Source organism: Pollachius pollachius (genome assembly GCF_949987615.1).
Source record: "Pollachius pollachius genome assembly, chromosome: 13".
NCBI classification, from domain to species: domain Eukaryota; kingdom Metazoa; phylum Chordata; class Actinopteri; order Gadiformes; family Gadidae; genus Pollachius; species Pollachius pollachius.
In genome coordinates this window covers 17,278,765-17,340,561 of record NC_136946.1, presented here as the reverse complement: position 1 = coordinate 17,340,561, position 61,797 = coordinate 17,278,765, and the positions used below count along the sequence as shown (strand labels likewise).

The window sequence follows — 61,797 nt, the reverse complement described above, 5'->3', positions numbered from 1 at the left end:
ACCTTCTGAAGAGCAGGTCATGAGGCTCCAGACTGGACCAGACCTCCTGAATAGCAGGTCTTCAGGCTCCAGACTAGACCAGACCTTCTGAAGAGCAGGTCATGAGGCTCCAGACTGGAGCAGACCTTCTGAAGAGCAGGTCATGAGGCTCCAGACTGGACCAAACCTCCTGAAGAGCAGGTCCTGAGGCTCTACTGTTACCAGACTGGAGCAGACCTTCTGAACCCTCAGGCAGCTCCCCTTAGGCAGGCCTTTTCAATGTGTTTTGTTGTGACCTATATCAAACACACACCCACTTCTTTAGGGAAAAATACACTTTATATAGTTTTTATCTGATATTGATCACAAAAACGAATACACTTAATATTATACAAAACATGTCACATAGGAACACCATACTTTAGGAACACCCTCAAGGCCTGGGTATCATCTGAAGTGTCCACAGTACACTGGGGGCTGACAACAGGAGATCCGTTAGCCATCCATCATCAGCAACGTCAACAGGCATTTGGTTTGCTTCAGAGAGTCCAGGGAAATCAAACCTAAGCTACAAACTCCTGCTACATAGTTTTAGTCAAAAAAGTCAAAAAGGTAAGAAAGTGCAAATAGTGAGGCAGGGTATGGGTTTGACATGACCTTTAACCTTTGAAGAGGCCTTGTGAACGCCTGTCATAGAAAATGTCTTAAGTATTTAAATACATAAGGGTAAATATAAGGGTTACTCTTATGAGAGCAGCAGGACTAATCCTTTCCTATATTTATATTACTTCCGTCAACATCTAGAAGGATCTAGCAGCTACATGCCCTTATCTTCATGCGTGCGTGTGTGCGTGCGTGCCGGCGTGCAGGTGTTTGTTTGTGTGGGTGTATGTCTGCTTGTTTGTGTGTGTGTGGGCGTGTGTGCGTGCGTGCGTGCGTGCATACATTAAAACGGTTCTAATCACGGTTGACTCTGGGAGGAGGTAGATGTTGGCGGGTATTTTTCTGGCCGAAAAACGCTGTTTCCATGACAACGTTGCATTAACCCGAGTTGGGCCTGAGTTTGAAAGGAGGACTGTTCAGGGGCCCAGAGTGACAGACAGCCTCTACAGGCTGTCTGTCCCCATACAGGGCCATCGTCCAGAGGGCCAATCAGAGCCGGCTGGGCGGGGACATACAGGGCCTCCATCTAGCGTCCAGCGGGCCAATCAGAGCGGGCGGGGGCAGGACATGCTAGGGGCTGTCTGACTTGGTCCCAGCGCTGTAATGGGGGGGGGGGGGGGGGGGGGGCGGTCTCCTGGGGCTCAGACGATGAGGCGGAGCTCCGGGTCGCTGAGCTGGTTCACCTCCATGATCTTCTCCAGCCGCTGGGCGTAGGCGGCGCGGTCCTGCAGGAAGTGGGGGATACGCACCTTCTCCGTCCGGCCCGAGGCCCGCAGCCGCTCCACGTCCTCGAAGGACACCTGGGGAGGCAAAGGAGCACCCCAGAGGATGGGCCCGGGGGGGGGGGGGGGGCGGTCACATTAGACTGCTGGTGATTCTGAGGGATGAGTCCTCATTGCTGTCACTCCGCCCGTCTCCTTTATGAGTCACAGTCGTCTATCTATAGAGCTTTGAGTCAATTGCTCTGAGTTTGTTTCTCATTTGACTAACTTCTCCACTGAGTTTACGTTGTTACTTGAGAGGCTCACAGGGCCACACGTACTGCAGGAGGCGCAACGCGCTAGAGACAGCCACGCCATCCGGCCCTCTACATGAAAGCATTTGAAATGGTCGTCTCTAATGAAAGGAGGGTGCTTCCACGATGCCGTGCTCATCATGAGCCTGTACTCTAGTATGATTTTATCAATGCGCCATGAAACAACCAGGGGGACCTCTGTTTAGAAACCTTAGGGAGCGGGAGAAAGACCGCTCTGTGGCTTGTGAAGTGGCTCCATAAGCCCTCATGCAGCCTCCCTGCATCAGATCATGTTTAAGGACCTTCTGGAGTTAACCAATGAATCCATGTTTCATGATTAACAGTGATTATGCTCTCTCATCCATCATTGTAACTCATATAGATATGCTGCGGTTTTAAGCAGTCTGAACCACAGAGGGACTCCTTTTCTCTCTGAGATTGAACGAGGTGAGCTCACCTTGCCGAGAGCCATCAGCATGGGGAAGTCGATCTGCTGCCGGTATCTGAGGATGTTCAGGATGCCCTCCAGATAGACCTGGTCTTTGCTGAAGCAGCCTGCGACACAATACGGAAATCATACATGAGATTCCCCCCAAAAACATTGGACACACGGCTCACACTGACGGATGGGCTGACAAAACATCTAAATTAACATCTCCCTCTTCTTCTCAATCAGTCTTAATCAGAGTCATAGTTCATTCTACTTTAGAGTGGAGCATAATGCATAATGGGATTTCTTCTATTATGTTCCAACATAAGGTTGGAATATGACCAAGACACACCAAAATAGTAAACAAATAAGATGCCCTTTTCACTATTATTTCTTCTTCTCATTGTGTAAATAGATATAATGTTCCCGTCTTTTTATTAAAGAGACTGTACCCCTTGTTAGTTATCTTTAGAGAGGTACTGAACATCATCATGCTTATGGCTTATTAGCCAATCGTTTCTACCACCCATAGCGCTCAAGAAACCTTTGTGAGTGAGTGAGTGAGTGAGTGAGTGAGTGACTGACTGACTGACTGACTGACTGACTGACTGACTGACTGACTGACTGACTGACTGACTGACTGACTGACTGACTGACTGACTGACTGACTGACTGACTGACTGACTGACTGAGTGAGTGAGTGAGTGAGTGAGTGAGTGACTGACTGACTGACTGACTGACTGACTGACTGACTGACTGAGTGAGTGAGTGACTGAGTGAGTGAGTGAGTGAGTGAATGACTGAGTGAGTGACTGAGTGACTGAGTGAGTGAGTGAGTGAGTGAGAGAGTGACTGAGTGAGTGAGTGAGTGAGTGAGTGACTGAGTGAGAGAGTGACTGAGTGAGAGAGTGACTGAGTGAGTGAGTGAGGGAGTGACTGAGTGAGAGAGTGACTGAGTGAGAGAGTGACTGAGTGACTGAGTGAGGGAGTGACTGAGTGCCCACCTGGCAGCGCGGTGTCGCTCTGGCCCCTCTTGGCGCGGACGCAGTAGTCCCAGCGCGTGTGGGGGTCCCTGAGGAAGCGGGCCAGGCCGCTGAAGAGCTGGGCGAAGGAGGCGCGGGCGGCGCGCTGCACCGTGACGTACAGCAGCGCCGCGCGCCACAGCGTGGGGTCCCGGCGCAGCAGCACGCTGTGCAGGCTGGCCAGCCCCTCCTCCGTGGGGTTGGGGGGCCGCAGGCCGTGCCGCCGCCGGCCCGCGCTGCCGCTCCACGGCTGCTGGCTGTTGTTCAGGCTGCGCAGGTAGTGGGTGCCTGGAGGGGGAGGGGGGGGGGGGAGAACAAAGGTCTGTGGTGGGCGGGGGGGTCACAGGATGTAGTAGTACACACACACACACACACACACACACACACACACCCCTACCGATCTCGTGCCGCAGCATGCCCTCCAGCCAGTGCTCGCGGGCGGTGCAGAGGTTGATGGTCAGGGTGGGCCGGCCGCTGACCACCGTCATGGAGGCTCTGGACAGGAGGTCCTTCGTCACGTGGACCACGATCTGGACCAATCAGAACCACGGTCAGCACACACAGCCAGCTGCAGCCAGCCTGAGGGTCACACTTTCACTACAGGAGTTCAGGAGTCTGAAGTGTACACGTCTTATTTTTATAATACCCAGTATTAACCTTACCATACCCAAATATTATTGTGCATGTTGTTTATTTTCGTGCTTCAGCCTTTAGGACATTCATTACATGTGATGAAACCAAAAGGCTGCCCACTGAAATGAAATTATAGAAGACTAAAATAGGCAGAGGAAAGGCAATCCATGTCAGAAAGGTGAGGCATCTGCTGTTAATGCAATACAGTGAGACACACACTCACCCCACGCTGTGTGTGTGTGTGTGTGTGTGTGTGTGTGTGCGCGTGTGTAATCGCACATTTGTGGTTGTGTGTATGTTTGCAATCGTGTGTGTGGGTGTAATCTTGTGTTGCACAAGGCACAGAGAGCCAGTGTGCTGTAAGATGCTCAGTGAAACGTTACCAACACTGATGTAATGGTTCAGATATAAGGGTTACATAAGAGAACAGTTCTATGCCCAAGGACTACTACCGCTTTTTCTTTTGGCTCAACTCAGGTCCCGTGTCAGGGAGAACGTTCCAGAGTTCCTGGTCCTGGCCCTGTGCTGGGTAGGCTGCAGCCTACTATAGCACTTCAGTGACGGATGAAGTCAGTCAAGGGCAGATGCCTCAGGGAAAGGAACACATTGCCATCGCTACTGTTCTAAATGAAAGGTTCTCCATATTCTCAATACTCAAAACATTCCCCATGTTGGGCTAATTAAAGGTGCTGTAGGTAAGCCTCAAGACCAGCTTTAAGTTGAGTATAATTTAGTTTGACTCCTAAGCCAGCATAACCAGCTGTCAGTCTGTGAAATGCGCTGAGAGAACGTCTGATCCAGTTCACCTCGTCATCCTCTGTGTGACCCAATAAAAATGACAGAATTATGATTGGTTTGAGGAATCCTTCATGCCTCGTCAACCATGCATCATCACAGCTCCACCACAGGGGGGTGAACAGAGGAACATAGAAGAGGAGGGGGCAGGAGGTGGGTTTGGTTCTGGGCTGTTTTCATTTTTTAAATCTTGCCGTCTTCTCTTTCCAGCTCTGTATGAAAGTAGCTAGCGTAGCTTTAAGGACCTCAACCACAGCGTCCTGAAGGCCCTTACCTGGCCCACGCAGCTTTAAGGACCTTAACCACAGCGTCCTGCTGAAGGCCTCACCTGGCCCACGCAGCTTTAAGGACCTCAACCACAGCGTCCTGAAGGCCTCACCTGGCCCACACAGCTTTAAGGACCTTAACCACAGCGTCCTGCTGAAGGCCTCACCTGGCCCACGCAGCTTTAAGGACCTTAACCACAGCGTCCTGCTGAAGGCCTCACCTGGCCCACGCAGCTTTAAGGACCTCAACCACAGCGTCCTGAAGGCCTCACCTGGCCCACACAGCTTTAAGGACCTTAACCACAGCGTCCTGCTGAAGGCCTCACCTGGCCCACGCAGCTTTAAGGACCTTAACCACAGCGTCCTGCTGAAGGCCTCACCTGGCCCACGCAGCTTTAAGGACCTTAACCACAGCGTCCTGCTGAAGGCCTCACCTGGCCCACGCAGCTTTAAGGACCTTAACCACAGCGTCCTGCTGAAGGCCTCACCTGGCCCACGCAGCTTTAAGGACCTTAACCACAGCGTCCTGCTGAAGGCCTCACCTGGCCCACGCAGCTTTAAGGACCTTAACCACAGCGTCCTGCTGAAGGCCTCACCTGGCCCACGCAGCTTTAAGGACCTTAACCACAGCGTCCTGCTGAAGGCCTCACCTGGCCCACGCAGCTTTAAGGACCTTAACCACAGCGTCCTGCTGAAGGCCTCACCTGGCCCACGCAGCTTTAAGGACCTTAACCACAGCGTCCTGCTGAAGGCCTCACCTGGCCCACGCAGCTTTAAGGACCTCAACCACAGCGTCCTGCTGAAGGCCTCACCTGGCCCACGCAGCTTTAAGGACCTTAACCACAGCGTCCTGCTGAAGGCCTCACCTGGCCCATGCAGCTTTAAGGACCTTAACCACAGCGTCCTGCTGAAGGCCTCACCTGGCCCACGCAGCTTTAAGGACCTTAACCACAGCGTCCTGCTGAAGGCCTCACCTGGCCCATGCAGCTTTAAGGACCTTAACCACAGCGTCCTGCTGAAGGCCTCACCTGGCCCACGCAGCTTTAAGGACCTTAACCACAGCGTCCTGCTGAAGGCCTCACCTGGCCCACGCAGCTTTAAGGACCTTAACCACAGCGTCCTGCTGAAGGCCTCACCTGGCCCACGCAGCTTTAAGGACCTTAACCACAGCGTCCTGCTGAAGGCCTCACCTGGCCCACGCAGCTTTAAGGACCTTAACCACAGCGTCCTGCTGAAGGCCTCACCTGGCCCATGCAGCTTTAAGGACCTTAACCACAGCGTCCTGCTGAAGGCCTCACCTGGCCCACGCAGCTTTAAGGACCTTAACCACAGCGTCCTGCTGAAGGCCTCACCTGGCCCACGCAGCTTTAAGGACCTTAACCACAGCGTCCTGCTGAAGGCCTCACCTGGCCCATGCAGCTTTAAGGACCTTAACCACAGCGTCCTGCTGAAGGCCTCACCTGGCCCACGCAGCTTTAAGGACCTTAACCACAGCGTCCTGCTGAAGGCCTCACCTGGCCCACGCAGCCCTCCTTCTCCAGGTACCTCCTCACGTTGGCCCCGATGCGGCCCCGGCTCAGCAGGCTCCCGCCGGTGGCCTGCTCAAAGTTCTCATAGCTGCCGTACTTGTTCAGGGCCAGCTCCAGGATGCGGACCGCCTGGGGAGGAGGGAACAGCAGGTCCCCAGGTTAGAGGAGGCCTATACTAACAGGAACAGCAGGTCCTCAGGTTAGAGGAGGCCTATACTAACAGGAACAGCAGGTCCTCAGGTTAGAGGAGGCCTATACTAACAGGAACAGCAGGTCCTCAGGTTAGAGGAGGCCTATACTAACAGGAACAGCAGGTCCCCAGGTTAGAGGAGGCCTATACTAACAGGAACAGCAGGTCCCCAGGTTAGAGGAGGCCTATACTAACAGGAACAGCAGGTCCTCAGGTTAGAGGAGGCCGATACTAACAGGAACAGCAGGTCCCCAGGTTAGAGGAGGCCTATACTAACAGGAACAGCAGGTCCCCAGGTTAGAGGAGGCCTATACTAACAGGAACAGCAGGTCCTCAGGTTAGAGGAGGCCGATACTAACAGGAACAGCAGGTCCCCAGGTTAGAGGAGGCCTATACTAACAGGAACAGCAGGTCCTCAGGTTAGAGGAGGCCTATACTAACAAGAACAGCAGGTCCCCAGGTTAGAGGAGGCCTATACTAACAGGAACAGCAGGTCCTCAGGTTAGAGGAGGCCTATACTAACAGGAACAGCAGGTCCTCAGGTTAGAGGAGGCCTATACTAACAGGAACAGCAGGTCCCCAGGTTAGAGGAGGCCTATACTAACAAGAACAGCAGGTCCTCAGGTTAGAGGAGGCCTATACTAACAGGAACAGCAGGTCCCCAGGTTAGAGGAGGCCTATACTAACAGGAACAGCAGGTCCTCAGGTTAAGGGAGGGCTAAAATAAGGAGAACAGCAGGACCTTAGGTTAAGTAAGGGCTAAAATAAGGAGAACAGCAGGACCTCAGGTTAAGGGAGGGCTAAAATAAGGAGACCAGCAGGACCTCAGGTTAAGGGAGGGCTAAAATAAGGAGAACAGCAGGACCTCAGGTTAAGGGAGGGCTAAAATAAGGAGAACAGCAGGACCTCAGGTTAAGGGAGGGCTTAAATAAGGAGAAAAGCAGGACCTTGAGTTAAAGGAGGCCTATACTAACAGGAACAGCAGGACTTTGAGTTAAAGGAGGCCTGAACTAAAGTGAACAGCAGGGGTCATCAAATTAAGGGAGGCCTAAACTAAGGAGCACAGACCCTTTTCATCGTAGGACAAATGCTGGTGTCTTTCAACACTTATTATGGGTCTTTCCCAGCTATTTACCAGGGCAAGGGCAGCACACTAATCTAGGGAAGATAAGGCAAAGTTGACCAAGTAATTCAGTAAATATTTGCTCAATTGTAACTGTACCTTGATCCTGGACAGATGGTTTGCTGCATCTTAAAAGTTAATCTTTTATAAATTGGATTATAAAGGAATCAAGGCTATTGATCATTAATTATAGCATATCATTAATAATAGTTGAGTTTTATTTCATTAGAGGAACTTTGATGTAAAGTGGAGGCTAGTTTGATCCACTGCTGTTTGATTAAAGGAAACTTAATGTAAAGAGGTAGTTTAATCAACTGCTGTTCATAGGAGGGACCTTAATGTGAAGTGGAGGGTAGTTTGATCAACTGCTGTTCATTGTTGTGGAGTGCTCCGTCTGGTCTCAGTAGCCCAGATCCCATAATAGAGGACTGGTAATTCAAGTCAACCTTATAATTATAAAAGGCGAGAGCAGCACACAACAGCAGCTGTCTCAATGCACATTATCCTACATCTTTGCCTCGTCTCAATTACTGCTTTTTATCATGACAACAATTATTGCCCCAAAAATATTCTAGCGCTATTTATACATAGTATAAAAAAAGGGGGGTGGGGGTGGGGTAGGAACAAAGTTCTTCAAAATTGAAGAGTGTCAAACATGATCTGCCTCGGGCGCGGAGAGGAGGTGTGGGATCAGTTTACTGGTTAACCTGTGTGTGTGTGTGTGTGTGTGTGTGTAGCTCCCTCAACAGATCCTGTACACTTCCTTCCTGTACCATCTGGAGACTTGTGTTACCCCAAGTCGCTCTCGCAACACAACACCCCTACAGCATGTGTGTGTGTGTGTGTGTGTGTGTGTGTGTGTAGCTCCCTCAACAGATCCTGTACACTTCCTTCCTGTACCATCTGGAGACTTGTGTTACCCCAAGTCGCTCTCGCAACACAACACCCCTACAGCATGTGTGTGTGTGTGTGTGTGTGTGTGTGTGTGTGTGTGTGTGTGTGTGTGTGTGTGTGTGTGTGTGTGTGTGTGTGGGGGGGGGGCTATTAGTTCCACAGGATCTTAAGTAGGATGGGTCACTGGCAGCCATGTGGAAATGAATCCCCTTTTTTAAATAGGAAATTAATTATGTATGATGGTCATACAAATATATCAAATTATTACTGTCGTGTATCATTATCAATCTAAAATGTATAAATAAATGTGGTTCCTTATATAGCCTTACAGGAGATGATGTAACTGGGTACAGTTAGCCGTCCGAACGCTCCACGTCTATTAATGGAGAAAATCCCAAAGATTAATTTCGGCCTTCATCCCTCAGTACCAGATCACTCTTCAGCCTGTAGATGGCGGCAAACTCCCCACTGCAGCCTACTGAGTAGACGCTCTGTAACTACAGCATCGCCTGAGACCACCACACTGAAGAGAATGAACGGCACAAACTGACAGGTTTACTCAGCCCTCCGCAGTAAAGAGGTTCGGCCTGGGGTGGGCACAGCTTTGGCCACAGTGCAGGGCCTGGCTTGGCTCAGCCAGCTTAAAGCAGTCAGCTCAGCCGACCGCCCTGCCACCATTTGTCTAGCTGACCTGTGATGAATGGACACATCCTCTGGGCCTGCGGTATACAATCAACATCTCTGTTTATCTGCTTCTAAAGGCAACTGCCTTCCCTGAAGTTGCCCTTTGTTTCAGGAGGATTTGTTGTTCAGTGGCGGGGTGTAAGTCGGAGGGGTGGGCCTGTACCTGGGTCAGGAAGCGGTCCGAGGCGTGGCTGTGCCGGGCCAGCACCAGCGGAGACACCGGGTTGCTGTACTCAAACTGCGGGTTGTAGGTGAAGCCCGACTTGAAGAACTTGAGCTTCTCCTTCTCCACGTTGGACGGCTTGATGGCCGCCAGGATGCAGAGCTTCCTGCCGCTGTCCACCCTGAGAGCCGCGCCCGCCCGGGCCTGGGGGTCCGGCGTGCTGCCGGGCCGGGCCTGGGCCTTCTCCCTGGGGCGGGCCGCGGGGCGTTGGGACAGGCCCATGGCGCTGCCCCGCACGGCGACGGCGCCGCGTGCGGGCTTGGTGGCGGGGGGCCCGCAGCCCCCCGCTCCGGTGGCGGGCCTGCGGGTGGCGAGCGGCGCCGGCGCGCCCGATGGACGCTTCTTCCTCTGCGGCGCGGGGGACGCCGACTTGACGGAGGTCCTGGGCCTCCGGCGGCGAGAGGGGGAGCGCTTGGGGGTCCCGCCTCCTCCACCCACCCGCTCCTCCACCCCCCGTAGCTCCGCCTCCTCCGCCTGTAGCAGGACGTTGTAGCTGCTGCTGCCGCTGGTGAGTAGCTCCTGGAGCACGCTGCCGGGGCCGGAGGGGTGGAGCACGCTGCCGGGGGCGGAGGGGTGGAGCACGCTGCCGGGGCCGGAGGGGTGGAGCACGCTGCCGGGGCCGGAGGGGTGGAGCGCGCTGCCGGGGGCGGAGGGGTGGAGCACGCTGCCGGGGCCGGAGGGGTGGAGCGCGCTGCCGGGGGCGGAGGGGTGGAGCACGCTGCCGGGGGCGGAGGGGTGGGTGGAGGTTCGGGTGGAGGTGTGGGCGGAGGGGTGGAGCTTCTCCAGGTACACCTGGCTGGGGCTCAGCACCTCCGGCCGGGGCTTCAGGAAGCTCTGCTTGGACATGTCTCTCTGGGGCCAGCGGAGGAGCTCTGGGGACACAGGGGACACAGGCAGCTTTAAGTCTAGGAGGCATGACTCGCCCTGGTCTGAGTCACTCCTGTGCAGACGGCCCATTCTGTATTAGACTAATCCTCTTAAGGAGGAGGAATCTAAAAGGGTCTCTTGTGCTGATCTCTTGTGCTGACCAAGTGAAAATAAATAATCACTAACATCGCTGTCACCGTGCCCTATTTCATTCTCAAGCATTTAACTTCCATTCCTTTTCAGTAAGAGTAGAATCAGCACTGACATACCCCACTGGGTATATATAGATAACTATCTATATGTGTATGTATGTGTATGCCGTGAGCTAACGCGGGCTGACTTTCTCTTTAGCTCACAGAGGTAATTACTGTCTCTGTGTGGACGGACACTACTGCAACCACAAGCAGAGTCCGTCGTGGGAGAGTTCTGCTGGGAGGAGCCCAGTTTGAAACTGAAGCCTTGAGCCTCGTCAAGACAAAGAGCAGCACTAGGTCAGACAGGAGCACTGATGCAGAGGGTCAGACAGGAGCACTGTAAGGAGGGTCAGACAGGAGCACTGTAAGGAGGGTCAGACAGGAGCACTGATGCAGAGGGTCAGACAGGAGCACTGATGCAGAGAGTCAGACAGGAGCACTCATGACCTCGCCCCCTCCGCTCCCCTCACCACAGTATACAGCACTGGATACAAAAGAAACATCAGATAAACTGAATAAAACTGTCATCTTTAGACTGCGTTAATTCAATTATAAAAATAATATAATATTCTGCTTTGTCAGGCCTACTATCTAATTGAGTAGTAGACGTTGTATGACTGATCCACCTGGTAGCACCTTCTCTCTACATATAAAAGGGGTTTGCATCTACCTTTTGCTTTTCATAAATCAAACCTAAACATTTCATAACATGAGACCCCTTTTGGGTTGTCTTTCTTTGGATCGAGTGATGCTTGTGCCTACAATGTGACTATAAAAGGTTATGAACATTCATTGGAACGTTGTAAATGTTTGGTAAATGATGTTAAGAAGTGTCTAATTCAGTCTTTTCATCCCTGGTGTACAATGTTGGTTCATCAACCAATGATGAGATATTATGCTCGGATATTATATTGAATAGTTAAAACATGCTGCATCATGTGTGGATTTTCATGTGATGGCTCCACTTTCAAGTTTGGGTTTTGAATTTTACATTTGAAAACAGTATATAGAAACGGAATGACCACGATATCCTTCCAACTCCGAACATCTGCGTTTCTATGTGCAGACCAACAACATGCTGACAGTTCCCAGAGAGAGACAGTGATCACTGAGGGGTCCTCACCTGTCACTCGTATTGGTCCCAGCATCCCTTGTTTCCTCCCAGTGGAACCAGCAGAGCTGATGTTGGCGAGGAGGAACAAACTGAACGACCAACAAAGAACGCAGTTATTACTCTATCTAAAAAGTCCCGTATAGCTGACAGATAATGTTTTATTCACAAGTGCTGACTTCAAACGTGTTCCCCTTCCTTCTACCAGCGACTAAAAGCATGCAGAACTAACTGGACGCCCCCAGCTCTCGCTCGTCCCCATGGCTCCGTCTCTTGCTACGTAATGCGCAAGGCTTCATGGGAGATGGAGTTTAATGCAACGTTAATGTCTGATCCATGTATCTTATATTAATCACGAGACCACGTCTGTTTAAATGAAGACGCTAACAAAATTAAAGTGCTTGATTTTTCAAAGTGTTGATGTTGTTGTTGCAAATGTAATACCTATTTTAGAAGTCTTTAAATTAATTAAGGTTTTTCCAGCCTTATTTTGAGTAGGCCTATTTGAGCATGCATATTTCGAAAAAAAGATATTACCAGCAAATTTGCCAAGGCTTGCATTAAAATATGAAATACACACGCACACGCACAAGCGGTCGCACAAACACACGCACACACACACACACACGCGCGCGCGCGCGCGCACACTCACACAAATAGAGCTTGTGACACTCCCATTTTGTGTGATTGGTTCGCGAGCGCTTCCACAACCGTTGGAGCATGCGCAGTGGGTGCACCGCTGAAATTCAAATTTGAACCAAAGTGTCGTTTGAGAGCAGAGGAGCTGAGGAGCTTCTACTTCAACAGCGGTCCGTTCTTCGTGGACGAGCCGAACACATACGTAAAGAGTGGATAGATATTAAGTGTAACGTTCCTCCGAGATGGACCCCTTTACCGAGGTGAGCAACTGTGTTTGTATTATAATATTATATTATCGTAAAGTCAGAGGTCGCCTGACGTCAGCTATCAATACAATACCGTCGTTCCTTTATTTGTCATGGTGTAGGGATTCTTAGGACTGGCTGTTCTTAAAATAATAAAGAAGTCATTTAATTGGTTTATATTATTTGATTGTATTATGTGTTTTTATCCTTCTCCTCTTTGGAAAACGGATTCCCAACCGACGATCAGATATACATGTGTCACATGTTGCCTTCCTTTAGCTTTAATGATGACAGCCACAATTCGACTATGTGGCAGTAAACTGACACGAACACGAAACATATGACGTACAATAAGTTAGCAAAGCAAAGAGTCATGAACTGAACTAAGGTTATTGGCTCAATGTCGGAAACCCAACTCGATGTGACGTTGGTTACATGTGGGTTCCAAAGATCCACACCACCCACATCAGACGATAATGCTCTTATCACCTCCATTTGAGGTAAACAACCTGGACCTCTCCAGCACCATGACCTCCACCGGTTAACAACACGCCGACCACCCCATGGAATACCTTCTGGTGTGGGGTCTTTTGTTCTTGAGGTCCCATAAATGTCTGCATTATTTACATACGTGGAGAATGAATCTATTTACAGGTTGTATTTGAGAGGACTTGCCTCTCCTTGTCCCAGCCAATAGGATTTGAGAGTTCAAACTTCTTGGCTGGGCCTCCAGGCAGGAGTGGCTCATTCCTGTGGAATGACATTTACACTCACACATCTGCAAATTTTCCAAGCGGTGTGGAAAACGACCGTTGAATGAGAGGAATGTGTTTGGTCTTGCACAGTTACTGGGCTGTAAATCAGCTCTCATGACGTTTTCCCTGTGAGGCCATGGGGCCGTGTTTTCAAAGAAAGACATTGATTACATGGCAGTGCCTATGTAGGGTCATGTTGTCAAAGCTTATTTACATTTAGTAACGATTAAGCTACCATATCACCTAAAGGAATGCACATATTTTGCCCTGGTTTTGTCTCCACTAAGATGGCATTATGTTTGAATGGCAGTTGCTTACAGCCATAAATGTAGAACTAAGACCTTTTAGTGAAAGTCATGTTTTCTTTCTTCCTCTTGTATTTCATTGAGACTTGCAGGTCCCAAAGTCAGATGCAATCTGCTCTTTAGTCGTACATGGATGAAAAGAAAAAAAACATCTTACAAAATGATGGCTACTGAACTGTATGGCTGTAGTTGCACTTACAAGATTTGCATTACAATGACCTTTCCTGTTTGTTTTACCAGAAATTATTGGAGCGCACACGTGCCCGGCGCGAGAACCTGCAGAAGAAGATGGCGGAGCGGCCCACAGCGGCGAACAGACCCATGGCGAAGAGGAGCAGGGAGCCATTGGCTGACACCAATAGCCTGTTGACTGAGCCCGTCATGGAAAAAGGTAGTAAGAGGGGCATCGTGCTTTTAGACAGATTGAAATTTTGCATTGGATCTCTGTGATGGTTGAAAATGTAATGATGATATGGATACAGTTTTGCCATATGATGAATACTAACGGTAAATTGTTATTTGATTATTAGTATTTTTTTAATTACTTTTATTTAAATAACACATTTAGTCATCATCGCCTCTGTTTTGTATGATGTTGGTTTGAGAGAGCATGAATTTAAATGATACATCATGGAACCAAAGCACGGTGGTCCCATCCCCACCAAGACCAGTCCAGCAGGTCCTGACTCTGGTCTGATCTCCCCCACCCACCATACAGCGCTGCACCCCTCCTCCAAACCCTCCCCCTCCAAGCGCCGCTGCTCTGAGGAGAACCCCCAGCCGGCCCCCACCGCCGGGGGAGAGGAGGTGGAGAACCGGGAGCCAGTGGTGGTGCCCCAGAACCCCCCCACAGACAGGAAACCCCCCGCGGGCCCCGCCAGCGTCCGCTCTGCTGCCTCCCTGGAGAGGAGGGCCGGACCCACTCCGTCCAACGCCGTGCGGCCCCCCGTCCAACCGCCGCCCTCAGAGCCGGCGAGAGGCGGCCGGGCCCAACCCGAGGCCATGGTCATCGCTTCGGACCCGGGGCCGGAGATCGCTCCCTCCAGGAGCGTGGAGAAGGCCACTCCCTCCAGGGGCCAGGCGGAGCCCGCTCCCTCCAGGGGCCAGGCGGAGCCCGCTCCCTCTAGGGGCCAGGCGGAGCCCGCTCCCTCTAGGGGCCAGGCGGAGCCCGCTCCCTCTAGGGGCCAGGCGGAGCCCGCTCCCTCTAGGGGCCAGGCGGAGCCCGCTCCCTCTAGGGGCCAGGCAGCCAGCGAGGGGCCCGAGGAGGCCCCTGGCCTGACGGCCGCCGGCATGAGGTCACGCCTGCAGAAGCTGGCGGCGCAGAGGAACTACTGGGATAACGGTACCTCATGTCTTCATTAGATCTACAAAATACTAGCCTGAAAGATTTCTGCACACAAACCAATGAAGGAGTTCTATTTTTTGGAGAGTACACCTTATTTTGGGGCCAATTTGTACCTTATCCAGGACGCATTAATACAACGTAGGGGATGAAGGGCAAAGCCAACGGCCTCATTAGGAATCGTAATGTAGTTTAGGCCATTTAGTATTAACTTGCAATCTGTTTCATCATTTGCACTGATAAGCAGGACGTTGGTATTGTCTCGACAACAAAATGGGCTATATAAACTATTATTATGAATTCATCATTTTGTTTTTTTCTTGACTCCAGACACATCCGACGACGTCCCCCTGTCTCCCGTCAAGAGACAGCCAGAAGTGGCCCCGCAGGTCACAGCCTCGGCTCCTTCAGGGGCCCCGCTTGGGAGGAGGGGCCGCCTGGCCAACCTGGCCGCCACCATCGGCACCTGGGAGGACGACCTGAGCCATCCCACCGTCGCCAAGGACCCCCCACCAGCCAAGCCCGCCTCCACCTTCATGTCCAGGAAGACCCCCCAGCAGAGCGCGGCCCCGTCAGGCGGAAGGCCCCTCCCCAGCTCTGCTCAGGTAGGCACATTGATCCAAAAGTGGGTCGTTATCGGATGAGACCTTGGTATGCAGCGCAAAGGCAACATCAACAAAACCTTTCATTTAAACATTGTTGGAGAGAAAGTTGAATGGAGATGGAGTCTAGTGAATTCACCGAAGTGTGCATTTTAATGTATACTCCTTGTAAATATTATTGGTTATGATCAACTGGCTTTTCTCACTGCCCTTTGCCTCCTCAGTACTGGACGGACTAGTCCATTGAATGGATAAGAGCCGTCGGGTCCTTGGTGGAAATTACATTCAACTTTAGTCCGAACGTTCTTATCCATGAGACTGAAGTATAATCAGTGCTTGGTTTGCTTGTAGTAGGTCTACAACATACTGCCATCCACTGGCCAAGAGACCACATTGCAATCCAAACCTCTTCACTTGAAGATTCCAATTTTTGAAGACTATATTTGACTCTTTCTCATTAGCTTCTATTTTCTGGTCAGCATTATGCTTTGGCGGACCATCAAATACCTTTGTCACCCGCCACAGCTTTTTGAATGTCAGAGCAACCCTCTAACTCCCTGTACCTTCGACCCCGTACAGAGGGTCCTTTCACCGGTCAGGCCCACCAGAGGGGTCCCGGACAGCCCCCTGAAGTCTGACGCCCTTAAGCAGACCCCTGCAGTGTCTCAGTCCTCTCCGGCCCCCAGCCCCCAGAAGGCTCTGAACAAGGCCCCCATGTCTCCCAGTCCCCTCAAGACCCAGGGCCCGTCCAGGCGTCTGGACTCTAACACGCCGAACGCCAGCCCCAGTAAATTGGATCTCCCCGCCAAGCCTGCCAGAACGGACCCTTCCATCTCCTCCAGAGAGGGGGTCTGTGTTGCTGCTCAGGCCTCCACTACCCCTCAGCAACAGAAGGCCCCCTCCGGGACCCCGGGTAAGATCAAAACAATAATTATTATACAATTACGAAGTCCAATAAAGAAACGTCTGAGGGGTTTTGAGCAGCAGTGATCCCCAGCTGTCGACTTTGTTTATTTTGTGTTGATGGAACGGTCTACTTATTGCGAAACCTTCTGCTTGTTGTTGACCCGTCAGGGGCGAAGTCCTTCCTGGAGCGCTTTGGAGAGAAGTGCCAGGAGCGCGCTCATCAGGGCACCCCCACAGGGACGGGGGGCACCCCGGCCAAGAACCTCAGCGTGACCCCCAACACACGGCTGGTCCAGGATAAGCTCCGTGCGGCGCAGGCTGCCAGCACCACCACCTCGGAGCTGACCCAGAGACAGAAGCTGGTGAACAGCCTTTCTTAATGCCCTCCTTTTATCATACTATATTGTCCTAACCTCAACCACCGGCTCATGGATGGATTCTGTAATCTGTGTTAGTTTGTATCAAAAATATTTGATGTATATGTATGCGATGTATGATATTTCAGCAGACTGTTGAAGATCTTTTCTGACCCCCCCCCTTTGTGTACGACAGGAACGGGAAACAGAGCTTGCTCAAATCCGCAGTCGCTTCCAGAAGGCGGGCAACATGTGGAAGAACAAGGGGGAGGCGTCCGACGGCCAGAGGGACAAGGAGACCAAGGTGAGGGCGGAGGCCGTGCTGCTCCACGAGACATGCTGAAGGAATCGTCGGGGTCTTCATGCCCTCGTGTGTTTGCTTTACAGACCCCCGCGCAGCAGCCCTCCGAGTGTGTGAGCGCCCAGTCTCAGGGAGGAGGTGAGTCAGTGGGCGGTCCAGAGTCCAGCACCCTCTCCAGCCTGACCCTTGCAGGTAGGACCTTCAGGATTGAATCGTGTTCACCGCATTGCAAGTCCACAGTTTGTAACATATGATGAATAAGAAACTTGATGAAAAAACACTTTGTGTGTGGTGTGCGTGTTCCCCAGCCCCACTTTCTTTTACCCATCGTGTGCAATATGTAAGCGTTCTTCATAAGCTACTTTGTGCACATAGTAATGCACACAAGGTGTAAATATATACATAGCGATATTCTACTTGCATACATTGTTTTGCACAGCGCTATCTGCTTGTATCGTCCCATAGAGTTCCTTTTGTTTTAAAACCTTTATTTCTTATTCTCTGGAGTAGTATTGTAACGGGGTCTGTCTACAGCAGGTCCCGGGCTCTCCCCGCCCGTCTCCACCTCTAGCCCGATGAGGAGGGAGGAGCGGCCCGCCCCACTGGCTGTCCCCCCGCCCCGGGTGGAGCAGGAGAAGAGCGAGGAGGAGGTGGAGATGAACGTGGACTCTGGCTCCATCAACTCTGCGGTGATCAACGAGCTGTTTGAGGGGGTTCTGGAGCAGAGCGACGACACATCCAGCAGCACCGGGGGGGAGGACGAGGAGGAAGATGCACTGAATATCTCCTCCATGTCCCTCCTCACGCCGCTGGCCGAGACGGTGGCGTCTGTGATCCGCAGCCCTGAGAGGAGGGAACTGATGGTACGCTGGAGGGGTCTGTGCAAAGAAGGGTTCCTTACATTTGTCTATGAAGCAGCATCACCAAGGCCTTGGCACCAAAGCCCGATGGGGGTCCAGGTGTCGGACCCACAGACATGCTTGTGGGCCGCTCGTTTGATGCGCGTCGTGGCCAGACGTGAGGTGATCGTTCACGTGGTTTGGTCGCAGGCTGCGCTGTATTGGGGTGCGTGTGGGGAAACGTTGGAATCATTCGGAACAAGCTAATTTAGATATTTTGTTGTAAGCTTATTGGGGCCTCTAAAGTCTCCAAAGTCTTCATACGCAACATTATACAACACCCTCTAAGGCAGCATTACTCATTGCGCGGCTCGCAAGCCACATGCGGCTCGCCAAGCCTCTATTTGCGGCTCGCATGGCGGTAAAAATATACAGTGATATGATCATGCAGTGAATACAGATATTTAAAAAAACAATACAAACAATTATTTAAAAAATAAATCAACAGCGGCATTAAAAGGTGGAAATATAGCCTTGTCTAGAAAATATTTTTAAACTTGCTCGGCTCTACGCTGACAGCGGGGTTGCCAGATTGGCGGTTTTCCTGCATAACAAGAGAGAATGTGCTCTTTGGATGGACTTATTCTTATTAACTTATTCTTCAATAGCTTCCATGTTATGTGACCCAGTGTCTCCACATTATTCCAGAAAATAGCACACAGTCACACAAGTCTTAATTTTCCTCTCAAAGTGCACCAGATTGATGCATTCCAGGTTAAAAGGTACCAAATTTTCTTCCGGGGGAGCACGCCCCCGGACCCCGCTAAGGACCGGGTTCCCTCCACAGTTTCACAAAATTCTGTGGGAAACACTGCTTCAGGGAGGACATATTATTAAGCAGGCATACTTATTTATGACTGGATTTATAGCTTTTGATACTTTGCGGTAAAAATGGCTCTCCTGTTGACGTCGTCCTGTCAGTGCGGCTCTCCTGAAAAAATAGTGAATACCACTGCTCTAAGGTGTAAGTAAAACACCTCTTATTCAATGGAAGGAAATCCCTCCTTCCATGCATAGTGAGCCAAGCTGGGCAGATGTATGATATACAATGGCAGCATCGACCCAACACACACTCCGTTGGTCATCCTCTTCTTCTGCACCTCAGACGTCCACGCCGGCCGGCTCCTTCCTGGAGAAGAGCGACACCTCCAGCAGCAGCAGCCCCACGCCCAGCAAGTTCCAGAGGGCCCGAGTGTCACGGGGCCAGTCCACAGACGAGGAGGGCCACAAGCTGCTCTACAGGTTGGGGGCACCTCCAGCACACAGGATTCTGAGTCTTAGTAACGTGTCTAAACGAGAAGGTTAAGCTGCTGTTGTGTATGTAGCGGATTGACACTAGAAATGTACTTCCTTGCACCTTATGGGGGGGGGGGTGGGTACATCAAGTAGCAAAATCACGTAGCAAAATCACGTGAAGTTGAATAACGTCAGATCTAAGGTAACGGCAAAAGGAGCCGCTCCACCCAGCGTGATTAGCCGGGGCCGTTGGATGATGCCGGTCTCCCTCCCCTCTCCCCAGCGTGGACGCGTACCGCTCCATCCGCGTGAAGGAGACGGAGCGGCCCCACGTGAAGCAGGTGATCGTCAGGAACGAGGACGTGTCCCTGCGGACCGCGGCTGCCGGGCCCAGGGCCGCCGGCCAGGAGGCGGGCCTCAAGCAGAGGCTGAAGGTGAGGGGTCCCGTGGGTCTGGGGTGCTCAGGTCAGGAGGCGGGCCTCAAGCAGAGGCTGAAGGTGAGGGGTCCCGTGGGTCTGGGGTGCTCAGGTCAGGAGGCGGGCCTCAAGCAGAGGCTGAAGGTGAGGGGTCCCGTGGGTCTGGGGTGCTCAGGTCAGGAGGCGGGCCTCAAGCAGAGGCTGAAGGTGAGGGGTCCCGTGGGTCTGGGGTGCTCAGGTCAGGAGGCGGGCCTCAAGCAGAGGCTGAAGGTGAGGGGTCCCGTGGGTCTGGGGCGCTCAGATCAGGAGGCGTGCCTCAAGCTGAAGGTGAGGGGTCCCGTGGGTCCGGGGCGCTCAGGTCATACCTCAGCTCTGATGGCAGACAAACACATCTGGTTTCGCTCTCCTTTGGTTTGTGTTTGTTACGACCAATCATGAGGTGTTGATGTTAGGCAAGTTATTGGATCACAGCAAACACAAACCTGGGCACCACTAATAAGTTCTCCCTGTGACGAGTCCTTTCACAAAGTTGTGTGTGTGTGTGTGTGTGTGTGTGTGTGTGCCTCATGTCTGAAGTCTCTAGTCCAGATTGAGTTACTAATGCTGCTCCTCGTCGCCCCCTGTAGGCCCTGACCAGCGACATGAACATGCAGCAGACGGTAATCCACCAGGCCAGCCAGGCGCTCAACTGCTGCACCGACGAGGAGCACGGCAAGGGCTCCCCGGTAGAGGCCGAGGCCCAGCGGCTGCTGCTGGTGGCCAGTGAGTCTTCTCCCCCCCCCCCCCCCCCCAGCGCTCCATTGGTTCACATTAGTGCTTGACGTGTTTGTTGGTGTGTGTCTGTAAACATGTCATCCCCTCCTGTTCTGCCCCTGTAACCCAGCTGAGAAGAGGTTGGCGCTGAAGGCCGAGCTGGAGCGTCTGAAGGGGGAGGGCCCGTCGGGTCAGAAGAGGGGGGCTGCTGGGCCCTCCAGGGCCCCCCTGAACATGGGGGTCCCTGCCTCCAAGGGCTCCATCACCCTGCAGGAGCTCCGGCTGCCCCTCAAGGCAGACTTTGTTTGCGCTGCCGCTAACAAGCCAGGTGCATTTATTTGGCTTCTTGTTATATGAAGACAGTATTGAATGTTTGAATTGAAATCAAGTAAACAAGCTGGGATGTTCCCTCTGTTCTGACAAGCCACCAGGTCACTGGGCCTGAGCCTATTGGCAGCTTTCACTACTTGAAGAACAACAAGTTCAAGCTGCAGCACCCGGGCACCTGAGGTTAAACGGCCCGCTAACTCTCTCTCTGTCTCTCTCAGAGTCTTCCAGTCACTTCTTCTTCATCATGATCAGAGCGGGGGCGGAGAACATGGTTGCCACGCCCCTGGCCAGCACCCGCAGCGGGCTCAGCGGGGACGCACTCTCCTTCAAAACAAAGTTCACCATGTGAGTCCATCACCCTGGTCCTTAGAACCAAGTTCACCATGTGAGTCCATCACCCTGGACCATAGTGCATCAAGACAATCAATTCAGACTTCTGATTGTCAAAATTGTAATATTGGCTCCATTATAGTTTCTTTCATAAATACACTACTTGTTATCTAACAATGATCAAGTAAAGGAATCCTTTGTGATTGACAGTATATTATTTAGAACAACTAAAGCCCTAAAGCTGCTTTTTTTTTTAAATATTCTTGACCGACCGCCGAGCCTCATTAACCAGTTGAAACCAGTTAACCGATCAGATTAAAATGTGCTATTTGAAATAAGAGCTATTTCGAGCCGCGCCAGCTGCCTGCTATTTCATAACTCTGCTTATCTCTCTCCCGTTCTGCCTCCAATTCACACACACACTCTCTCCAAGTGAGAGGAAGTGGCTCTAACCGCGGCACGACCTGTGTTTGAATTGAAACACAAGGCGTGCTTTTAACTGCAAGTTGACCGTGTGTAGAGAGTGGGCTCGAACAGCCACAATTGTCTGAGATGGCGCAGACCTGGTTGAGACCCTGCGTGGGATTCACCAGGGGCCAATCTGAAGAGGGCAGCATTAGGAGCTCATTTGAAACATTGCCACGGCTCATTTAAGAAAATGACAGCTCCAAAGAGACGTCGCTTGTTTAGTTTGGAGGAGACGGAAAAATTGGGTGTGAGGGATAATTTTTTTCACTTCACACAAAAAGATCTTGGAATGAGATGGCTAACTAGTCTTATAGCGTTTAGTCTACTGTCCATAATAATTTAGAGATCATATTCTCTGCCGCTCGCATGCGGGAATAATTAAGACTTGAGGAGAAATTAAAGAGTGGGCTAGAGACGCGGTGTCCGTCCAACTTCCAATAAGTCACCTCATCTGATCATCTTTTTGTGTGAAGTGAAACCAACACACACTCCACAGTCCACTCTGACCCCCTTCTTTCTTTTTTTTTTTACCGACAAGCGACAAGATTGATCGGTTAACGTTGATACGGTCAACCATCGGTCAAACGGTCATCGGTTAACCCTAGTTGCGGTATCACGTCCATTTTGTAGCATGTATTCAGCTGCTCACCATGTCTCCCTTCATTTGTAGGTCTGATGTTTCCAATGACTTTGAGGTGGATATCCAAGTCTACTGTCTGGTGAGTGGCTTATTCATTATTCATTGGTTTTGAACATCTTTAGCTGTATCTTTTGGTGTAACTGTGGTTTGATGTTTAGGTGATGAAGCGGGAGGCAGCCAATGACAAGAAGAAGAAAACCAGCAAGTCTAAGGTGAAATATGAATTACTGCTGGTGTGTGTGTGTTACTGGGATGTGTGTAACTGGGATGTGTGTGTGTGTGTGTTCAGGTAATCTGGAGACAGGTTCTTGACGGCCATGATTTGTGTATGTCGGTATGGATCCGTTTCAGTACCACCTTTCACCTGGTGGGGGTGCACCATGGGTGGGGTGGATACATACTACTGAATGGTGATACTGGTAGCGAACTGCTGATAATAAATATGGGGTTCAGGATGATGGAGTAGAATTGCATGGCATTGAAATCTGTGTTTTGGTTCTTCATCTTTTCTAGGCTATGACACCAAAGAGATTCCTTGCCATTACAGTAAGCCTTTTTTCAATTATGGTTTGGCAAATTTTAGTACAAAAATATAAAAACGTTGTGTCAACATTATGATATTGCATTTGTAGTACTTTTAATGCTACCTGCTTTTAAATTTATTGACAAATTCTTCATTTTTTTTGCAGAAGAGCAGCCAAGCTCCAGGTGAGTCCTTAAGATAATCTAAAAAGGAAATGTGTTTACATGGTTTAAGACTTCATGCACCTCAAGGTGAACAGACCTGGAAGAAATGGATTAGAAGAGTATTATCCCATGAAAATAAGACCTTAGAATGAGTCCTTTATATCCTCAGAGCCCGCCATCTTTCTACGACTGCCCAGAACGGAAAGAGGACTATAGGGAACGCGTTTTGGGTTAAAAGTTGTAGGAAGGAGGGGTGCTTGTTAGCCCAATGGCTACCACCCATATGAAAAGACCTCTTTATTCTGGTTTAAAATGACGACACACAAATCATGTCAACCATTGGTAACTGCAATCATCAGTATTCATACCTCCGGCTTGGATATATTTATCTTTGCAGAGGAATCCACAGTGCACGACTAGGAACACTAGATGCAGTTGCGCTATTAACTCACCAGGTGGCTCTAAAACTACAAGATATATAGTATACAAGAAAAAACATTCTTACTCTGTTACACTGTATCTGTATAGAGGATTCGGTTTCGCACACTCTTACAGTAGGGCCGAGATCGTTTATTGGCCTGTGGCATGTGCCACCGCGACCACTGACATACCATGGCATATGCCGTTCAGGAACGGCATATGCCATTCAGGAACGGCATATGCCGTTTAGGATCGGTAACTGCCGTTCAGGTGGAACGGCATGCCGTTTAGGAATGGTAACTGCCGTTCAGGTGGAACGGCATATGCCGTTTAGGAACGATAAGTGCCAGGCTCTAAATCTCTGTTATTGATTAGTCAGACCTGTTTAGGTGGCTAGGCTAACTACCGTCACCGGAGCAAGTCCGGCTGTTTTCAAAAGCATCTGTCATTTCAAAAGCAACAACAAACAGATCGCACATATACTAACAACAGAACGGACACGAGAAACGTATAAATCCCTTTATTTACGGCGTTATGTTGTGATATAGTGTCGATAAAGACCAAATATATATAGCTTTACACTTACGGCAATACTTGTCTTGAAATGATACGGAGGAGGCGGGGCGTGCTGGTGTCATATACCATTGTTGGGAACGGCACTTACCGTTCCTGAACGGCATTTACCGTTCCAGAACGGCATTTACCGTTCCTGGACGGCATATGCCGTTCCACCTGAACGGCAGTTACCGTTCCTAAACGGCATGTGCCGTTCCACCTGAACGGCAGTTACCGATCCTTAACGGCATATGCCGTTCCTGAACGGCATATGCCATGGTATGTCAGTGGTTGCGGTGGCACATGCCACAGGCCAATAAACGATCTCGGCGTCTCTCCACTTTTAATCTGGCGTAAAATAGTATAGTGACTGTTAATTTGCTTTTGAGGGGGATAATGATAAGGGGGTGTGCATTCTTAAGTACATGTTTTGGAGACGTTAGACTGAGTTTGTTTCCCTGTTCGATAACCAAAGTAGGCTCACTCTTTGGGAGAAAATTGGTATCCAAAATGAAAGTGCACAAGGCCATGCTATCAGAAGCATCCTTTATCACATGTAACCATTGGCTTGAGGCACCGACTGCAATCGAGATTGGTGATGAATGCATAGAAAATATAGCGCTCATTAAAGGTCTATGAATGTAGTTTACCACTATGGATGATCAATACATATAACAGATAGTGATAAGTATAGGTCTATGATAATAGTTTACCACTATGGATGATCAATAGATATAACAGATGGGATAATTCTAAGTGTATGAATATAGTTTACCGCTTTGGATGATCAATGCATATAACAGATAACAGATAATAACAGATAATTATAGGTCTATGAATATTGGTCCTTTTAACCATGGGGACTATGACAAAGATGCCTGTGATTGGTTAAACCAGGGGTCGGCAACCCTAGGCACGCGTGCCACCACTGGCACGAGGCAGCATAATCATTGGCACACTTAAAAAATAAAAATGTATTTTTATTTTTATTATTAAAATAATTCACAGCACAGTGTGATAGCATAATCATTACTACTGATTTTTTTTTGCACTTTATTCTGTTTTGGGTATTTCCTCCCAGTGCAAATATGTTTAAATTAGTTACAGAAAGCAGTGTTCTGAAATGGGATCAATTAATAGTTTTAAACCTATGTTGTGAGAAAATATTTAAAATATTGTTGCAAGTGGCCTGTATGCATCGCCTTCACATGGTTTTGCAAAGCTGTACATGTCTTAAAGCTATTGATGTGGATGTTTCCAATATTCTCATATATTCTCGTTTTTTACATTTCTCCCAGTGCAAATATGTTTTTGAATGAGTTTCTGAAAATGGTGTTTTAAGATGGTACATATGTAGTTATAATTTGTAAGCCCATGTTGCAAATATAAAAACCAAAAAAACATTAAAAATGTTGAGGCATGATTGTGGACTATATGGAAATATTACCAGCCAGGAATGCGGGGGATACGGCGGCGGTAATTCAGTATGTTCACCTCTCCCCTAGACACGACTGAACTGGGAACACTAATTTAGTGTTTCCAGTTCAAACCACACTAGAACATCATGCTCCATATGTCTGGCTGGGTCTTGATGGCCTGTGTGGTCCATCAGGTCTATCTGGGTCTTGGAGGCCTGTGTGCTCAACCTTATCATTGCATGTTGTACATCCTGGCACTTAATGTACGCACTTATTGTATGTCGTACTAGGGGTGTACGGTATAGAAAGTACACTGATGTGAGTTTGCGCTACGGTATGGATGTTGACGTTACATTGAGACCGGTGTGACCGGTAGACAGTGTTGTGTGTAACACGTTACGAAGTAAGCAACACGTTAATACAGTAACTCAACTACTTTTTCATGTAAAAAGTAAAGTTACGCGCAACTACTGAAAATATGGTAACGAAACGTAGTTCCTTTTTCAATTCGGTGAAAAGTAACGCCTGCGTGTTTGCGCATTAGTACCTTCACGAGCTCTCATTCCACACCGTACGAGACAGACACTGGTAGCGTGAAGCTGTCTCTGCATCTCGGATATCTCTTCCTTAGGCGTTTTCCGAAGCCAGTCCTTAAGACCAAAAAAAGCCAGCGGTGGAACAAGATAGCAAACGCTGTCACTGTTTACCTGTGCAAACAGTGACACATTTTGATTGGCATGTCTGCCACCAACTAGGCGTAGTCTATATAAGGAAGTCTTTTACCTTTGTATGTTTGCACTGAGGATGGTCTGAATGGGACTGAAAACGTTTTGCACGCACTTTACACTTTAATGCAATAAAAACTTGTTGTTGCATCGGCTACATGGTGTGCGAGTTCCGCTCCTTTTATTGTTGTCAAGAAAGGCAATTCTCTATGGTGTCTTCGAATGTATTTGATAACTTCAGGCACAGATCATTTCACTTCCGATCAGCCCTGAAATCATACCGTGATATACACTTTTGTCCATACCGTACAGCCCTATTTCGTACTTACATTATAGTACTTGGTTGTGTTGCATCTTAGCCTGATATCTTGGTTGTATACTTGGAATGTGTTTACCTAGTGATTGTTAGTGCTTTGCACTTGGTTCTGTGGACATCCTTATTGTATCGACAGCGATATATTGTTGTTTCACCTTCTTCTCACAACTATTCTTATTGTAAGTCGCTTTGGATAAAAGCGTCTGCTAAATGCTCTAGATGTAAATGAAATGTAAATGTAATCAGCCGGGCTGGGTCTTGGAGGCCTCTGTCGTCTGGGTCTTGAGGGGCCTGTGTCCTGGTGTCTAATCGTCCCGTCTCCCTGCAGTGGTGGCCAGCCCCGGGGGGCCCAATGCGGTCCACACCAGCAGCTTCGTCCTGGTGGGCTCCCACAAGCTGACCCTCTCGTCCGTCGGGAAGAACAAGTTTCCCCTGGAGAAGGTACCGACCTGACATTTAATGGTTCTCTTTTGTTGGAAAAAGGTTTGTCTATTGGCTTGTTTGAATTAAAAAAGATGTTTCATGTAGAAGTAAAGAAGGACATTTCAAGAACATGGTCTTATTTAACAAAGAAGTGATATTATTTTGCTGTGACTAGGTGCCAAACAAAGTGTAAAGCTGGAGAAAATTTGACGAGAGGAGTCACAGAGTTCTGCAGGCCTTTTTAAACAAGCACCTCATTCTTCTCTATGACAGCCCTGGGCTGCAGTTGCAACTGGAGCCCCCATTAGCTAAGGTGCTGCTAGTTCTTCTGGTTACTGGTTCCTGTTGTTACAGGTTCCTCATGTGCTCACCGACCCACCACCGTCTTTGGTTGTCCCTGACGATGTGTGATCCCTTAGGTGCTCACTCACTCTAAAACCGTCTCTCCCTTTTTATAGATCAAATATGAAGGAAGGGAAAGAGAACTTCTCAGTGACATGTTTCATAAAAAGGTTATTTCTTGTCTCACGGACAGATTTGTTTTCTTCATTTTATTTATGTTCAGATTTGTTTTGGGGAAAGTGTGGAGCAATCAACATAACCACCAGATGAACTGAATCAGTCTTGACACTAACATTAAAATCCCTATCAGTCTGTCTGTTGCTGTGGAAACCAAGTCTTTGTTGCTACCCTAATTTGACCTTCTGAAAACATACAAAATATAAACAGACTTGCAATGCTGTTCATCAGGATTACCCATCTTCTTTAACCCCTTTCTGCACATGGTGTTTGCATGTCTTGAAACATTGACCTGTATCTTGGCCAGTAGAACCTGTATTCACGGTGGATCAACGTGTATGCATGCTCCCAAAGGATTTGAAGCATTTTTTTTATGTGACATTCAGGCCTTGGGGCATTGTGGTTGCACTGTGTATGTTAAGAGCGTAAAGCTCTTTGTAGCCCTGCTGTAGCTCCCCGCTGCAGGCACCCAGAGGTCAGATGGAGCAGATGCCAAGGGGCTCCTCACTAACCTGTGGCCGTGCTCTCTAGGTGCCGTTCCTGTGCCCTCTGGAGGGTCACATCCACCTGAAGATGCAGTGCCAGGTGGGCTCCAGCAAAGTGGAGGAGAGGGGCTTCCTGGTGAGGGCAAGATCGTCAGGAAATCACATGTTTAGTTTGAGTTGAGGAGGAAAGGGAAGCGCTTTTACTGCACCCTGCACAGGGACTGCAGGGTGCAGCGTGAAATGAACAGCAGCGAACGCTCTGTGAGGGAAATTGTAAATGTTTCCATCAGAGTGCTTTATTTGTTTCCTCTAGAAGCGATTCAGGGCAGGTGCTTTACAAACTATCAGACCAGTGCTGTGCTCCACTATCGATACTTCCATGAGTACACTTAAACGTAGTACACTATCCGCACTCACTAAGTGCGCTTATTTTCAGATGTCAGTGCTGTTCCAAATCGAATACTCGGAAATTAGGATCAGGACTGCCGCCGCGGCTCCTCCCCCGCAATAAACATCCCGCTTTGAACGGTGAACTCTTTATGCCTAGCAGCTATAAAAACTACAAAATGACTCTATTAATGCAGGCTATGTGGAAAATGCGCCGAATTTGGCTCAGCCTGGCTCCGCCCTCTTCCGCTACGTAGCTAAGATGGCTGCTGTTGAGTACGGAAAGTGTCCAACGATCCACCTTTTTTTAAACGGTTTGGCCGTTTTGAGTACACCACCCGGGTCCTTTCAGTACACTTATTTTCGCCCGATCTGAATTGGAACGCCCTACGTACTCAAACTAAGGCTAGTAAGTACGGATAGTATGGATATTAGAACACAGCACAGCACTGTGTCGTTGTGTGTTTTGAAAGGGTTAGACGAGCCAGCCTGACTAAGATGACATTATAGTGTGCTTAATTATTTTAACCTGAAGTGTTGAATTATAAAATGTGTGTTGGCGTTCCCTCTGGTTGAAGGGGTAGCGGAGTCATCCTGTTTTTGTTTCTCCCCCCCTCCAGACCATGTTTGAGGATGTGAGCGGTTTTGGCTCGTGGCACCGCAGGTGGTGCGTCCTGTCGGGGTACTGCATCTCCTACTGGACCTACCCAGACGACGAGAGACGCAAGGTAGGCTGGTCCTCCTCCACACCTCGCCCTGCCTGCGCCACATCTCACATGCTGGGCTTCTGTTTGCTGGGGGTTTAGACTTTGCCCGCTCTACCTGGTTTGTTAATAAATGCTCACATCCTGTTCCTCTCTGATCAATGAGCGCCCTGGGAAAGTTTTATTTTAGGACACAGTATCTGATTTAATAGAGCCTGATAATAGGAAGGCACGTCAATGACTTGTCTAGCTTCTTCAACTACTAGACAGAGCAGGTTTTGTCAAATGTAGGTTGATTCACGATGTTTAAAAATGAACTGAAATCTGCATTGAAGGTTTTTCTCAGATTAAAACGTTTTAGCTTTACGTTTTTTAAACCATGTAACATATTTGGAAATCACTTTCCTTCCAGCCAGGGCCAGACTGATATCCACTGGGAAATGCACTAGTGGGCTGAGCAACCATTGATCAAACTGTTTTGACAGAAGCTTAATGTAACTTATCAAAAACAGAAATTACAATAGTTTCAAAGTCAAAGTCAGCTTTAATGTCAATTAATTCACATGTAGACATGCAAAGCAATTGAGAAACCGTTTCTCATTATCCAACGGTGAACAGATAAAGTGCACATGCACAAAAGATAAGATAACACTAAAAGTAAACAATAGATAAGACAACACTAGGGGCCCTATCTTGCACCCAGCACAATTAACTTTCTACAACGACGCATGTATCGTTGCTAGTTTGCACCTGGCGAAAAGCTGATTTTCCCCCGCAGCAAACTCGTGCCACTACACTTGCGCCCTGAGAGGCGTGTCGGCAAAAAGCAGAGGCGTGTTACGACGCAAATGATACATGGTTCTATCTTACAGATCGATTTTGCAATTGTGCCACAGACCGAAAAAAATCCTGGTTTAAGTTCCCTAGCGGATAGCGCAGTTGGTGTTGCTATTTTGACGTGCCTAGGTAGGTCGGAACTGTAACATAAGCTTACACACACGTAGGCTATACACATCACAAACATGCAAGCAATTTGGCTAATTTAAATATTATGATGTCATTGATCATGTGTGAAACGGCATAGAAATAGCATGTGGATTGTGAAAATAAATGTTCCATAGAGGCTGCATGAATGTAGTGGTTTTAGCAGGCTATGCCATGCGTTAAAATAATAATAATAACAAAAATATACTCGAGCAAAGTATATTTGAACATTCAAAAACAAAATCTTGTTTAAGGGTAAATAATAAATTTGGTTAAATTATTTAGGAAGGAACAGCTGATACAGCAGTAATAAGTTGTACTTTTAAGTCAATGCATCTGCAAACACCGTACAGCAAACACATATTTTCTTGATACAGACAACGTGAACTACCCATAACTTAGGATTGATGAGTATTTGATCGTGAGGAAACATAGTTTTACCGCGAGTGTTTAAAAGAATGAATGAATGCGGGTGATGCTTGGCGCGCATGTGTCTGTTTAAACACACGCAAACTAAACACGTAGGCTAACGCATAATACAGTCCATGGCAATGTATATTAATGGGGGGACACACGCATATTATGAACCCAAGTTGAAAACGATAATTTATACAATACTGGTAATAAATGATGTTTGTTAATGTATAGCCGCATATCATTAAATAGACCCACAGTTGCGGCCATAGTACCGCACATCATATATGTGTTAAGTTCTCTTTGCCGAAATTGACATGACGTCTCAGTGTTTCTGAAGTTGTACAACAAAACGCTATTCCATGTGTGATTAGGCCGCATTATTTGGACATAAACTGAGCCATTTGAAGTTAGAAATTCATGTGGTCATGCATCGGTCTCAGGGGAGACTAAACGCGCTGTCAAAATTTCAACTCGTCAGTTTCAAATTCCCTCATGGCTCTTAAAGGAGATGGTAGATAGCAATCTCATTGATTTATTGCATGTTACGCCCAAAACACACCTACGGGCATTCAGACCAACCCATTTTAGATATGCGTATGGTGCAAGAGTCATTAATCCGCCGGTATAATAAAAAGCTATTTCCGTCTTGCGCTCCTCACTTGCGTTTCAGACCGTTAAAATAGTTGAGTTGAGTTGTGGTAGTGCAAAAAAGGCAGTCAGTAATGGAAGCAACATTTCTGTAAGATATATTTGTAATAGTAATGGTGTAAATGGGAATAGTGCAAAAAGAACAGTCAGTAAAATAGCAGCTTATTGCTGCTATTTTTTGTTGGTTTTTTTACTAAAAGTTTTAAATAAAGTGCAAAACAGCTGGATACATATCTACATTATTGTAGATTTGAACCGTTTCTTTTTGACTATTTTGTGTATTTTTTTAAGGCGAAATTTCAAAGTTCTCAGTTACAAAGGTTTTTTTGGGAGAGATGCTGAATAAATACATCATGTTTTCAAACTCAAAAATAATCGTTTGAATAATCGTCATTTCAATATTGACCAAAATAATCAAATGTTTTTTTCAATAATCAAGCAGCTCTAGGTTGTTGTCTCTGCACCACGTGGTCAGAAGGTTGACCTCCTCCCTGTAGTGGCTCTCGTCGTCCTTGGTGCTGAGACCCACCAGAGTTGTATCGTCCGAATACTTCACCAAATTATTTGTGCTAGGTTGGTGTGCAGTCGTGAGACTGAGCACACAGCCTTGGGGGGGCCCTGTGCTGAGTGTGATGCTGCTCAAGGTGTTGAAGTTTGGTGAATAGCAATAATTATTAAAATAATAACAAAGATAAATGTAAACCAAAAGTACTATAGCTTAAGTTCTGTACTCGCATGTCTCAGGGAGTAGTTAAAGAGGTCTGAACACCGGAGACAGACTGTCTGGGCTTGAGGGGGGGGCTGAGTCTGGCACAGCTCCTTTTACGAGGATCTGTCCCTTATAGAGTCTCTTAACACCCTATCCAGGATGGTGACTGGGGGTTGGAGCAGATGGAAGGTGTGACGGGGGATGGGGTCAGAACTGTCCCGTTGTTCAGATCATTGGCCAGGTGCATGGCGTTGGTGGGGGGGTCTAGGTTTTCAGAGTCCGTCAGTACGTTTACATGCACTGCTTAATCTGATTACAGCCATAGTTTGACCATGCTCCTCTAATGGACAACTGCAATTGTCAGAGTATACATGGCGGTGAGAAAATCGATTAATTGGCCGAAGCATGTCATACTCTGGAACGATAAGTGGCACTGTACCCATTTCAACTAATGGTAACAGAGCCACCAGCCACAACAAACTCAGGCCGCATTCGAGAAAGATGTTTTTTCAAACTGACAGCTGTCAGTTTGGCCGCTGCGCAATGGATGAGTCAAGATCGTAAGCATGTCGGAAGAAAAAAACATTTATTTTGACTGACGTGCCCGAAGTTACTTTACAACCTTGTTGATGACCAACATTTAGAAAAACCTGTACTTTTCATTAACCCAAGTCGGAGCATGCCTGCACTGGATGCAGCCTGGGATACCGGGGATTAGTGGTGCAACGGATTATGCAAAAAAAACTGACTATGCAAAAAACTTAATACAATTACAATTAGGGCATTTAGCAGACGCTTTTATCCAAAGCGACTTACATCAGTTAATACACACATTGACACACCGACGGCAGAGTCAACCATACTCTGCCGTCGGTGTGTCAATGTGTGTATTGACACACCGACGTCAATACACACATTGTATTGACGTCGGTGTCAATACAATGTGTGTATTTGGCTCATTTCCAATCGCCCCTGCCTGCTTCAGAAGGGCTGGCTACGGGCATTCAAAAACCTGTCCTTAATACAACCCAAAGCGTTTGTTTTCAGAAAGGTGTATTTTTATTTTATTGGTTTAACGGATCAAGTGTTTTATTGTCCCGTTCAAAGAACCCAATGGGCCGCATCAACCTGGCCAACTGCACCAGCCCGCGGGTGGAGCCCGCCAACCGCGAGTTCTGCGCCCGGCCCAACACCCTGGAGCTCATCACAGTCCGGCCCCAGAGAGAAGACGACCACCAGACCCTGGTCAGCCACTGCAGCAACACCATGTGTGTCACCAAGTAAGTAGATCCGCCTCCCCGTAGACCCGCCCCCCACGGCAGGTGCTTCCTCTTCTTCGTCAGCAACGAGCCCAGCGTATTGAGAGTTAACCCTGTTTTTAGGGGTCCGGCACATCAAGATGTTTGCGTACCATTGTGATTGGCTGATGCCAATATTGGTTACAATACTGCTAGTTGAGCCCCAGCCCCTGAGTGGTGGTGGTCTTCACATGTAGTACTCGACGTAACCCGCCCTCCCATTGCTCCGCTTAGGAACTGGCTGAGTGCTGACACCAAGGAGGAGCGGCTCCTGTGGATGCAGAAGCTGAACCAGATCCTGGTGGACCTGCGCATGTGGCAGCCGGACTCGTGCCTGACGCCTCCCTGAGGAGGCCCTCCCTGAGAAGGCCCTCCCAGTGGGGGCCCTTCCCCCTGGACCGTCCTGCCGGGGCCGCTGTGCTTCCCGAGTGCAATACTGTGGAGCCGGTGGTCAGAGCGCTTTACGGGTGGATGTAGAAGAGAGAGAGAAGGGGTATCTGCTGTAAAGGATGACGCACGAGAAGCACCAATAAAGCCATACTGCTAACATTTTAATACAATATTTTAGCGGCTCTGGTTAAGCCTATATTTTAATAGTTTTCAAGCATAAATGTGTTTAAGCAGCCAGCGTTTGACTATTTAGGTTTTGACTATTTGCCACTGCCCAAAACCACACTATACGTTTTCATGAGCATGGCTTTCATATTCTAATCAAGACGTTTCAGACGATGCATACTGCAATGGTGTCGAAGCACAAAATAAATGTAGGTGTATATATATATATCTATATATAGATATATATATGGAGCAAGCTGAACTTTACTACTGCATGACGGCACTGGCTGAGGCCCTAAATGCACAACGTGTTATTTCTATTATATATGTCATGGCTTGCTGTAAGGTTTTGTAATGCCTTTGGGTTTTTTGTATCCTGTCTAGTTAAATACCATTTGTGTGCCAAACATTACACAAGTCTTCTTTGTCTATTTCTGTCTTTTTAATTGTATACATGGTATTTGTTTACGTGAGGGATATGGTGAAATGGGGTTAATTTGTATCAATGCACCGTATTCTTCTGTTCATCTATCTTTATCTGGTCGGTTGGACACTTCTTATGTGCCCAGTGATACGGTAAACATGTGGTTGCCTATTGAGCATGACGTGTATGCAGGTATATTGCTGTATCACACTCGGTCTATAATTGTTTACTTGTACCGTCTACTTTAAAGCACTCCAGTTTTCCTCAACACAGTGTATCAGGTATTTGTAGAACAATGACTTTAATAAATGCCTGCTGTGACCGAACATGTCGTACTTCATCTAGTAAATGCAGAGTTGAATAAAGTAATGATTTGTCCTGAAATCCAAAGTGTCTCCGGTCCAAAGGGTAGGAACACGTTAATCTTGACCTCTGATCTGAGCTTGGGGGAGAAAGGGTTTCCAAGTGAGGAGGGCTGATTAACCTTTGGGATTACCTCCCTAGGCAGCGGTCAGGTTCTGCTTTTTCCTTGAGCTCCGGTCACCGCTTGATGGCTCAGGTGGTTGGAACACTACGGGGCCATGAGGGGGTCTCGGCAGGTGACCAGGGAGCCACAAAGCTCAGCTCTGGGTCCTACTGTACAGATCCTACTGGGTCCTTTCCCTGAGCCCAGTAGTGTACTGGTTAATATACCTTCAGGGGTTACATAAAGGGTGTTTCGTCCCCGGGTGCCTGGGCGACCCCCTCTTCCTAACTAATCAACCAACATTATGCTGACAGCGATTAACCAGACGTGATGGCTGCTGTTTTTCTCCTTTCATCACAGTCGACCTATGGATGTGTGTCAGGGGACAAACTGGGTCGTGCTGTCGCGCTGTACCATTATCTGGTGGCTGTTTACAGATTCAGTCTGAAGTGTTGGGATCTAGATTTTAGAGAATTTAAAAGTAAAACTATATACATCCAATATCACTTTTTTTCAATTAACATTTTTCACATTCAACGTAGAGGACAAAGCAACATGAAAACAGGAAAATTACAAATAGTAAACTAACATGAGGTCATGGGATGTTCAGTCAATTCAAAACACTAACTATTGATGGAGTGGGTCATCTGTTCTAAGAGATGGATGTTTTTAACAATATTGACAAAGTCCATTTATGGCATTTTTACCTGCTGCCAACAAGACCTTTAGAAGGTAAGTATGATCTTTACTTAGCCCGTCCGGGAAATAGTTCCAAGATATAGGGATGTGAATGTTGTACTGATGCCGAAACCCGTTTTTTTTTTTAAAAATGATTTACACGACTTCCAGAAAGTCTGAATAGAGGGGCAAGACTAGAAAACATGACCATCATCAACCATAAATTCTCCACATTCCCTCCAGCAACAAAGCTGGGTTCCAGTTTGTGGATTTCTGCTTTGGAGTGATAAAAAAGGGAATCAGGTTTTTCCAGCAGAAGTCTCTCCAGGTCAGGAAGTTGATGGACGAGGACTGTATTTCCCATGCATTCAGTCACACATCCTCAGTTATTTCAAATCCAGTTATTTTTCCCTTGATTGTTTCACATAGTCTGTGGGGTCCGTATTCAGCAATGTGATGCCATGTTATAACTTGCCTATAAGACCTTTTGTACTTCCTGAGTTATAAGCATGAATGAATATAGGAGTAATAATTGGTGGCTCTCTTGAATTAGAACATTTTACCTCTTTACAGAAATAATCACGAAGTTGTAAATATCTGTAAAAGTCCTGCCTCCCTAACCCATATGTTTGAAACAGATCATCGAAACTATTAATCTCCTACGAATTAACTATCTTTCACATGGCCATCTAAGCAGTTTGATGTCTCTTTGGAGTTGAAGACGTTCAACCACTAATGACCGCTAGTATACAAGAGGACCCCCTAGTATACAAGAGGACCCCTAGTATACAAGAGGACCCCCTAGTATACAAGAGGACCCCCTAGTATACAAGAGGACCCCTAGTATACAAGAGGACCCCCTAGTATACAAGAGGACCCCTAGTATACAAGAGGACCCCCTAGTATACAAGATGACCCCCTAGTATACAAGAGGACCCCCTAGTATACAAGAGGACCCCTAGTATACAAGAGGACCCCTAGTATACAAGAGGACCCCCTAGTATACAAGAGGACCCCTAGTATACAAGAGGACCCCCTAGTATACAAGAGGACCCCTAGTATACAAGAGGACCCCTAGTATACAAGAGGACCCCCTAGTATACAAGAGGTCTCTACTTTGCTGATAAGTAATAATCCCTTCAAGAAGGGAGGGCCATACCCCCAACTTCTCCGGCAGCCGAAGTGTAGAAAATGTCACCCATGGCCTCTTCTTGTCCCAAATGAATCGTGATGTATGCTTTTTCCATTCACTAAATTGTTTCGGAGGGATCTCTACTGGAAGTGAGAGGAGAAGGTATAATAACCCGGGGAGAGTGTTCATTTAAACTGATCCGATACTGCTGCCAAAATCGAGAGGGAGCAAGCCCAATCCATCCAGGCAGGGTCGCCGGACTGCGGGTAAGTTACACAGTTGTGGGGGGCCCAAGGCAGAGGGGGGCTCTGCCCCCCCTCCCCCCCATCATATATATTATTTATTTATGCAGTAAATATCCAATAAGAGGGATAGATCTCTGGGTAGACTTACTTAGATACCTAATATTTGGTGAGTACAATTTGAAATTATACTTTGCAGTGAGTTCTTGCATGGGGTTGTAATTGAATATCATAACCGTATAATAATAATATTGTTTTCTGTACGTTAAGGACATATCCTGAATATACCCCATATATTTCCAGCATTATCATAGCAAAGGTAGGCCAGAACCTGGGTCCATGATTGTCACCAGTACACATTCTGCCTAAAAGCTTACTTTATACCCCTCACCTCCTATAGGTATACCCTTCAGGTCTGACTCCTGTCGTATTGCTTGGAACAGAGGTTCAATGAATAAATTGTTTTTTTATGTCCATTATAATAACTAAAAAAATATATAGGGATATGCTTCTCTTCTCCGTTAACGTTATTTTTATTTATTCTTTATACATTGTGTCTGAAAAAGTTAAACAAAGTATTCAGCTCTATGATAATTGGATAAGCACAAAAACATCAGCTCTGAATTAACCAGTAAATTAACTTAAATAACCCACACTTCCAATTCATCAGACCATTAGGCCTACCATGGATGGATCGAAAAATTGTTTTAGTATATACTACACGTGAACACTCCAAAAACAAACAAGATAACACTTTTTGCCGGGAATTATTTGTTTTTTGTTGTTTGATTTTATTAGCGTGACGAGACGACCGTCACGCGTTTAAAACAGTATCTCGAGTTTGAGATCGCAATTATAGGATATTGCCCGAGATAGTGAATCAATCAAATTGCGCCATCTTTAACTGCCTCTCCTCTGCCGCCCTTCCCTCATTGAAATGAATGGAGAGGGCGAGTTGGCGCGCGGCAACCGCCCTGATAACCGCCTCACTACCGCAAGGTTCCGCGCGCCGGTGTGAAAAGACCAGGCTTTTTGCGGCTGCCGTCGAAAAGTTTAAACAGGGGGAAAGCTGAGCAGTAGGACAACACCACCGCTTCCTGTTTCAACAGCCTCGTTTGAACGTTTGTAACCGCCTCCCCTCTGCTACCCTTCACTCATTGAAATGAATGGAGGCGGCGAGTTACCGCGCAGCGGTGTGAAAGCAGAGGTTCACGTGTAGCATGTACCATAGACCTATGCATATACTAATACATATAATCATTGACGTAATGGAACGTGAACCCGTCCTGTCTTATCGCGAGACTTCCGGCTGAGACTCAGAATCGGGGGTGGTCCTCCAGTGGGTTCTACCAGAACCTTAAGAGAGTACTTTGAACTTCCGTTTCCTAACTCTCTCTCTAGATAGCTCTGGGTGCGCTGAAGTTCAACACCTATTAATATATTTTATTAAATGTCGATATACTTGTGGTGCCTCACGACTTCAAAATACAACAAGATTGTCTAAAACGTGTAGTGTGTCCCCGTCGTAATGATGCAACTGGAAGTGGCCGCTCTGCAGAAGGTGTAACCGGAAGTTCACACTCACGCCCGGTGCGTAACCCTCGCGCAGTTGAACTACACAGCAGCGCGTGTTGGGTCAGTGCAGTCTGCTATTGCTCGGTCGACCTCGGTCCTACTCAACCATTGCTCACTACTGCCCGACATAGGTAGGTAAGAATCCTTTAATTCAGCTTTCATCCGCTTAACAACCCATACCATTCACCGCGATCTAACACCTCTTAATGTGGATTCAATCAAAGGGAATCTCTTAAAACTATAACATCATCATGCCGTGAGACGTGATGAGGCTGTATCTGCTGGGGACCGGGTCCACCTCACGTGGGCTCTGACCCGGTAAGAATGTATGCTATATATATATATATATATATATATATATAATTATTTTAATAATATAATAGGTATAAGTTAGGATGTAGGAGCCTCTTTACAGAGTTGTCTATTTTATATGTAGCCTACCGTAACCAGAATGATGGTGAAAGTTAGGTTGTAGGAGCCTGTTTTCAGATGAGTCGACTTTATATGTATCAGGCACAGCGGTATAAATAGGCTTATCTTGACTTTTGGTAACCGAGCCCTCTACACGAAGACTATAGAAGACCCATCACTTGTGCTGTAAGCGACATGCGGCCCACATGAAGCTGATGTGATATTGCGTCAGCTTCATGTAGAGTCGCATTACGGTAATGTGACGGTAATGTGGTAATGTGAGTTTCTCTCTTTTACACTAGCATAAGTACGGAACCCGTACAGGGACATGGGGTAAAGCACGAGAAAGGATTTTGTGAGCACGAGAAAATATATTGCGAGCACGAGAAAGTATCTCGTGCGTATATCACTAGCAGTCTGTGTGTGAGTGACGTCAGGGAGTGAATTGACGACAGGGCGAGCGGTAGCGTGTCAGTTTAGTGAAATATTAAACGAGTCTGGTTGTGTGTAAGAATAAAGTACCCAGCCTGTCAAAAATCGTTGGCCGGCGGCCGCTTCATTCCGTCCTATAAGCAGACCCACTGCCGGTCAAATTGAAGGGTGTTGTTACCCAGTGGCGGCTAGTGAGGGGTGGGACTGTAGAAACAGCTGGAGCTGTAGTTCCAAATTATTTATTAAATTCACCTAAATCCACTCCAATTGAAATTAAATTAGATTATCAAATGGAATTTGATAATCAAATGGAATGACACTTTATAATTCATACCAAATGTACTTATTAAGCAAAAGCTACACCAAGTGATCTTGAGGGAGTTTTATTGACAGGAACACCACAGATTTGGGAATTGTAAACAAGCAGTTACTTAGTACAATTGTAAATCAACAGTGACTACAAGTGGAGTTAAATTCAAATAAGCAGCATCACAGATTTGTGAATTGTAAATAGGTTGTCACTTACTGCAAATGTAAAGCAGCTGGAACTATATACAAATATGAACGATGACAGTCACTTACTGCAATTGTAATCAGGAAGTTATAAGTAGATAAACAGAGCTTGCGTGTTGCTGATGGATGTCACAATCTCTGTGTTCTCTCTCAATCTATTTATCGAGTCTTTAAAACCAAATGGCGTCGACGGGTGATCTACTGATGGTATTGTGTGTATAAAATGTCCTTTTTAATAAACAATCTGTACACTTAAAAAGTTCTCAATGCCTCGTTTTATATGTTAAGACCCTTATTATACTACCAAAGAAGTGTCGGGCTACTTTTAACCTTTTAAATGGTTTTAAATAGCGATTTAGTTTTTACCATAACCAGTGCCCCCATCGTTCTAAGTTTATAGCGTTTTGATAAAATCGGCTAAAAACAGCCAACTGAAGAAAGCGTCTGTATACGGTTTTTGTGCTCCAAAACGAATGTTTCAACTCCTTATCATACAAACATATCCCAAATCCATTTTACACTGGAATTACCCTTTAAAGGGGACATATCATACCACCAGGTGTGAGTGTGATTAGGCATTACAAGCCGTTTTCAAAATGTGCAGCATTGTGACATCACAGGTGGGCGTGTCCACCTAGATGTTTGACGGATAGATGAGCAGCGTTTGCTACAGTCCACTGGGTAGGCTGGTAGACTGATCTATCAAGCACACATCTAGATGGACACGCCCACCTGTGATGTCACAATGCTGCACATTTTCCAACCTGCTTGTGGCTAATCACACTCACACCTGGTGGTATGATATGCCCCCTTTAAAGTGCAAAAATAATAATGGTAACAAAAAAAAAATCGATCTCATGCCCTATGAATCGATATTGCAAAATGTAAATGAAATCGATCCTAAATCGATTTTTTTTTTTTACCCAGCCCTATGGTATGGTATCACAAACCTATGAAATTATAAATAATTGTGGAAAAGTAACTTAGAAAGGAATTAAAGTTCTGTTCCAAGTTCTACGGTAAATGTGAAAAATATATAATTTCTGCATTGTCCAGTAGATGGATATGCCTTATAACAATTCAGAATACAAAAATGTGAAAACAAATACATATAGGCTAGAATACAGAAATATTCTGTTACTGCTTCCCTCTATTGCCAGATGCTGTTGCGTTTCTTCTCTCATTGCCCTCCGCTTCTTCGGGGCTGGTTCCTGCACATGTCCCCTATACTCCTCATCCCCAACCAAAGAGGGAACCGAGTCCCTGAAATCACTATATCAGAAACCAACTTGCTGGAGATAAAATATAAATCCAGAATTGCACTCTTTCCCCCAGCACTGTATGGTTAAGGTGGCCGCCTTAACAACAATAGCGCCCCGCCTTGATTGCAAATGTATGATAATAATTAAAAAAAGAAAAACATATATATATACATTTTTTTTAATGCATTGACAAAGTAAAAAACTCGTAGAGTAAGGAAACATTCTTCCATGAGGTACAAAGAATAAAGATAAATAATGCTGTTCACAACAATGGTCGTGCCATAAAGCTTTTTGAATGGAAATTAAACGGCAGCGCCATCCAAGTTTCAATCTTTTCTTTCGATCCCTAACTCTAACCCTAACCACTTCTAACCTAACCCAAACCAATACTACCCTAACCCTAACCCTGTTACGTTAACAATTTAGCCTGTTGCGCTAGTTTGTTAGCCAGATTTTTGCTTGCATGTGAATGCACTATGTTCTTTCCAAATGTATCGTTTACTAAGGTACTTGGAAAATAATTAATAAAAACTTAAAAAATGTCCCACTATATCGATGTTTAAAAAGACATAATTTACTCGCATCATCGCTGGCATAAAACCTATGACGATTATAACGTAGCAGTTGGATGTGGATGTCCATTTCTACAGGCTGCAGCCAGACATTATTGAATGACCTGGCTGTCGCCTCGCAGGGTTGACTTCACCGTCGGTCTGTGAATGTGTGTATGAATGGTTGTAAATCGCTTTGAATTAAATCGTCTGCTAAATGTAAATGTTTGCGTCAGCAGAAACTAGAATGTTATGGAATCTTCAGTAAACTGCCAACAGACGAAGATCAGCATCAAGGACATGAGCATTTTCTGGCAAGGGCCGTACCAAATTCGGTATTTTTAATGTACAGACCGAGTAACATTCAAGTTGAATCATTCGGCAGTGAGAGAGATAGAATATGTTTCCAGATACACAAGTTGACCGATGGAGAGAAAGCGAGCAACTAGGTTGACACTCAAGAGGGTGGCTGTTGTTACAGTTCTCCAAACTGGACAAAATGCATATGAAATGTCAAGCTGACGAGGGAAACACCAGCTCAAACACAACATATATCTGAAAGCTGTGGAATGTACTGTGTTTGATAGCCTCTTAGCTAACAATAGCATGCCGGCACACTGTAATGAAGATAAAACATCTGTGGACGACGAAACAGACGTTGACAAATTCATTGATATCTTCAGGTTGGTTGACGTAAGCTTAGCAGTTGGTTATTTTGCTCGCAGCATTTGTGCTTCCTTGTGTTGTTTCAGGTTAGCTAACCATCTAGCTAGCCAGCCTACACCGCTATCCACGTGAGCTGGACAGATTTAATGCTTTCTGCAGCTTATAAACTAAAATCTAAATGAACCTCATTATTTGATAGTGCACATGGAGATAAAGGCAATTATGTTATTTGTTTTACAGTTTGACAGCCAGTTTGACTGGACATAACACATTCCTATCATTCAGTGAAGCCGTCCACAACTCTGGTTTAAGTTTCATACAGATCATTTCCTTTACGGTATACCTAGATGCTTGAGACGAGTGTGAAGCACATGCGTAGACGCCCACATCACGTAAATATGGATTTTCTGGTTTAGGCCAATGAGGGACCTTGAATCAAGGCAGTCATACATATTCATGATGAGATTCAGTCAATATTGCCAAACAACAACACATGGAAGCACAAATGCTGCGAGCAAAATAACCAACTGCTAAGCTTATGTCAACCAACCTGAAGATATCAATGAATTTGTCGACATCTGTTTTGTCATCCACAGATGTTTTATCTTCATTAGCATGCTATCGTTAGCTAGGAGGCTTTCAAACACAGTACATTCTACAGCTTTCAGATATATGTTGTGTTTGAGCTGGTGTTTTCCTCGTCAGCCGGACATTTCGCATACATTTTGTCCAGTTTGGAGAACTGTAAACGGCCACCCTCTTGAGTGTCAACCTAGTTGCTCGCTTTCTCTCCATCGGTCAACTTGTGTATCTTGAAGCATATTCTATCTCTCTCACTGCTGAATGATTCAACTTGAATGTTACTCAATCTGTACATTAGTAAAAGTACCGAATTTGGTCCGGCCCTTATCGACTGGCTCCCTTGGTCGGGACGTCGAAGGGTATACTCACAGGCCCTTTGACACCACACAAAGACAGTTACATGCGTTCGAAGCAGTGTGGACCATTCAGTGTTTTTTGCGGAAACTGGCAAAAACCTACAAATTCACACCTGCTTTCTATTAATCAGGTGTGTCTCATGTGCATGCAGCAACAGATGGGAAGTTTATTTGGCAATAAACTGCTGTACTGGTATTGAGACTGTATATCTGGATGTAGTCTGGCTGATCAGGGACCAGATTAATAAATGTTGTACTGGTTCTGAAAGACTGTAAACCTGGAGTCTGACAGACCAGGGGTCAGATTAATATATGATGTTGCACATGAAATGCCCTCAGTTTTCAATGCAGAATTCCAGACGCATAAAAAAAGCTCAGAAGTGAGAATATTCATATATCCACCTACTACAACTACGCGTTGTATGAAGTCGCTGTGATCCTGCTGGACTGATCTTGGACAAATAGCTTTTAGTGTTCATTCAGACCTATGGAACATCTTGCACGGTCACCTGAACGTCAACACCCAACGTCTTCAATAACTGTCCTATGTCTGCCTTAAATCGTTTCTTCGGATTCTGTTTGATTTTCTGTTTATTTCTGTTTATGTTCTTTGGTGATATCTGGCCGCATTGTTCATGAAGTTCAATGATTCCTAAGATAAATTGAAATGAAGGTTGAATGATTGGCACAGTGAGGCATAGTAATGTAAAAATACATTCTGATGAGTTGCCTGGTAATGGAAATAACATGTTGGAGATATGGAGTCCACCATCAGCCATGGGTCTGGGTCAGGGATGAGTGAGCCACCTGACTCAGCGCTACCTTTGTTTCCACTGCAGTGGACCAGACCAACATTAGAACTCACATGCAGGGGCAGCCAGCTTCCCAAATACAATCGGAGCCAACGGCTTCTTGATACTTTGCCATGGGTTTACTTTCCCTTTTGTAGCACAAATATACAAAGAGTTCCTAGAACAATATTCGGTCAATTATGGGAATCGCAGGGTGTGAATAAAACTAATAATATAAGCTAAAATCTAAAGTAACCTCATTATTTGATAGTGCACTTGGAGATAAGAAATGCAATTATGTTTTTTGTTTTACAGTTTGACAGCAAGTTAGACCGGACATAAGATATTCCTAACATTATTCAGTGAAGCCGTCCACAAATCTGGTTTAAGTTTCATACAAATCATTTCCTTTACGGTATACCTAGATGCTTGAGACGAGTGTGAAGCACATGTGTAGACGCCCACATCACATAAATGTGGATATTCTGGTTTAAGCCAATAAGGGACCTTGAATCAAGGCAGTCACACATATTCATGATGAGATTCAGTCAATTTTGTCAAACAACAAAACAAGGAAGCACAAATGCTGCGAGCAAAATAGCCAACTGCTAAACTTACGTCAACCAACCTGAAGATATCAATGAATTTGTCGACGTCTGTTTCGTTGTCCACAGATGTTGTATCTTCATTACGGTGTGCCGGCATGCTATCGTTAGCTAAGGGCCTATCAGACAGGGTACATTCCACAGCTTTCAGATATATTTTGTGTTTGAGCTGGTGTTTTCCTCAGCAGCATACATTTTTTCCAGTTTGGAGAACTGTAAACAGCCACCCTCTTGACGCTTTTGGCTTTCCATTGAAAATCCCACTCGAATTTCGACCTAGTTGGTCGCTTTCTCTCCATCGGTCAACTTGTGTATCTTGAAGCATACTCTCTCTGCCGAATGATTCAACTTGAATAGGTACTCGGCCGGTACATTAAAAGTACTGAATTCGGTACGGCCCTCACCGACTGGCTCCCTTGGTCGGGATGTCAAAGAGTTTACTTACAAGTCCGTTGACACCACAAATAGACAGTTACCTGCCTTCAAAGCAAAACATACAAATTCACACCTGCTTTCTATTAATCAGGTGTGAAATTATTATCTTAGTAACTGATGTGCACGCAGCAACATATGGGAAGTTTATCTCATTCCACCTCTTCTCCCAAACCAGTCTTCTCCCAGTCGTACAGTGGGGAAGAGTCAAACCGCAGAATCACCCCACACAAACAACGCATGACGTCTTTATGACTTAATGATGGTTAAGATGGTACGCCTGCATTTTTTGGTCTGTGTGTACACTACTAATGCATATTCGATGAGATGGGTACGTTATTAATTCCTGACGGGGAAACATGTATGCCATTGTACCAGCTATTATTCTCACTGTATTCTCCCTATCTTCTCAGCCGGACTCTCTCCCAGCCCCAACATGTGTGGTATCTGGGCTTTATTTGGCAGCGATGAGTGCCTGTCCGTTCAGTGCACCAGTGCCATGAAGATCTCTCACCGGGGGCCCGACGCCTTCCGCTTCGAGAACGTCAACGGTTTCACCAACTGCTGCTTCGGCTTCCACCGGCTGGCCATCGTTGACCAGCTGTATGGCATGCAGCCCCTGCGCGTCAAGAAGTTCCCCTTCCTGTGGCTGTGCTACAACGGGGAGATCTACAACTTCCAAGCGGTAGGCCCCAGACCCAGTCGTTGGTTTACATTGAATCAACAGCGTCACATGTGAGCTCAGATCCTGGTGCAGTATTCATGTAGAGGTACCTTCTCAGGCCAGGCACTTAACTAGTTAAATGAGTTGCTACAAATCCTCTGGTACATAAAAGAAGCAGACCCAAGTGATATGAGCAACACCTGTGTGTCCTACGATGACGACTTTAGGAAAGGGTTTTGTTCTATAGTGCAGCTCTATGTAAAAGGTTTTGTTCTATAGCGCAGCTCTATCCATTAGCTCCTATGTCTTGGCCTCTGTTCATAGCGTTCTTTCTTCCCCACGTCTTCAGCTGCAGAAGGAGTTTGGGTTTGACTTCCAGACGGAGGTGGACGGCGAGGTGCTGCTCCACCTCTACGAGCGCTTCGGCGTGCAGAAGATGGCGTCCCTCCTGGACGGGGTGTTCGCCTTCGTCCTGCTGGACACGGCCAACAGGAAGGTGCTCCTGGGCAGGGACACCTACGGCGTGCGGCCCATGTTCAAGCTGTCCACCGACGACGGCTTCATGGCCGTGTGCTCGGAGGCCAAAGGTACGCGGAGGGGTGGGACGTCGCCAGCGTCTCGCAAAAACTATCGAGACTCTACACAGCTTTGTCACTCCCAGACATGTAGAATCGTACTTCCAGCGTGACACGAGGGGATGCTAGTTCCTTCATTATTCATTTTACGTTTACATTCATTTAGTCTTATTCAGTCTGCCAGTAGGTCTTTTGGTTTTGATTTTATTTAACCATTGGTCTGGTTTCTGGAAGTACTGTTCCCGGCCTCCAGTCCGTGATTGGTCATGCTCACATGTCAATCAAGACCACTTCCTGACAAGTAGGCTGTTCTTGCCCAGTTAACAATGCTGTGTCCCAGATTTTCCAACGGCTGACTGCGAGACTAATGAAATGTACTACTACTATACTCTACTAATACTAATAGTCTGGCAGTCTTCATCGTCGATGGTGAACTCTGATAAAGGCACCACCGTATCCATTGCAATGAGCTGGCTAACCTTCCTAAATGACGTGTTTCCCCTCCCCAGGCCTCACTGAAATCAACCACTCCATGTCTGGCAAGGCCAGCATCGTGCCCTTCCCGCCGGGCCACTTCGAGACCTTCGACCTCAAGCCCACGGGCAAAGTGGAGTCGCTGGAGATGGCTCGCTTTCACTGCTGCACCAAGGAGCCCGCCCACTCCCTGTACGACTCTGAGAAGATCGTCTCCGGTAGGCCCCCTCGGACTTCTCTCCCCCCAGACCCCCTAGACCCCCAGCTGGGCCCTCCCTAAACACCCCAGACCCCTAGCTGGGCCCCCCCAAGACCCACTAGACCCCTAGCTTGGGGCCCCCCATCTTTAGTTCTTTGATAGATATTCAACAACAGCTGTTAAAGTTTGTAGTTGTGTACGATGTTGTATAATTTTTTTTTTGTGACCAATGTTCATTATGAATACGTGCTTCTTTACAATTCCTCCTACATTAATTGCCAAGATAGATTACAAGATAACATTTTGAACGATGTTTCCCAGGGTTTGACGAGGAAACCGTGAAGAAAAACATCAGGGGGCTCTTTGAGAACGCCGTCCGCAAACGCCTAATGGCCCAGAGGAGGATCGGATGTCTTCTCTCAGGTGAGCCGCTGCTGTTCAGTACAATGGTATTACTTTGTGATAAATTAAACTTTATACATCTTAAATATACAGTTAATGAGGGCATGTTTAGCCTGTAAGCCAGGCTAAACATGCTAAACTCTGCATCATGGCTATCTGCACAATGAATTAATCAATTAATGTAAAACTCAGTTAAACTGGAACATCAAATCCAATGTGTGTTCTTCACTACGAAAACCAGGTGGTCTGGACTCCAGTTTGGTCGCTGCCACGCTGGTGAAGCTGGCCAAAGAGGAGAAGCTGCCCTACCCCATCCAGACCTTTGCCATCGGGGCAGAGGACAGCCCAGACGCAATGGCGGCACGCAAGGTGAAGCCCCCCACCCTCCCTCAGACACAGGCCCCACGGAAACCCTTTGCCATGGCGGATACCGTCAACGTGTGTGTGTGTGTGTGTGTGCGTGTCTCAGGTAGCCGCACACATCGGCAGTGAGCACCACGAGATCAGCTTCACGGCGGAGGAGGGCATCCGAGTGGCCGAGGAGGTGATCCTCCACCTGGAAACCTACGACATCACCACCGTGCGGGCCTCTATCGGTGAGGGTGCTCTACGCCGTTCACAACCCCGCAAGTCTTATAGCGTGCCCTGGTACAGAGAAGTAGCAGACCTGTGATGATGTAGGTGAACCCAGACGTTAAACGTCTGGGTTTACCTACATCGCCTGCCGTGTGTACATTTCTATATAGAAAGCCTTTAATAATGGATATGCCATAAGTACACGCATTTCTGACCTGTTCCTGGTGACTTCTACCTGCGCCTACAGGGATGTACCTCGTGTCCAAGTACATCCGAGAGAAGTCAGACAGTGTGGTGGTCTTCTCTGGGGAAGGGTCAGACGAGCTCACCCAGGGATACCTCTACTTCCACAAGGTGGGTCCTGAACACACAGCCTGACACTGCCAACCCACAGGCCTCTGGACGCCATAGCATAGACCTGCAACCAATGGGAGCATGTGGGACAAATCAGCTGCAGGCATCTTGTTTGTTCACAGCACTTCAATAGGGCGCTACACTGCACGGTCATAATAAAGGTTCCACCCCATATTAAACTAGCAGTCGTGATTTGCTGGGGGGGGGGGCATACGCCAGATAAAACAAGAGATTGCAGATAGGTCTGTGTTTCCCACAGACCAGGTAGCAATGTGTGGCGGGGGGTGGGTGGATAAGGGCAGATTAGACGCGATGTCCAGCCGGGGGGCATTTCGCGATTGCTCATTTGTGTAATGTAAAAAGTATTTATTTATTGAAAATACTTGAGGATTTTCAGTGTGGGGTCACGGGTAAGATGTGGTTATGCACAGTTTGGTGAGGTTCAGAAACATTACAAATGAGTCACGGGTAGATAGACATTATATTACACCAAAACATTAGACAACCTCTAGGTGGCAGTAGAAGCTCATTAACAAGTAAAGAACAGAGAAGATAAAGTGAGCTGTTCACCTGGCCGATTTTCATGCGTGGACAGTCAGTCCGTGACGGAGGTGAAGGTTAACATAACGGGAATAGTTTAAATAAACTAAATTTCCAGCTACTGGTCTGGAGGGGCGTCTGGCAAAGTATAGTTCAGACAGAAACCTCAGCACTTACTTGGTCAAAACACACACTGCTACATTGTTCGCACAAACTGAACAACAAATAAAGGCTTGATAACGACAGGAGTATCAAGCCTGCGCATGTATGCACATGTGCATGGGGGTATTATGGTTTAGTGAGATTGTAATGAGCACACCCACTTACAGCAGGGGAGTTTCTACCCACCGTGTTATCAAAGCAACCCATATTTACTGACCACCGCGCCGGGAAACATCGGCGTGTGTGCCGACTGCTGAAGATGAATGATTAATACATATAAAAGATAACTAATTATAGGTCTGTGAATGTAATTTACCACAATGGATGCAATAAGAGGACTACGTGGAGGAGAATTGAAGTACATAAAATTCATGTAATTGGAAAAGCAACTGCTTTTAAGTGCTTTAATATCTACAGGATCACAAGTTGACCATGGTGCGATTAACATTAATGTCACTTTCTACAAAACGTACCTTTACAATATATTCCAGAAGCTCTATGTTGTGCATTGTTTATTAATTAATAATAACTGTATGTTACGTCTTTTAAAAGGTTGTGCATCATTTTCTGCTAAAAATAAATTTCAGTCGGCAAGAAGCTTCCCTTTGGAAACAACCGTCCGCCTTGTTACTACAGAGATGGCCGACCGCTTGTTTCCTCCAGGCTCCTAACCCCAACTCACTGGACCTTAACACTGTGTCCTACAGGCTCCTAACCCCAAGGCGGCAGCAGAGGAAAGCGTGCGACTCCTGAAGGAGCTCTACTTGTTTGACAACCTGCGCGCCGACCGCACAACTGCTGCACACGGGTATTGCACGAGACACGCACAGCTCACTGGATCCCCTCTGTTTCCACACGTTTCCTATTGATGCTCTATCGAGGGTATCACCACAACATGGTGCACCCCTATTTAGTGCATAACTTAATACCCATAATGCAATGCACCTTTTTCCCCCCGATGCGTAACGGTTCCATTCAGACACCAGTTAGCTCCAGACATGTATGGGCGTGTTTTGGGGGTCATGAAGCAGGCGACAGGTCTTGGAGGTCACCCCTGACAGACCGTTTGCACAGAGAAACAGTATGTGCCGACCCATACAGACCCACACAAGGGTCATGGTAGGACCACCTCAGGCGGCGCTCAGTGCTCACGGAGTGTGTTCGCTCCTTTGAGCCACCAGGCCCCCGGTAGGAGACCGGCTCTCAGTCGTTGAGACCCGGGCCACTCAAGTAAACCAAGACCTGTGGGCTTATTTATCCAAATAATGCCGCACCCACCAACCCATTTCTGGGGCGTGATTAGCGTACAAACTCTCCTTATGCCGGTTCCCTGGTTAGTGTGTTATGGAGTCCTCACCATGAAGGGAACAGGAAATGAGGGCAAGAGTCTGACAATTCCAACCAGGACCCTCCCCTTTACAGAGTAGCTGAAGACGCTTCAGAAATAACCATCTGTGTTTGTCCACCAGGGGTCACTCTCTGCAAACTCCCTAAGATTTCCCCCCGGCCCTCAAGGCCTCACACTCATGATTCTGACTGGAAACCTACCAGACATACTAAAACCAAAGTGAATGAGTGAATCTATTCTGTTGAAGTAAAACATCAGCGTAATTAACGTTGAGCATGATGAAGTATGGATGAGTGGTTTATTACAGGGCAGACAGTTTATGACTTACATTTAGAAATTATGGAACCGTCAGCCTAAAACAAGTCCAAAGTCACGACTCAAACTCTGCACGGTAAAGATCCTACAAACAACATGATCCATAACACACAAGGGCCTTTTTTTAGACTTTGAATGAGTCGTAATTCGATCAGAGTGAATTAGAGGGGAAATTACATCCTCAGGGGGGAAATGGAAAATAATCTTTATTAATCTTTAGAGTGGGGGAGGAGGGGGGGTAAAAACTCATACCGTTTTGTTTATTGCAAAGGAATATTGACATAATACTGAAGTAAAAGTAAGAACAATGCTCTGGGACCATCTGGAAGACGTTACCTTGTTATCAATTAGTTGACGTTCTAATAATGTACCGATTGTGTTTCCTCCTCAGGCTGGAGCTGAGAGTGCCTTTCCTGGACCATAGATTCACATCCTACTTCCTGTCCCTGCCCGAGGAGATGAGGACCCCCAAGGTCAGTCTCACATCAAGCCCCAATACTTAACCCATGGTACACTGCAGTAGTTAGTGCAGTCAGTGCATTACTCTCCCCAGGAGGTCCATTCATTCTTTTGTGGTTACTGTGTTACTCGGCCTGGCATTGTCTTCCCATTGCATTGCACCTTTATTTGGTGTTGAACCTTCACACTAAATCTGCTGTGATAAAGAACCTTTGTATATCTCTCATAAATTAATATAATGAGGTTTTTATAATCCTTATTTATTTTTACTGTGCCAGCTACCCCCTTGTATTCCTAAATGAGACTTCATTTTTGCAGATTTTTCCATAATCCTTTTCCAAACAAAGATTTGTTGATTGCATGTTTCACATTTACAAGTTTAAACATGACGTGTGTGTGTGTGTGTGTGTGTGTGCGTGCACGTGTGTGTGTGCGCGTGTGTGTGCAGAACGGCGTGGAGAAGCACCTCCTCCGGGACTCCTTCAAGGGCCTGGGTCTGCTCCCCGACGACATCCTGTGGAGGAGGAAGGAGGCGTTCAGCGACGGGATGACCTCGGTGAAGAAGTCTCTGTACACCAGCCTGCAGGAGCACATGGAGGAGCAGGTGAACGTCTCTCCCCCCAGGGCCACACTGGGCCTCCCTTAGGCCTCCGGCTGCTGTTGATCAGACGCTAGGCTGGTTGTGGGTTTGAAACCGGAAGAGACCCTCTACACAAGGGCTCCACCTCAGGTCCAACACAGGTGATGTCATCACATGACTTATAGGGCTGCTGCCCCCAGGTACAGGGTTACAGGACTTCTCCACGAGGGTAGCAGAAGATAACCCTGGACCATGAGCCCTGGTACACAAGGGTCCCCGGGCCCTAGAAAGGCACGTTAGAAGTTGAAGTTCTCAGGCATTCGTTTCTTTGGGAAAACGGCTTGGTTCACAGTACCAAGTAGTACACAGTAGTACTGTCATCAGGTTCACAGTACCAAGTAGTACACAGTAGTACTGTCATCAGGTTCACAGTACCAAGTAGTACACAGTAGTACTGTCATCAGGTTCACAGTACCAAGTAGTACACAGTAGTACTGCCATCAGGTTCACAGTACCAAGTAGTACACAGTAGTACTGCCATCAGGTACACAGTACCAAGTAGTACACAGTAGTACTGTCATCAGTTCCACAGTACCAAGTACACAGTAGTACTGTCATCAGGTACACAGTACCAAGTACACAGTAGTACTGCCATCAGGTACACAGTACCAAGTACACAGTAGTACTGCCATCAGGTACACAGTAGTACTGTCATCAGGTACACAGTAGAACTGTCATCAGGTACACAGTAGTACTGTCATCAGGTACACAGTAGTACTGTCATCACAGTAGTACAGTAGTACTGTCGTCACAGTAGTACAGTAGTACTGTCATCACAGTAGTACAGTAGTACTGTCATCACAGTAGTACAGTAGTACTGTCACCAGGTACACAGTAGTACAGTACTACTGTCATCACAGTAGTACAGTAGTACTGTCATCACAGTAGTACAGTAGTACTGTCAGCAGGTACACAGTAGTACAGTATTACTGTTATCACAGTAGTACAGTATTACTGTCATCACAGTAGTACAGTATTACTGTCAGCAGGTACACAGTAGTACAGTATTACTGTTATCACAGTAGTACAGTATAACTGTCACCAGGTACACAGTAGTACAGTATTACTGTCATCACAGTAGTACAGTAGTACTGTCATCACAGTAGTACAGTAGTACTGTCATCACAGTAGTACAGTAGTACTGTCATCACAGTAGTACAGTACTACTGTCATCACAGTAGTACAGTATTACTGTCACCAGGTACACAGTAGTACAGTATTACTGTTATCACAGTAGTACAGTATTACTGTCAGCAGGTACACAGTAGTACAGTATTACTGTAATCACAGTAGTACAGTATTACTGTAATCACAGTAGTACAGTATTACTGTCATCACAGTAGTACAGTAGTACTGTCATCACAGTAGTACAGTAGTACTGTCATCACAGTAGTACAGTACTACTGTCATCACAGTAGTACAGTATTACTGTCACCAGGTACACAGTAGTACAGTATTAGTGTCATCACAGTAGTACAGTATTACTGTCACCAGGTACACAGTCACTAGAAGACCCCAACCCAGAGCGTTTGAATAACAGAAGATAGGGGGCCTTTTTAACACGGTATGGATGACCCCTCCCTCAGGTGAACGACGCCCAGCTGGAGAAAGCCCCCAGGACCTTCCCCCACAACCCGCCCAAGACCAAGGAGGCGTACTACTACCGGCAGGTGTTTGAGAAGTTCTTCCCGGGCCGCGCCCAGTGGCTGTCCCACTACTGGATGCCCCGCTGGATCCACGCCACCGACCCCTCCGCAAGAACCCTGGCCATCTACACGCCGGACAAGGTACGGGATGACCGGGATGACCTCTGTGAAGAAGAAGCAGGTGAACGTCTCTCCCCCCTGGGTCACACTGGGCCTGCCTTATGCCTCAGATACTAGGCTGGTTATAGTATCTGATCAGATACTGGGCTGGTTATAGTATCTGATCAGATACTAGGCTGGTTATAGTGTCTGATCAGATACTAGGCTGGTTATAGTATCTGATCAGATACTAGGCTGGTTATAGTATCTGATCAGATACTAGGCTGGTTATAGTATCTGATCAGATACTAGGCTGGTTATAGTATCTGATCAGATACTAGGCTGGTTATAGTATCTGATCAGATACTAGGCTGGTTATAGTATCTGATCAGATACTAGGCTGGTTATAGTGTCTGATCAGATACTAGGCTGGTTATAGTGTCTGATCAGATACTAGGCTGGTTATAGTGTCTGATCAGATACTAGGCTGGTTATAGTGTCTGATCAGATACTAGGCTGGTTATAGTGTCTGATCAGATACTAGGCTGGTTATAGTGTCTGATCAGATACTAGGCTGGTTATAGTGTCTGATCAGATACTAGGCTGGTTATAGTGTCTGATCAGATACTAGGCTGGTTATAGTGTCTGATCAGATACTAGGCTGGTTATAGTGTCTGATCAGATACTAGGCTGGTTATAGTGTCTGATCAGATACTAGGCTGGTTATAGTGTCTGATCAGATACTAGGCTGGTTATAGTGTCTGATCAGATACTAGGCTGGTTATAGTGTCTGATCAGATACTAGGCTGGTTATAGTGTCTGATCAGATACTAGGCTGGTTATAGTGTCTGATCAGATACTAGGCTGGTTATAGTGTCTGATCAGATACTAGGCTGGTTATAGTGTCTGATCAGATACTTTCGTTCTAGTTGTACAGACTAAGCGGCATTCGTTTCTCTGGGAAAACGGCTTGGTTCACAGTACCAAGTAGTACACAGTAGTACTGTCATCAGGTACACAGTACCAAGTAGTACACAGTAATACTGCCAACAGGTACACAGTAGTACTGCCATCAGGTACACAATAGTACTGTCATCAGGTACACAATAGTACTGTCATCAGGTACACAATAGTACTGTCATCACAGTAGTACAGTATTACTGTTATCAGGTACACAGTACTACTGTCATCACAGTAGTACAGTATTACTGTCATCAGGTACACAGTAGTACAGTATTACTGTCATCACAGTAGTACAGTACTACTGTCATCACAGTAGTACAGTATTACTGTCATCACAGTAGTACAGTATTACTGTCACTAGGTACACAGTAGTACAGTATTACTGTCATCACAGTAGTACAGTACTACTGTCATCACAGTAGCACAGTATTACTGTCAATAGGTACACAGTAGTACTGTCAACAGGTACACAGTAGTACTGTCACCAGGTACACAGTAGTACTGTCACCAGGTACACAGTAGTACTGTCACCAGGTAAACAGTAGTACTGTCAACAGGTACACAGTAGTACTGTCACCAGGTACACAGTAGTACTGTCACCAGTGTAGCATCATTTTATGTTAACACTAGAAGACCCCAACCCAGAGCGTTTGAATAAGAGAAGAAAGGGGGCCTTTTTAACACGGTATGGATGACCCCCGCCCTCAGGTGAACGACGCCATGGAGGACTACTAGTATCGGCAAGTGTTTGAGAAGTTCTTCCCGGACCGCTCCCAGTGGCTGTCCCACTACTGGATGCCCCGCTGGATCCACGCCACCGACCCCTCCGCAAGAACCCTGCCCATCTACACGCCGGGCAAGGAGCAGGATTAATAACCAGGACCAGTAACCAGGACCAGCAACCTTTAACCAGGACCAGTTGTTGTCTCCCCCCCCCCCCCCCCCCCCCCATTAAACTTTTAAAGAGTTAAATGTGCTTATGTGAGTGTCTGACGTCAGCGGTAGCAGCAGCCTGCTAGACGTCATCTATCCTGGTACGTTGGCAGCATGAAATGTATCTGTTCCTCAGAGTGGGCCTTCTGTAGAAGGAATCTTGAAGTGCGGTGAAACCGTCTACCTGTAGTTTAGCAGCATCACCGCTTTAGTGGTCAGCTGCTCTGGAAAGCAGACATGGGCAGACCAGTCCAGATGCATTTATCTGTGAGGATCTTGGTTCAGCTCGGTCTCCGTTCTGACTCTAGAGGTGTTGTGTGATGAAGGCTTTGAAATGTGGACGGTTATCTGAATCTTAATTTAAAACAAAACACTAGAAGACTATGGGTTCATTAAAGGTTATTTTTCCTGGCTTATTTGCTGGTGTTTTTACGTGAGTGAGTCTGAATCCTGAGTTGTGTCGTGGTGCCTGAGCCATCAGTCTATTCCTGCTCTTCTTCATCCGTACTCTTCCTCACTCCATCCCTTTCATCCTGTCGAGGTCAACGACTTAACACTTAACACTCGACACTTAACACTCAGGGCTCCATTCGGTTTGAATCAATAAAGAAAATAGTTTTATTGTACAGCATCAAGCTACTATAACACACATTTTGGCATTTTGCACCCTTTTGGAAAAACCTCCAAACATCTCAGAACTCAATTTTAAAAAGGGAAAAGAGAAGTCATTACAGCTGGTCTCATGGAGGTGATGATGAAGACTTGTATGAGGCACTATACAGTGAATTTGGCAGTGCAATTGTCTGCATAACCCCACAGAACTCCACCCCCCCCCCCAACATAGTCACGCATTCAGCCAATGAAATCATAGAGCACAACATGTTGTGGTGAGGCCACTGATAACGCACAACCTCGGTCTAACCGTCATGAAGGGAACTGAATTGGCACAGGTATTCACGGCACCGCTACGACACTACGATGAGAAACAGTTTATTAGAATAGATCAGCTTTAGGTTCTTCTCTCTGAGCGGACGGGCGCTCCCTGCTGCCGTGACCGGGTGGCTCCGCTCTGACGCCAGGCGTCGCCGCGGGGGGGAGGGGCTAGCGGCGGCGTTGCTCGTAGTCGTGTCTCGAGCTCCACTCGTACGAGTCTTGAGGGTGAGAGAAGAGGAACACCTTTAGTCCGTGTCTCCATGGGAGACGCTTCACTAGACAGCGTGTTATAGACTAGCCAACGGTACCTGGTTCCTCCGTGTTCCGTTTGCCCATCAGGCCGACGAAGGAGTTGATTTTATGCCCTGGGGAGGAGACAAAGGACTGGTCGGAACATCAAAGGACCGCATGATACATCCATGAAGCCTAAAGCCTGGGGTTAGTTCACCATGGGGGTTGCTAAACCCAGGGTAATATAACCCCCAGGGTTAACTTTCAGCGTTAACTAACCCAGGGTTAGTTAAACCTGGGGGTTAGTTAACTCTGGGGTTAGTTAACCAAGGGTTAACCCTGGTAACCAACCCTAGTCAGCCAAGGGTTAACTAACCCCAGGGTTAGTAAGTTAACCCTGGGGTTAGTTACCCCTGGGCTGCTGCCCGCCTGTGTGATGCGTGCGGTGAGTTGAGAGATGGTATCACAGTGAGGAATCACCCTGTAGCCATGCTCAAGGGCATGCGTCACTATGCGACCAATCACGGTAATGGAATGGAATTAAGTCACGGTGCAGTGTGCGCGCGTGGGCGTGTGTGGGCGCGCTTAATGTAAGATGCGACTCCGGGGAACCGGAACAGCACGGTAAAACAGCAGAAACCAAAATAAAGAACACTTTGATAGTGTCTGGGAACAATGAGGTGGCGCCACTGGAGTCACTACAGCGCGGCACACCTCCGCCTAGTTAGGGTTTGACTCTAACAGAGCAGCCTAGTTCTCCTCGGCCCTAGAGAAACACCAGAGGGATGAGAGGAGAGATACCAGAGATGAGAGGAGAGATACTAGAGATGAGAGGAGAGATACCAGAGATGAGAGGAGAGAGCCAAGAGATGAGTGGAGAGAGACCAGAGAGATGACAGGAGAGATACCAGAGAGATGAAATGAGAGATACCAGAGATGAGAGGAGCGATACCAGAGAGATATCAGAGATGAGAGGAGCGATACCAGAGAGATGAGAGGAGGGATACCAGAGAGATGAGAGGGAGAGGTGTCTAGTGTTTGAGGGGAGGAGAGACCGCACTCAGCGCGTCTATCCATCAGGAGCGTAAAAAAAAAACTAACTGAGACGTCCTGACAGCAAAATAAACGGACATATTTTCCTGCTGCTTGTTGGTGTAACACATTTAACTGTGGAGGGAAGTGTGTTTAGAGGGAAAAGCAAACCTTCAAAGACCCATTAAGCTGACGGGGTGGTGCTAAATTAATTAAACCCCATTTGATAATGGCTTTATTTTTCCTTTACAACAACAATTAATTAGCCAAACCCTTACATGCAAGACATGGCGTACAACTCAATTAAGATAAACGACGTTACAATTAAAGCGCAACATGCCTCATAGACAGCGGACGGAGCCACAAACAATATTTATTATGCAACAGTTTTCTTAATTAAAAAATATGTATTTCTCGAAAATAACTAATTTAGAAGCAGCGCTACTTACTCTTGCGGGTGATCTGTGCATCTGCTTTGGTATAATAAGAAAGCGAAAAATGTATTAGAAAAAAGAATTACATATCGTGCATACAGACCTACACGGACAGAGAGAGACAAACCCTGTCATGTTATTTATGTCATGTTATTTATGACATGTAATTTATGTCATGTTTTTGATGTCATGTTATCCACGAGGCCGGGGATAAGGGTCTCTCCTCACCGGCCGAGCGCCTCCCCATGAGGCCAATGAACTGCTGCGGCCGGGGCTTCCTCGTCATCCTCCGGAGGATCTCCCGGAACGGGTCCGGGGCCAGCCAGCCGTCCTGCGGACCGGGGAGAGAAGAGACCAGAGCAAGCTCAACTCTCGGTCCAACCTAAGTGAATCAGCCCGCGGGGTCCGGTTTCAATTACCGGGCTCACACTGCAGAGCTAACGAGACTTTCCATTTAAAGATTTATTAAAAGTCCACTTAGGGGGGCTCGGCAGCCGTCCAACCCGCAAAGTCAAACAAACCTTTAGACTCTTGCACGTCTACAGGCTATAATAAGACACCACTGAGGAGCATCTTCTTTAGTAACACTATGCATAACGATCTAAGTAGGACCTACATTTGATCAACAATAACTTTGTCTTAAGAGAATAAAGCTGGAGACATGGCCTGTATAAAACATCAATATTATGTTTTACACACACTAGAGACCTGATATCCTACCTGGATCTGATTACTCGTCCAATAATCAAGTTCTTCTTTAGGACCAATTTCTTCAGAAAACACTTGAGTGACAGCGCAGAGCACCACAAGGAGCGGAACGAGGAGCATCATGGCGCGGCGGCGCGGCGGGGCGGTGAGACGTTGCGCGGCGCGACTCTTAAGTCAGATAGCGCCTCGAGGCTTCGGCTGAATAAAGTTGTGTTCAAACAGTAGATCTGCAGGTCAGAAGAATCAACTCAGCCTACCACTGAGACCCAGACTGTAGCCTCACGTGCAACCCCTCTAAGTTACACCTGAGAGCGAGAGATACGCGCCATACCAGCCCTTCAAGCGTGCGTGCGCAAAAGCGACCCCGTGTTCAGTGGCCCCCCCCTCTCGAGCTGTGAGCGCGCTCGCCTTTCACTTTCCGCCTCTGCGTCTCCTCGTGCCCACCCAGTCCTGAGCTCGCTGTTATATAGGCTGTCGGCGTGGTTCCGGGGAGGCGTCAGGTGTGTCGTAGTGAGCTTTAAGTCAGTCCCCCACCTCACATGGTGCGCACTAGTTCTCTGTGGGTCCCGGTCCGGATGATGCAGGAGCTTTATTTAAGTTCTGCTGCGCAACGCTCACCATGAGAGCCAATTGGCATCCGTCATGAGTCACGACGAACCGCACGATGACGCGGGACACCTGGCGTCACGGCGGCTCTTCGTCCTTTTTTACGAAAGCAATTGATTTCACGGCAATGCTTGTAACATTCTACTGTATTCAAGTTTATACGCAGCAGACTAATAAAGTAGTTTTTGATGCAGGCTTCTCCACACAATGATGTATGTATTTATCTTTAAACAAACAGAACTGCTGCATATAGGGTCTATGAACATGATTGCACGTGCATGTCATCATGCAATGCATATTACTTCTTCCTCTGTTTCAGTAATTCATTGGCTAGCATTTCACGCCTGGAGGCGCATGTGACAATGCACCCTGGTATCAGGATGATTCATCCAGCACCGTTACATACAGTTAGGGGCCCTGCATCACTCCAAGGCCCCCCTCTCGAAGCCAGGGAGGTGTCGGCTCAAAGGGACGGAGGCCACTCGAAGGTGCGTTCATTGCGGGGTCGCTGCTTTACATGAGAAAGGCTGTTTGTTTTAAACACATAATGGAATCTGCCCTAGCCTCGGCACAAGACGGGGACAACGGGCCAAGTTCAGCCTCGTCGGAGCACTTGATCAAGAGCTTTTATGCCTCTAACAATATATTCAATTTTATTTACCCATGTGCTTTTTGGTTAATGCTAATATTTCCTTTCTTTCGTCCCCTTGGGCTCCTCTGTTGTCCTCCTCTCATGACGCCTCTGCCATTCAGGTCCGACCAAAGATAACACAGGTTTCAGGAACGCATTTAAAGTGTAAGGCTGTTTTGCGAGGGAGAATATATATGCAAGGCCGGAGTGGGACTCACTTTCAGCCCGGGAGTTACATGATACAGACAGGCCCGTCCGAATTGTAGGGATCGGGTCGGGGTGCTTTTACTATTTATGAGCAACTGAACAATGAAACCTATACGTGGCTCCCAAAAAACAAAACTAATTGACACACAATTGAATAATCCACTATTCTAGTTTCGGAAAAAATAACATAAAATCACAAGTGGACTCTGAGGCCAACATATTATAGCATATGCTTTCCCATATTTCTCCATATGTTGCAATCATAACTTTTGTCCAATAATTTCCTGCAATATTACAACTTTTTCCTAGAAACTGCATCCTACCCTTTGCCCTCATAACATTGTGCAGTGTGCACACCTGTAGCACTCTGCTACCCCCTAGACCTGTCTCATCAGCACTAGGCTACATACATGCTAACCCCCTATGACATTTGTACTGATAAAGCATACAGATACTGATGGTTAGTTAGCTACTCTTTCTAAAATCTGCCCATTTTGTTCATCACCTGCAGCGTCTTTACTCGATGCTCGGAATCTGAATATATCCGTTATTTTCTAGCATTTCGCTGCATCCTCTTCCAGTGCTTTTTTCTTTTTAATTTTTGCTATCTCGGCTCCACCTTTCTCCTTTCTCTTTTTGCTGTCCATCACTTTAAACAAAATGTGTATCCCGTTCCCAGGATAACCTGTACATTCTCTGCGAGCCTGCACCAGAGTTCAATGATGTCACAGCTGTCACGTCTTTAGCTTTCTGACCAATTGCACACCTCGGCTTTACCACTTGGGGAGGGGCCGCTCATTGGCCGTATCAATTGGGGAGGGGCCTCTGATTGGCTGAATTAATTGGGGAGGGGCCACACCTGGGCTGTACCACTTGGTTGTGACGTTAACAGTTTGTGAGTGCTTGCGCGTGTTTGTCTGTGGGAGACAGTGAGTGAGAGGGAGACAGTGACTGAGAGTGAGACAGTGAGTGAGAGGGAGACAGTGAGTGAGAGGGTGCACAGCTCAGGCTGGCCGGATGGCGCAGAAAGGAACTTTTATACACGCAATATTGTTAGCCCGCAGTAATCAGCCCGGCTGCCCCGGAACGTTGATGGCCCACCGGGAAAACTGACCCTCCCGATTACCACTCCGCCCCTATAAATAAGTCAATATCTCTGGTCTATTTCTCCCTATGGAGCTGTTAATATGCACCACGAGCGCCTGACCTCCAGGCTCGTGTCAGAGTGTGTGAGGTCCGTGTGAGCCGCTACGGTTAAGCCTGGCCTGGAGGACATCGCTCTGTCAAGATGGTTGGTTTGCATGGAAAAGAAGATTCTACTGTTGGTCACATTGGTGGGGGGGGGGAGGGCATAAAGGGGATGAGGGCTAGAAGCTGAGGAAGAACAAGAGGAAGAGTACAAGGGTCAGACTGGAGACGGTGAGTGCGGAAACTTTCCCAGACAAAAACACTGTGTGCCATTCCTCTGTGGTTGATGCTCCCGTAAGACCCCCATGGGCTGCGGGAGAGTATGTGTGAGTGGACGCAGCAGATGTGCGGGCAGGGGGAGGATTCACGGAGATGTAATTGCTAGCTACGTAAGAGCTGTGCAGAAGGGGGAAGGGGGGGGGGGGGGGGGGGGGGGGGGGTTGCAGAGGAGGGCTGTCAATCAGTGTTGTGCATGGCTGCGGTCTGTGCATCAAACACATGCTAATTGGTCTAGAGAAGGTAGGGGTTGGTGTAGCAACACAGACACAAGGACAAAGGACAGAGCGTATTTGGAGGCTTGTGGGTACAGTTATATGTGGTCTATCTAAAAGAATACGGTGAAAAATAAGGGAACTTCTTCCCTGCATCCCTGAGGACACACATTTGTATTCAAGAGATTGATAATATATTAGTGGAGATGACCATGGCCATCTGGGTGGGATCGCTTATGCAGCTGTGAGCCAATTAGAGGGCATCCCTCGTGTAGCCCTGGTGTGCATTTGCATACAAATTCAGAATTCCTCAATTATAATAAATGGTAATAAATGTGTTAAATGTCAAATTCAAAATAGACTAAATATGATTTTTAGCGATTGCAAAACATCGATATAATTCAAACGAAACAAAACCAAGAATAATTTGTGCGTCAGTTAGTCAAACGCAACACTGGCACGCCTCCATTCCTGGAGC

The 61,797-nt window shown here is 47.1% G+C and overlaps 4 protein-coding genes across 7 annotated transcripts; 2 read left to right on the top strand and 2 right to left on the bottom strand.

Annotated features, from left to right (window-relative positions):
- Positions 1-1,283: 1,283 nt before the first annotated feature.
- matcap2 (microtubule associated tyrosine carboxypeptidase 2) lies at positions 1,284-11,655 on the bottom strand (the record flags this gene model as incomplete). Its single annotated transcript, XM_079749401.1, has 7 exons — positions 1,284-1,442; positions 2,115-2,212; positions 3,092-3,397; positions 3,507-3,639; positions 6,318-6,461; positions 9,387-10,318; positions 11,631-11,655. 7 exons carry the CDS (start codon positions 11,653-11,655, stop codon positions 1,284-1,286), a joined length of 1,797 nt encoding a protein of 598 aa, XP_079605527.1.
- Positions 11,656-12,382: 727 nt separating this feature from the next.
- Positions 12,383-34,135, top strand: anln (anillin, actin binding protein). Of its 2 annotated transcripts, none has more exons than XM_079749146.1 (23): positions 12,383-12,517; positions 13,803-13,953; positions 14,281-14,904; positions 15,235-15,509; positions 16,086-16,419; positions 16,581-16,774; positions 16,965-17,072; positions 17,156-17,261; positions 17,607-17,932; positions 19,074-19,210; positions 19,488-19,638; positions 20,247-20,382; positions 20,504-20,701; positions 20,922-21,048; positions 22,172-22,220; positions 22,300-22,353; positions 22,655-22,687; positions 22,831-22,849; positions 26,591-26,703; positions 27,736-27,825; positions 28,697-28,804; positions 32,646-32,818; positions 33,071-34,135. In XM_079749146.1, the coding sequence occupies exons 1-23, from the start codon at positions 12,500-12,502 to the stop codon at positions 33,183-33,185; spliced, it is 3,639 nt and encodes a 1,212-aa protein (XP_079605272.1). In that variant the 5' UTR covers positions 12,383-12,499; the 3' UTR covers positions 33,186-34,135. The 2 variants fall into 2 exon arrangements, with proteins under 2 accessions (XP_079605272.1, XP_079605271.1); XM_079749145.1 differs by having other exon boundaries at positions 17,604-17,932.
- A 3,748-nt stretch (positions 34,136-37,883) lies between these two features.
- On the top strand, positions 37,884-55,270 carry asns (asparagine synthetase). 3 transcript variants are annotated; one of them, XM_079750149.1, is made up of 13 exons: positions 37,884-38,039; positions 44,923-45,194; positions 45,523-45,760; positions 46,258-46,440; positions 46,743-46,844; positions 47,065-47,192; positions 47,293-47,419; positions 47,647-47,753; positions 49,163-49,263; positions 50,510-50,591; positions 51,026-51,181; positions 52,804-53,004; positions 54,634-55,270. In XM_079750149.1, the coding sequence occupies exons 2-13, from the start codon at positions 44,946-44,948 to the stop codon at positions 54,658-54,660; spliced, it is 1,701 nt and encodes a 566-aa protein (XP_079606275.1). In that variant the 5' UTR covers positions 37,884-38,039; positions 44,923-44,945; the 3' UTR covers positions 54,661-55,270. The 3 variants fall into 3 exon arrangements, with proteins under 3 accessions (XP_079606275.1, XP_079606273.1, XP_079606274.1); XM_079750147.1 differs by having other exon boundaries at positions 52,804-53,044; XM_079750148.1 differs by having other exon boundaries at positions 37,890-38,043; positions 52,804-53,044.
- Positions 55,271-55,888: 618 nt separating this feature from the next.
- Positions 55,889-58,319, bottom strand: tac1 (tachykinin precursor 1; the record flags this gene model as incomplete). The annotated part of the gene is made up of 5 exons (XM_079749717.1): positions 55,889-56,009; positions 56,100-56,156; positions 57,504-57,527; positions 57,717-57,819; positions 58,209-58,319. The coding sequence occupies 5 exons, from the start codon at positions 58,317-58,319 to the stop codon at positions 55,960-55,962; spliced, it is 345 nt and encodes a 114-aa protein (XP_079605843.1). The 3' UTR covers positions 55,889-55,959.
- Positions 58,320-61,797: the final 3,478 nt, after the last annotated feature.

Coding starts and splice junctions, on each gene's coding strand:
- anln (XM_079749145.1), top strand. Junction 13,954..14,280: donor TGAGCCCGTCATGGAAAAAG/GTAGTAAGAGGG, acceptor CCCACCATACAG/CGCTGCACCCCTCCTCCAAA. Junction 20,383..20,503: donor GCGGCTGCTGCTGGTGGCCA/GTGAGTCTTCTC, acceptor CCTGTAACCCAG/CTGAGAAGAGGTTGGCGCTG.
- asns (XM_079750147.1), top strand. CDS start 44,946: ATGTGTGGTATCTGGGCTTTATTTGGCAGCGATGAGTGCCTGTCCGTT. Junction 46,845..47,064: donor GATCGGATGTCTTCTCTCAG/GTGAGCCGCTGC, acceptor TACGAAAACCAG/GTGGTCTGGACTCCAGTTTG. Junction 51,182..52,803: donor AGGAGCACATGGAGGAGCAG/GTGAACGTCTCT, acceptor CCCCTCCCTCAG/GTGAACGACGCCCAGCTGGA.